General features: G+C 42.3%; 1 protein-coding gene across 1 annotated transcript; it reads left to right on the top strand.

Moving 5' to 3' along the window:
- Window positions 1-43285: 43285 nt before the first annotated feature.
- Window positions 43286-65244, top strand: LOC135707580 (protein krueppel-like). Its single transcript, XM_065229454.1, has 2 exons — window positions 43286-43400; window positions 63687-65244. Exons 1-2 carry the CDS (start codon window positions 43361-43363, stop codon window positions 65207-65209), a joined length of 1563 nt encoding a protein of 520 aa, XP_065085526.1. The 5' UTR covers window positions 43286-43360; the 3' UTR covers window positions 65210-65244.
- Window positions 65245-72089: the final 6845 nt, after the last annotated feature.

Raw genomic sequence — 72089 nt, 5'->3', positions numbered from 1 at the left:
TTAACGTATCACCAACCAAACAAAAGACCGAAAATGACCATGACATTGAATTAGAGTTCTTGCTCGGCTAATGCACCCTACTGCGTGATCGTGCTCCACACAGCCGGAACGCAGCGCACCGCAGCAGAAACAGCAGCAGCGGGGTAATCTACACAAACACAAACGATTAGTCGACACACCGTAAAGTGGAAAAGAACTGACGACTGCTGGAAGAGCTCTTATCGCACAACAGTCGTCGTAATAGCCGAAATTGTGTGCATCGCTTTGCTTCGCTCGCCGAAACAAACAGCCAAACCATGATCACCCATCTCCCCTTTGTGAATGCACCAATTTACATAAAAGAGCCACCCTTATCTGTCAGGGGAACACGCTACCGGCAGCAGCAGCGCCTACTGCGAAAGACGGTGTAATTTGAACGAAAATTGCTGTCACAACCACCGCGCGCTTGCATTGTCAATAGTTTTTTTTTTTTTTGAAAAGTGCATCTTGTATCAAAGCGAGCGTAAACCACCGAATCGCCGTCGTAATGATGGCGCTATTTTATGGCAAAAGACGCGTCGCCTCCCCCGGGGCGATGTGCGATGGTCTTGGCTCCCTGTGGTGGACTTTTGAGTAGCTCTGTGGGTATTTCCAGCACACCTCGAAGTTTTGGTAATTGTTGCTGCATCAAACCGGAGTGGGGGAAAACTCACAAGTGAGTAGTTTGAGAGTTACTCATCGACCTCTCCCTAGTTAGTTTGTATGATCGGGGTTCGGTGCGGTGGCTGCGGGAAGTCATTCAAAAATTTCGAAAATATTGAATCCTTAAAACGGGACCAAAAAAACATCAACATCAAAAAAAAAACAGACGCAACCAGGAAGAGCTTAGCCACAGAACGTGTGTCGAACACATCTGCCACTTCGGTCGCTGGCTGACTGGCTGGCTACACACAGCGAGAAGCGGTTCTGTTTCCAGTTTTCGAGTTTGGGCACTTTTTGCATCAATTCGAGATTTTTTCTTTTTTTCTTTTTGGACAAAATGCACTTTTGATGAACTCAGAGGAGATGTAACCAGGGTGATGCGAAGGACAGTATTTTGGCTAGGCATTATGTTTTTGTTTTGATTTTTGCAATCATCGTAAAACGCCAGTAAATTAATTGTTTAGGCTTCCAATTAATCAGTTTACTGTTCCTGAGTGCTCATTGTCTTGGAAAAACACTGAAGACCGATTGAAACATTGATTTGTATATCGAAATTTAAAAACTATAGTTCATTTATCTTAAGGTTAGGGTAAGCCAACCAGGAAAGGGTAACCAAATTAAATGTGAGGTTGATGTAACAATCAGGGAATCAGCGCATAATGCTTATTAGTTAGTACCGTTAACTCGAGATAAGAAGAATCAACTACGCGGAGAACCAAAACTACCTAACGGTTGAGTTCTTTAAACATACTTTTGAGTTGATGGCTCTCACTTGCTCTTTTGTTGTTGTTAAAAACGAAAAGAGCAAAAAACCCAAAATTGTGTTCTATTCACCCAACTCGACAGCTCCGCGAGGGTCTTGGTTGGTTTGGTCTAAAAAAACTACAAGGGACAGCCCAATGGGGTTGTACGAATAGTTGACGTAGGACTACGCTCACATATGTTAACTATTTTGAACGAACGTTATTTAAAATTCCCGATATTATTATGACATCGGCGAATTTCTTCCGAAGTGTAATAATTGGTCAGTGTCCATTTTCCGGTTAATACTAATAATATTCTTTTTCAGTTCATGTGTAATTATTCTTGTGTTAGAAAATATTCCAAACTAACTCTTTCTTTGAAAATTGTGGTGGCTCTGAAAAGAGCCGTTTTGATGTTGCAAGGACCGTTTTGGTGATGTGGTTTTAAAATGAACGGTATGTAAGATGACGCTGTTGTAAAAGGATACTGTGAACACCCAATTCAAAAGGGAAGCATCCTACTGCCACTACTGTGTCGTCGGTGGCTATAAAATAAAGCAAATGATCAATTATTCCGGTATTTTCCTTGCAAACATCAAATCGATGCATGTGCCACTAGACTGATGCAAAATTTGACTTTTTCGCTCCACAGTGCTTAAATGGTTTCAAATAGGGTCCTGATTAGCCTCCCAAAGTTACAACTCATTTGGTTAGAAACAGACTTCGCACAAGCCATTTGAAGTTTACATGTAAATTAATATGGGAAATCTCAACTTTTTGTTCATTGTCCTCTAGTCTTTTTACATATTGAGCTGCGAAACAGTTCGATAGCCATTCATATAGAAAATTTTCTCAGCTACAACTTTACCGAAGATCGTTTCTATGTAAAACGAGACAGGAGAAAGTTATTAATTATTTAAGAGATTGGTAAACTTATGACATGATCAAGCAGCTGCTCTGTAGGCAACACTGTATTATGCAGTGTGACATAGTAGCCATGATTTTTGTGTCCTATTCAACGCCCCAGAAACACCAATGTTGCCTGCTGAGCAGTTGATTGAGCATGATCATAAGACATCAGCGCATTGAACCATTGAAAACTTTCGATCCTTGCATTTAATCAAAAAGTGGCCTTCAACAAAGTTGTAGCTGGGAAAATTTCCTACAAGTACAGTTGAAATCTTTTGAAGCAGACCGATATGGTGAATTATTAGATAGACATGAACAAAAATCTTGGTTTTACCATAGTAATTCCCATACAAACTTCAAATGGTTTGTGCCATCTCAGTTTCTCACCAAATGGGTTCAAATTTTGAGAGGTTAGTCAGGATCTGATTTGGAATCGGTTAAGTATTGTCGAACGAAAATTTCAAATTTTGCATCACTCTAATGTGCCACCCAATGTAGTCGGCAGCTTAGGGTCTGATACGAGATCGAGTTGCAGATAATTCTTCATAAATTTTACGAATCCGATATTCTCAGCTTTCGAGACCTCTACGTTGAAATCCCCCGCAGGTGCTGGTTCTAGGAATTTCATTCATGCCAAGTTTAGTAGAACTCCTAAACCATCTCTTTTGAAATTAGTTATTGGCCCTGAAAAGGGCCGTTTCAGATAGGCAAAATGAACGAAGCTTAACCTCCGAAACCATACAGTGTGCATCCCTGAGATACGCATTATCACGACGAGCCTGACGACAGTCTTGGAGTTAGTTTAGTTTAAATGATCTTTATTTCAGTTCAACTCGGATGATTACCATATTCATTTTTCTAAGTGATTTAATTGCTTTCTTCATCTTTAGGTATGGGCAAAATTCAAAATTTGTTTTACAGAATTAGTCCTAGACTTAGTACACGGTCGACCACCTTGGTGGGATTGGCTAAATAGGACCTAGATTATTTAATACACTAGTAACCTCAACTTCTGTCACAATGTTTCATTGTGACTAATCAACACTCAATGGGTAAAATATCAAATTTGCGGTAAATTTGAAAAAGGTAACTTGGAGTGTAGAGCGCACTGCCCACTGGACGACTCTGAAGCCTGACCAATATATATAGATACATTCAAACCATTGGCATTTTGTATTTGAGATAAGACAGAGACAGGATGCGGAGGGCCCGCTTAGGGGGAGCGTAACCCATGTTATGGCTTCCATTTATTAAATAGTTCAGATAGGCTGGAAATGATAGATTCATGTTGAGAAAATGTAACATATAGTGCCCGTTCACTGATCAAAATTAAATTAGATTCAAATCGTCAGGCCCTGCCCTGTAATAAGGGGATTGACGATGATTTGTCAAGTTTCATTTTGCATTTGCATATAATTGTAAGTTTAGGTTTGCTTTTGTAATTGTAAGATAGATAGTTTGGCTCAATTGAAACATTGAGTTGTATAAACTTGACGAATCATACCTCTAAAATAGTAGAAGTTACAAAGCCGCATTATCTAACAACCACTGTCTGCAACTAATGTTGGATGGGTCAGCAGGGCTGATTACGGATCAAAACTAACATAACTCTAACACTGAAATTATCCCGAAACTAACGCTCATTCATTGCACTTTGAGTCATAAAGTAGTTTTATTTATTTTCCTACTAATCTATCTACACACTTAGTTTTTTCTACCGAGCTCGGCTGTGTGGGTCTCGGCGGGGAGGGGGTTTCGCTGAGATCTCGGCGGGAGTGACATTTGATTGCCGAGTCTCGGATTATGCCTTTTCTAATAATCTGCCTACGTTTCTTTTATATGTTATCTACTTCATCCCTTTTTTATTTGTCTGCTCTTCTTTCCTCTTCTTTTCTTTTGTTTTGTTTGTTTACATATAACTAATACTAATACCTCCTTGTTTCTCTCTAATTTGTCTACTATGTCCCACCATCACGATGAGAGATGAGCTACCGTACATGGTACACGCTCATATACACTCCCAAAATAGTATGCCGCAAGTAAGTATATCACAGAGGCAACTAAAGATCCAGAAACGAAAACCGATAACGCTGAAGATAATGAGTTGTGGTGATTTATATGACTAAATAGTATTATTTATTTATACTAACCTAAACACAACGTGGGGTGACCCAAATCCAAACGATCACTAACCAAAATAATAGACTTATCTTTTTTCAGCAGCACTACACCAGCCAGCAAAGTTCAACAATCCATCGTTGCTTATGCCTTTGTTGTCGTTTGGAACCAGTTTTGCGAGGTAGGCGACGATTGTGCGTATTTCTCGCGTAACTTTTGAAAAGAGCCTATTTATAGCCTGAACAATACGTAAAGAGCAAATTGAAATATCGCGTGAAAGTGGAACTTAATGAAGGCCTAAGTACTTTTTCGTAGTTTTTAGTTTTCGGATTTGAAACATCGTCGGTTACAGTGGCCTGCTTACTGAGCAGAAAAACGCGGTCCCAGGTCCTTACATATCAAAGAGATTTATGGTAAAATCGCTTGTGTATCGTGTATTTTGCGAAACTCGTTGTTGTCGTTGGTTCCGGGTTTGAATGGATACAAAAATTTGAGCAACGGTATTATGTGATATGAGGGGCTCGGTGGCCTTAGAGCAACCGTTTTTGCTTACTGAGCAGAACATCATGAGTCTAATCTCAGGCCCATCCACATTCAAGATTCGTCAATCGTTTTATTTGTTAATATGACTACATGGTAATAATAGCAACTCGGTGATTAAAAAGGTGCTCGTCTGCCTAGTGGCAAACGTTTTTGCTTACTGAGCAGAAGACCGTGGGTTTAGTCCCAAGCTCCTTCGCGTTATATGATCGTTAGGACATCAATTCAGCTTATCGTTTACCAAAACGAACCCTGCTGCAAACCCAACCCTCTTATCCAACATCCCAGTGATTCCTCGTGGAAGTGCAGAGGTGCTCTCGGCTTCCATCAAAGCGAGTGTCATGTCAACACAATCCTTCCCATTCCTTTCTTGACCTGTGTTCGGGCGCGGCCGGCGCTGGTATTGCCTAATTTAAGATCACCAGTTTTTACACATTGAGAATGATTGCTAGTCCCAAGCATCGTCTATTGGTTCTCTGTGTAATTACAGCTGATCTGGCAATAACAGAGTAGCAACCGTGGGCGGTCAATCAAGCTCAAGCTCAAGCTCAAGCTCGACCACCTTGGTGGGATTGGTTCGTTTTGTTTTTAGAATTTGAAGAGAAACTACTTAATACTACTATTTACAGCTTAAAACTAACCTACTCTACTATATACACCTAACCTGCTATGTACAAATTGCTTATTAAAGCATGCTCAGAAAGATTGCATTTTTTCGATAAATTTGGTTGTCATATCCTCAATTTTGGAATCTACTTTGGGTATTTCCACCTCTTGATGGAGGTCTGCTATTCTTGTGTCGAATGGACGATCTAGGATTATCCTCAACACTCTATTCTGTGCAACCTGGATTTTGTTCCTGTGGGTCTGAGCGCACGATTCCCACACCGGGGCGGCATAGAAGATCGCGGGGGCTATGATCTGTTTGTAAACAGTCAGTTTGTTTTGCCTTGAGAGGCGGGATCTGCGGCAAATGAGCGGATACAAACACCTAACCAAGGCGGAGCACTTAACTAGGGTTTTCTCTATGTGCGAGCGGAACAGGAGCTTCTCATCGAACAACATCCCGAGATAAGTAACATCAGCGGACCACTCGACCCTTGTACCATCCATGATTACGGTACAGGAGGGAGACGGTTTAAGTTTTGGCGATTGTCTGTGAAGGAACATGATCGCTTGGGTTTTCGAGGCGTTGATTTTGATTTTCCACGTGGTGGCATAATCAGTAAAGGTGTCAAGGCATCGTTGGAGCTTGTTCGTAATATCACGAGGCATCCTACCCTTGGCGGCTTTCGCGGTGTCATCTGCGAACAGGAAGAACACGCCTTTTCGACGTCTAACAAGACCGTGGCTGTGGACTTGGATACAGCTTTGTTACTTCGGATGTTATTCATCACCCGCACTAGCTGATGATTGGTGGAATGCCCCTTACGGAACCCGAACTGTTCCGGAAGAAGAATGTCATGTTCCTCCACAAACTTGTTCAGTCGGCTGAGGATCAATTTTTCGAACAGCTTGCTCAGCGCTGAGAGCAGGCTAATCGGTCTGTAGCTTGACGGTAGTGAAGGGTCTTTCCCAGGTTTGCGGATCGGGATGATTTTTGCCACCTTCCAGATGCTTGGAAAGTAGTGCAGCTCCAAGCATCTGTTGAGGATGGCGGCCAGCAGCGAGTGCACCCTCGCGCTGAGATTTTTCAACTCTAGGTTGAATATTCCGTCAAACCCGGGAGCCTTCATGTTCGTACTGTGTTTCAGCGCTGAGCAAATTTGTTCCTCTGTAATCCGTTCTTCTGGAGGGACGGCACAAGGGGAGGCATCTAACGTCTGGACGCACTGCACAACCTGGTTCTCGAGTGGACTTGGGATTGTAGAGCCAAGCAAATGCGACTGGGCAATGTGCTCCCCAATTGCATTGGCCTTCTCTTCGTTGGTGATAAGCCGTTCGTCATTGACTCTAAGTGGTGGAATGGGCTTGGGGTGAGACTTCAGCACCTTGGCAACCTTCCAGAATGGTCTGGAACGGTCGTCCAGGTTCTGAACGAGCCGCCCGAAACTCTCGTTCCGGATTGAGACCATTCTGGAAGCGATCTGCCGATTCAGATCGACCATTTCGTATTTACGCTGCAGATCCCCAGTCCGCTGAAACTGGCGTCTACGAACATTTCTGAGCCGAATCAAGAGTTTGGTGTGGGAATCAATTGCTTGGAGCTTACCCCCCACAGGAACTCGTCGAACGCTCTCTTCGTCAGTCACGGATATGGCTTGATGGAGACCCTCCAGGGCCCAGTCGATGTCCTCCACTGTGTCGAGCGGTGGGTTGTCGTCGATGTGGCGGTCGACCACGCGCCGAAACTGGACCCAGTTGACTCGATGGTAGTCCTTCCGCAGACACGGCGCAGGGGCCACGTTGCAGCCCTGCTCGGTCAGCACCGGTTGGTGGTCCGAACTCAGGTCCGGTGTTTGCCAAGAACAGGTCCAGCGTCGATGGGTTGTCCGCCGGTGATGTGAAGGTTGGTTCGTTCGGAAACCAGACGGAATAGAGACCATGCTGGGAATGGTCGAATAGCAGGCGGCCGTCCTGGTTCTGCTGGTAGTTCCGCCAGGCCTCATGCCGGGCGTTCAGGTCCCCTCCGATTACGAAGCGGGCATTGGTGCGGGTTATGATGGCAAGGTCGTTCTTGAACTGCTGTGCTGTACCATTGCTAACGGTACATTGCCGGGGGCAGTAGGCGGCGATGAACCGGACGTTTCCGGTCGATGTTTCTACCTCTACGCCGACGGCCTCGATGATGGAAGTGCGGTAGTGGGGTAGGGTGCAGTACTTGATGCCTTTCTTGATGATGACCGTGACACCACCCTCCCCCCCCCCCCCCCCCTGGAGCTGGTGCGATCAAGTCGGACAATGCTGTGGTCAGGCAGCCAGAAGCTGTCACCGGTCTTGAGGTGGGTCATTTGTCAGGCGTTCCAGTTGGCGATCTTTATGGCTTCACGGTCCATAATTAGCGACGAAGAAGATGATAGCTTGGAGCTGTTGTGTTCTTGTAGCGCAGGTGCGCTTGATGGTGATGGCCTGGGCCAACAGTGTGACGATCTCATCCGTTGACAGCGGAGAATCGTCTGTAGCTTCGCCGGTTGTACCGGCCAATCCCGGAGCAGGGGGATCCGTCGATGGCCCGGAAGCTTGACCGGGTACTGCAGCGGCAGCCGACTGGGCAGCAGCCAACTGTTGGTTGAGCGGGAGCGGCGGTAACACTGGAATTGGCCGTGGTTGGACCGGTGATAACGGAGGAAAGTTCTGCGCGTTGTTTTCCGGAACCTTCTTGCGACCGGGCTGGCTGTTGGACGAGGCCTTCTTCCGGATCTCGGCGTATTCGGCCCACTTCGGACAGGCCTTACTCGTGGCCATGTGGGCGGCACCGCAGTTGGCGCATGTGGGAGCGGCTTCCTCGATGCTGTCGCAGTTGTCGATCTTGTGGTTTTTGCCGCATTTGATGCAGCGGCTGGCCATGCGGCAGTTCCTAGTGCCGTGCCCGAACAATAGGCAGTTCGAGCATTGAGTGACGCCACGGTGGGTCGGCTTATACCGCTCTCACTTGTGGATTTCGACCGGCTTGAGGCCGTTCGCCTTAATCTCGTTCATTAAGGTGGTGGTGTCCATGTCGTGGAGCCCGCGCAGCACCACTTTCAGCGGCTTGGTGGCCTCGACGTCGTGGGAGAAGTACTCCAGCTTCATCCTGTCCAAGAGGGCCAAGACTGCGTTGTAGTGATTTTCGGCCGAGACCATCAGTTTGTAGCCTTCCGTGCAACGTTGAATGGTGCAGCGAAGGCCCTGCTTAATGTAGAAATCTGTGGTGGATACGGCCCTGCGCAAGCAATGCGCAGACGGACGATAAAATGTATGTAAACAAAAAGATCAGCATAAACGCGATCACGCCACTCGGGCAGCGAACGCAGTTTGTGCTGATCCAGCAGAAAGGGTCACGTCCGCCACCGCTAGGTAGGTTAAGTTAGCATAAGAGAGAAGTAATAAAATGATTCTTAGTTCTGACACGGAGGCGAGCAGTTGAGTTGATTTTATCATACCGAAAGCCAAGTGGCTAATACTAACAGATAGAGGAAAAACTTTTCATGGCGATCCTGCCAGGAGCTCTAAGGAACAGTAGATGAGTGCTGCAAATTGTGTGCCGTTAATTGAACGCTACCGCCGCCGCGACGAAAAGTGATAATTAATGACGAACACAAAGTGTGTTTGATCGAGTTCGAACAGCGAGTGCACTGCGATGCGATGCGGCAGAAAACCAACCGGTCGCGAAAAGAAAGTTTCTGTGATTAACAGGCCAATAAACTACAATTACAACAGCCAAGCCTGATAGTCGTTAAATTAGTGAAAACAGTGGAAAAAATTTAGTAATCAAACGAAACCGCGAGTGACAATATGGGTTGGTTCAGTGCGGACGAAATCGTCGCCGCACCAGCCGCCGCGAGTGGGGGACAGCCACAGCCCCAGTGTGGACATCATACAACCCAAACAGTGGCTCTGTGTGCCATGGCGGTCTTTGCCGCTGGCTATTTGATTTTCAAAGGAGTAGCGAAGATCAACCGCCACAACACTGAGCGCGTTGCCGAGAGGGCGGCACGCCGTGTGAATGCGCAAGTTTAAGGTTTGAAGACGGACTCCTCTCAATAAGTAAATTGACAAAACTTTGACCGATATTCAAGTGCAAGGAAAAATATTTGAAGCCACTGCTGGGAAATCTTACGAAGTGCTATTGGAAGTGCGGCTAAAATCCAGTGGAAGCTGAAATTTACAATAAACCACCACCCCACGAGTGCGCATGGAAGAAAAAAAAGGCGAACCGTAAAAGACAAAGTGAACAAAAATTAAAAAAAAAAAAAAAACATTGAACATGTGGACAGTATCGATTTCTTTATAGTTGCTCAAGCGATAGAGCAATTTGAACGCGAAAAAAAAGTTTTGGGAACGAATTTCCCGTAGAGACAAAAAACTATCTGTGGAAGTGATGGCCGCGAAGCGTGCAATCTTTGAAGCGGTATACAACCTGGCAGCAGGAGCTGCCCTGAGGATAAGGTCGGCAGGCCTCATCGAGGACTTAAACTGGGCCTACAACGGCCTCAAGATGACCGTAGATGCTGTGAAGCCCTAAGTGAGTCGCCGTGCTGTAACGACGAGAACGTAGTCGTCATCGTCGTCGTTGCCGGTTTGCAGAACAAAAAGGGAAGCGATAGTAAGTGCCTGATAAAATGAACTGATATCGGAAAACATAATCATATAATCAAGTTGCATAACACTAGTAACAAGTAAGGTGTGTTCTAGAACCTTTTCCAATATTCAATGTTTACAAGAAGAGAAAAAAAAAAAATAATCTCAATGCATTCAAGTGTAAATCTAATAGAGTTCTACTAATAGGACTCCCAATATTTATATAGGCAGTGGAAATTTTTGTTTTGTGCATTATAATTACTTATTTACGATTATATCGATCTACATGATTCTCTATTGCTTTACTCATTTGTCGATTTTCTTGCTAATGAATTGAGTACATGACTAAAAGAGCGTAAATTTGCATTTAAAGTTGGAAATTTTTCCGAAACATACATTGATATCACATAAGAAATTATTTCGAGAAATCAGGTCGTCACTGTGTTCCCTAATTGGTATTAAAGTTCTCCATTGTGGAAGATTAGCAAAGCAAGACGAACCGAAGCCATTATTTCACACTATGAAGCTATTTTAAGATATTTTCTGAAAACCTTCTAACTTCTTGAGTCAAATCCTCTGAATTGTCTATGTTAGGTCACATTGTAGGCATACATGGACCAATATGTAGAAAAAGAGACAGTAGTGAAAAATTTATTAAAGGCTGTTGCCACAGTTAACGCAACGAGCCCCCAATATTCCAAAAAGAAGGATACGGTGCTCAGACACGTAACTTCACTGCAAAAGTTTGTACTGTCATTAGCAAACAAGAAGATTGACAACGCGTTCGCAGCATTTAGGCTGCAAGTTAACCAATTTTTCATAAGAAAAGAGGAGGAAGACGGAGAAGAAGGAGAAGAAGAACAAGAAGCAGAAGGTGAACAGGAAGAAGAAGCAGAAGGTGAACAGGAAGAAGAAGCAGAAGGTGAACAGGAAGAAGAAGCAGAAGGTGAACAGGAAGAAGAATCCGAAAGCGAATCTGACGAAGAAAAAACTAAGCCCATAATGCCGCCCAAACTGGATCTTAGCTTGGCAATCCGCGTCGTGGATAAATACGACGGGGATGCAGCCACGCTACAATCCTGGTTGGATAGCGTGCAGGTTCTTCGGGAGGACGATCCTACCGTCCCGGAGGCCAATTTTATTAATTTTTTGAAATCGCGGTTAATTGGTGCCGCGAGGGGATCCATTGATGGAACCCAAACACTGGCAGATGCGACAACTGCCTTGAAAACAAAGTTCGCAATTCAACTTACACCTATTGCGGTGGAGGCTGAATTACGAGCTTTGAAGCAAAAGAACAAAACAGTGACGGATTTTGGCAGCGAGGTAGAAAAGCTCGCTACCAAATTAGCGTCCGCATGGGTTTCGAAGGGTGTGCCCTTCACCACTGAGGCCTCAGCGAAGCCAGTAGTGGAACCCATAGCAGTGCAAACCTTCATAAACGGTCTTAAGGATCAATCAGCAGCTTACCTAGTGAAATCTAGGAATCCAAAGACGTTGACTGCTGCTATTTCGGATGCATTGGAGGTGCAACCTCATGCATCCGCTGAGTCCGCAATGTGGGCTCAGGGGGGTTATCAACCTCCATTTTTCAACAGGGGAAACCGTAGAGGTAACCACCGCGGAGGCCGTGGTAACAATTACCATGGTAATCGTGGCGGTAACCGAAACTACGACGGGAATGGTCGCAACAATCGACCGCATCAAAACAACAATGGTTATCGGGGTAACCAAAATAATCAAGGTTACCGTGACGACCATGGAAACAATCGAAATCAGAATCACAACCGTGGTGGATATCACGGAAATAACAACAATAATAGCAGTAACAACAACAGCAACAACAACAGTAACCGCAGAAGAAATGCGAACGTGGCTGAAGAACCACAGCCGTCGCAACAGCAACAACCCCGAGAAGAAGCAAACGTAGGGGAGTTTTTTCGCTAATTCGATCAATACTAATAGAGCATTACGGTTAGATTTTCTAATCGATGCCAAAAATTTTAAGTTGATAGTGGACAGTGGTGCATCATGCTGTCTCATAGATCAACGTTATTTAACAAAAAATTTGAACAGATGCATTGATCCATCCCGTACCATAGAGGTGTATGGTATAAATGGAATTACCAACACCTTGGGAGCGGTTGATACTTATTTGGAATATAAACAGTTAGTATATCCTATAACTTTTCACGTGGTAGATCATTTACCAACCAGTGTAATTGGTCTAATCGGCACAAATTTTTTGAAAAAATTTGGTGCGAAAATCGATTTTGAACATTCTACGCTATCGCTAAGAGCGCCTCGATATGAGGAAAACTTCATAGTACCTCCCAGAACAGAAGTCGTTACCTTCATAGACACCCGGTATTCCAAACCGTTGGTGATTTTGAATGAGGAAATAAAGCCTCATGTTTTTATTGCGGGTGCAATTGTGCAACCGGTGCAGGGAAAGATCCCTGTCCGTATGATGAACGTTAAAAATAAGCCTGTAAAAATTGAGAATTTAACCATTTCAACAAAGCCTTTCGAAAACTATGATGTCATAGAAATCGAAAGCGCTTCCAAGCATAATGATGCGAGAGTGGGCGAGCTTTTATCGGAGTTGAACCTTGATGGGATCAACCCGAAAGACCAGCCAGTTATTCAAAAGCTGTGCATGAAATATAACGATATTTTTTGTCTGAAGAATGACAAATTATCGGTGACAAGAATTTACCAGCCATCACTCACGGTAAAGCCAGATGTACACCCAGTGTACACCAGGCCTTACAAATTACCACAAGCCCAAAAGGAGGAAGTCCAAAGGCAAGTGGATAAAATGATCGATGAAGGGATCATTGAAGACGCCGTTTCAGAATGGAACAGCCCGTTGTTGCTAGTTCCAAAGAAATCGACCGATGATAAAAGAAAATGGCGATTAGTTATTGACTATCGCAAGCTCAACAACGCACTGCAAGACGACAAATTTCCACTTCCTAACATAGAAGAGGTAATTGAGTCGTTAGCCGGAGCGAAATATTTTTCGCATCTGGATCTATCTCAGGGTTACTACCAGTGTGAGTTAAGACCTGAAGATAGATCGGTGACAGCTTTTAGTACTAATAGGGGTCAGTATCAAATGACTCGTCTCCCTATGGGACTAAAAGTAAGCCCTTCAACATTTTCCAGACTAATGACCGTAGCAATGTCAGGTCTCAACATGGAAAAGTGCCTTGTATATCTGGATGACATAATCATCTTTGGAAAAACTTTAGAGGAACACAATAAAAACCTCGCGGAAGTTTTTGAAAGGTTAAGACATACCAACCTAAAACTAAATCCGCAAAAGTGTAATTTTTTAAAGACCGAGTTATTATATTTGGGTCATCTAGTATCTGTCGAAGGAATTAAGCCAGATCCTTCGAAGATCGAAATCATAAAAAGGTGGAGTAGTCCTCAAACAGCCGACGAAGTAAAGCGCTTCGTAGCGTTTGCGAACTACTACCGCAAACACATAAAGGATTTTGCCAAATTATGCAGTCCTTTGAATAAACTAACGCGGAAAAATGTGGAGTTCGTCTGGACAGACGAGTGTGAACACTCCTTCCAGTTTCTGAAGGAATGCTTCATGAACCCGCCTGTCCTTGACTACCCTGATTTTTCCCCGTCAAACATTTTTTCTTTGCATACAGATGCATCAGGTAAGGCATTGGGTGCAGTCCTAAGCAACCAAAATGCTAGGCCAGTTGCATTTGCAAGCAAAGCCCTGAACAGTGCTGAAAAGAATTACAGCACCATTGAAAAAGAACTTTTGGGTCTAGTCTGGGCGATTCGACATTTTCGACCATATCTGTATGGTAGAAAATTCGAATTGTATACAGACCACAGACCGCTAGTATATTTATTTACATTAACTGACCCTTCGAGCAGACTGACCAAGTTTCGTCTCGCTCTGGAGGAGTATAAGTTTGACGTAATGTACAAAAAGGGTACGGAAAATGTGGTAGCGGACGCGTTATCACGAATTTCCGTAGAAGATTTGAAAGCTCTCACACCGCAGACTGGTTTGGTGTGTACAAGAGCTCAAGCCAAGAAACAGCAGGCGTCAGATGAACTAAAGGCAGGAGATGAGAAAGAAAAACTTAACTACATAGAAATACAAATTGGGCCCAAAAACAGCGACAAAAGTAGCCAAGCTACAGAAACAACAATTGATGAGCAACTGAAGAAAGGAGTTCTCTCTATCGAGCCTAATACGTCATTAACTCACCTACGGGGAGTGATGAAACGATTGGTGGACTTCGCGAGAGCAACTAAAATTATAGGCCTTACACTGAAATGTTCGAACGAAGCAAAATCGTTGAGGGAAAAGATTGAAGCCCTCCAAGTTAGTGGCATGCCACCTATTTTTATAATAGGAAAGAAAATCACGGAAATTACGAACAAAAAAAAAGACCAACAGGTTGTAATAAACGATTTCCACGTATTGCCAACTGCAGGGCATGCGGGAATCAAGAGAACAACCAACACCATCAAACAGCGATATCACTGGAAGTCCATGGATAGTGATATCGCATCCTTTATCAAAAATTGTCCTCAATGCCAAAAGAACAAAAGCCAAAATACTAGACAACCAATGCAGTTGACTAGTACGGCCAGTTCGGCGTTCGAGAAAATTTTCTTGGACCTTGTAGGTCCTCTTCTACCAGACGCGCAAGGGAATCAATATATTTTGACAACCCAATGCGATTTAACCAAATACATTACGGCAACACCAATTTTGGACAAATCGGCAGATGCTGTGGCCAAAGCATTCGTCGATAATGTCATTTTAAATTACGGTGTTCCAACGCAAATCTTAACAGATAGAGGGACAGAATTTATGTCTGCTCTATTTGTTAAAATATGTAATCAACTAAAGGTAGAGAAGTTGAACTCTACCGCCTATCATCACCAAACAATCGGATCGTTGGAAAATTCCCACAAAGTCTTGGGAAATTTTCTTCGTATCCAAACGGGAAACTCATACGGAAATTGGTCTGCCTGGGTACCGTATTATAAGTTCGCTTATAATACAACGGTACATAGTGCAACGGGCAAGACTCCATATGAACTAGTATTTGGGAAGCTTTGCACACTTCCATCAAACCTAACAGAACAGAATGAGACCGACCCTGTCTACAATGTAGACGATTATGCTAGTATTTTGAAATTCCAGTTGCAAAAGTCCCAAATAGAAGCTAGAAAAAGTCTTCTGAAAGGGAAAGCAACTAGGGTAGAAAAGAACAAGCAAGGATGTAGAGACAAAATTTTCGCAAAGGGACAACAGGTCCTGGTAAAGAGAGAAGTGGGGTCTAAATTGGAGCCTAAATATGAAGGGCCATATCAGGTCCTTGAGGAGTTAGGTTCCAATATAAAGATCCAAATAGGGAATAACACGGATATCATTCATAAGGATAGGATTAAAATTTTTTTTAACTCGAAATAGTTTCTTAATGTGGAAACAACAATACCGAAAGAAAAAAAAAAAAAAAAAAAAAAAAAAAAAAAAAAAAAAAGAGAAACATATTACAAACACATTTTCATAACTAATACATCTATATTACAATTATATACAATTATGTTACACACATTTATATAGTAAAACAATTATATTATACAATCTTGATACAAAAAAAAAACTCAACATAAATAATTCAAAAACAATTTAAAAACTTATTCTGTTGAATAAATTTTTAAATTTCATTCGGATAGGGCGTGTGGTGGATACGGCCCTGCGCAAGCAATGCGCAGACGGACGATAAAATGTATGTAAACAAAAAGATCAGCATAAACGCGATCACGCCACTCGGGCAGCGAACGCAGTTTGTGCTGATCCAGCAGAAAGGGTCACGTCCGCCACCGCTAGGTAGGTTAAGTTAGCATAAGAGAGAAGTAATAAAATGATTCTTAGTTCTGACACGGAGGCGAGCAGTTGAGTTGATTTTATCATACCGAAAGCCAAGTGGCTAATACTAACAGATAGAGGAAAAACTTTTCAAATCCAGCTTCGATAGCAGGATAGCAACTTCACTTTTTGATGCTTATTTTGACCATGAATACCTACCTCTTTTATACCTACTCGAAGTTTAATTTCTTCTTGCAAGTTGTTGCATTTTTGTTCTTTCATCGTTTATGATTGGTTGAACATAACAAAAGTATGTTATTAAATAGAGGATAAAGCGGTTGAATTAAAACAACGTGTTCGATTCATCGTATCTGCACCGTAACTAAGCACAATGGCTCTATCTATGGCATTCTATCCAATAATTAAAAAAAATAAAAAGTTAATTCCTGGATTCGAACCCGTGTATTCGGCATGTGATCTACGATTGCTAGCCACTGCGCCACAAGAGTGATGGAATACCATGCGGGCAAACACCAATTTAAATTCATCAAGGTGTTGTGTTTCGTATTCAAGTCAGTCAGCTGGCTCAGAAAACTCCAACAATAGGCGGGACAACAGCTCACTTAAATATATTTCAGATGACGAAGTGGTTCGTGCTGAGACTCTCACGCAGAAGGACTGGGTTTAATTCTTCCAACAGCTCCATTACTACCACTAATGCTGATTAAATCAATGCACATTAATACCTGCCTTTAGAAATAACTTTCATAAAAGTGCGAACTAAAAATAGAATTCGTGTAGAGGACAAAAACCTTTTTTAATTTATTTTCTAAAAGTTCCGTTCAAGTTCCGCCAGAGGCTGCTTAGAATGCTCTTCAATTATGGCACCGGAACTTTCAAGTTCTTATAACGACTTAAAAATGAGGCTGCTTAGAATTCTATAGACCACCTTCAACCAAGGTGCTTAAGCTATAAATAGCCTTTTATCCGAACTTTTGGTTACTTGGGATGTTGCTTTGTTTTTCTTTCTGTGATTATTTGACATGTAATTTTACTATTATTATTATTATGATTAGTATTATTAACATCATTTGGGCTACAGCCAGCCTGTTGATGTATGGCAACAATAAACAATAAACAATTTAAATTCGTATCAGACCATTTGATTTCGATTTGTTGTAGGATTCGTTTGGTATAAATATTGTTATAGTTTATCATTGGAAAACTATTGAAAGTTTACCAAACTATTTAGCCGTAATCAACCAACTACGTGCTTCCTTCATGACACATATACAGATTTATCTGTAACCCTTATTATTATTTTTTTTTTCAATATTCTGATGCCGATTACAATTTTTTGAAAAATATACAGAATTTTCAAATAAGATTTTTTTTAACAGGCTGGAACGCGCCAAAATTGGTCGACAAAAAAAATCGCTTCTTTCAGTCAAAGTTCATATCATAAAAATCTTTTTATTTTTTCTTTTGGTAGTTCAATTCATATATTTAAAAATGTTCGTTTATTCTTTTGGTTTGCCAAATCCGAACTGCCGTGTCTGCCGCTTAACCCCTTCCATTAAATTTTGCACAGTGGTCTCATCGATCTAATTCGCCGCCGAACGCCAGTTAGATTTAAACTGCTGCTCGTTTTCCATGGATTTATTAGTTTTTTGAGATTCCGTTTGACCAAGGCCCAATACCGTGCGATAGGGCGGAGTTCTGGGCTGTTGGGAGGGTTGTGGTCTTTGGGTACCACAAACACGTTGTTCGCATCGTACCACTCGATTGCCTTTTTCCCATATTGACAGCTCGCCAAGTCCGGCCAGAACAGCACAAGTCTATTATGTTGCTTTAGGAATGGTAGCAGCCGCTTTTCCAAGCTCTCCTGGACGTAGATCTCTTGATTTATGGTGCCCGTAGTAATGAAAATGCCGCTTTTTAGACCACACGTGCATATGGCCTGCCTGACGAGATATTTTTTCGGGAACTTCGATAGTTTGATGGTTTTGAAAATTTCAGCCACCTTCCCTTTTCCGGGTGCGGTATAAAACTCCTGTCCCGAAAGCTGCTTGAAATCCGCCTTCACATAAGTTTTGTCGTCCATGACGACACAGTCGAACTTTGTGACCCGATTCGTATACAACTTTCGGGACCGCTGCTTTGCCTATGTGTTTTGTTTGTAATCTCGGTTCGCCACCTTCACCCTCTTAAACGTCGACAACCCGGCTCGCTTCTTGGCCCGCTGCACAGTAGTATGGGAGACATTGAGCTTGCCAGCGACGTCCCAGATGGAGAGGTTAGGATTCCGCTTATATTTCACCGCCACCTTCTTCGTCGTCGCTGTCACGTCCGGATTACGATTGCCGCCGCTTCCAGGCTTCCTGGCTCCCCGAACACGATTAAAACGTTTGTCACGGTCGATTTGGCCACATCCCGCAATTTTGCCAACTTGGCGTGTGAGAACGTCGGATTCTCTTGCTGTGTGAGCAAAATTTTGACACGCTGCTCCTCTTGCTTGGACGTCATTTTGAAAACTGGAAAGCAAACGGTGAAAACTCATCAAAGCATCCATTGTATATACACTCCACTTCCAAATGCAGCATTTCAGGTTTGTTTTTATCAATTTTTAACAGAAATACACCAAATTGATGTTTTGCGCGTTCCAGAGTTTAATTATTGATTCTGATATATAATCATTTCTTCCTTCTGAGCAGCTTGAATTCAATCTATGAGCATCAAACCCAAAGCAAATGTTTCATTAGATAAAATATGATTGTATTGTATTGTCGTCGAAAGGACTTGGAATCTTTTGAATGGACCCTGGAGATTTGTCTCTGGAACTGAATGTTTTGTATTTTCAGACGTGTCAAGAAGCGGATCTCTTGTTTCATGGGACTCTGACAATCGGGATTTTTACATATATGTATGGCTGGCAGCCCGAAAGCTTCAATTAAGATGGCAGCCCCATCACGGTTGGAAAGAAGACTTAAGATCAATCGCATACTGTCTCCGAAATACGAGAACTCATAGAACGAGCAACTTTTCACTACCGATTCCTACTTTCTTAATTAACTTTCAGACTTTTGGCAACCCTGCCACTGACAAAGATGCTCGGTTCAACAGCACGACGCAACTGCATAAAAGCACATCTCTCATGCCGTATACGAATGATGGAGTTTACTTTTTTTTTTGGGGAGCACGCGTCCGCAACTGGATGGACTCATCTCAATCATCCGATTTGCAAATTCACGGGATCACAGAGGTCGGACAATGCACTTTGTCGGGTTTTATTTTCAAGTCTACGTCAAACTATGTTGCAATCCGGCAGGCAGTGCAAGTGTTAGCTTTGGCAGCATACTCGCTCAACCCGGACGGACGGACGGACTCGAGACCATGAAGGATCGCTTCGCTTATTTTGGTTCGGTCGGTGGCGATAAGCGATTATTCGAAAATGCATTACTTTGAAACGCATGCATGCTCCCGATTTCGGATGAATGGAGTGTCAGTCGCTTAAGGCAAACACACGGCTCTTCTTGATAAGTCCCTTCGCTTCGGTACTTATTTGCTAGATGAGAGGGATTATCTTAAATTGTCTACTTGTTCAAGTGTACTCAATCTTCCAGCAGTGAATTCATGCCCATTGGATTGGGAGGCTGACTTCTGGCGATAGCCTCACGGTTACGGAAAGTGCAAATATATTTACGTCGAACTCTTGACGTTCGGCGATAATGAATTTTGAAATAATTTTAATGCTATAACCATCGACGGCAGCCCTGTTTACACAAGCGCCACACTCGTCAATAAGTGTTCAATAAAAACGTCAATAATTGCTTTCCGATAGGCCTCCCTCGACCGACTGGGTGGAATGTTGGTCAGTGATGCAAAGGCCGTTCTGATAGCCGAATGGTTCCACAAACGCCCAACTGTGCGTGACATAGCAGGCGAGTTGTGTCATCGCATAATCTGCTTGCTTGGATGCGGAATTAAATTTTCCGTTAAAATTTCGAAAAAAAAAGAAAACTTCCCCTACTTTCAAAAAACTCTGCTCAAAAATAATGATGAAGATGACAATGATATTTGCGCATGTGCCTAGAACAAATTGCCCCTGCTTACAATGGGAAACTGTAAACCGACGCAAAAGAATATCTTTTTTCAACACATTCAACGCGATCGAAAATTGAAGGGGGAACACACAACTCTTTTCCCCCTTTTTTTTTTTGAAAATAAAAGAAAGAATTAATTTTTCAAAAAAACTGTAACCACTTTCAATTTTTTTTTGCTTTTTGGCTCGTGCGCGGGATTGACAATAGCTGCCCTAAAATGTGCGGGCATTGATGTTTTCCCATCATCCCTTTTATTTACTTGTGTGTTGTTTTGTTGCGTCACTCTCGAAATTCTGAGCTGTCAATTCCCTTCTTCTCACTGCCTTCCGGAGCCTACTTCGATCGATCGATGGGAAGGATTATGCTTGGATCTGTCGAGTGTCGAGTTTGCCGAAAATGGATGGGGTTGTGAATCGAACAACCCCTTATTCTTTTATTTTTTTCGAAAATACAGAAATCGAACTAATGTTACAATTCAATGAATCGTGCTGCGCGAATCAAATTGCGACCAATTCCGTGTGGGTTTCGAATTGATTTATCGGAAAGTAATTCTGTGCGTGATGGGAAGGATAGAGCGCAAATTTGTCCGTTAATGTCGTATTGATAATGTGGTGATAATTGTTACCGGGTGCGCACCGTCGTCGGCTAGATCTAGTTCGAACGGGTTCAGCCCGGGTTACACTTTTTCCACGATCTGAACAAATTAATTATTTCAAGCATTCCCTTATCGCCGGGCAGTACTGGCTGAGGCAATTGCAGTTCTGGAGTAAAATTAAACACGGCAAATCAAGTCCATTCGCGGCGAAATAGAAGCAAACCCCCCAGGCTTATCACCCGTGCCCCGTTAATGGCATTTTAACTCTTGTCCGAAATTGGGCATGCTCGTGCGCTGCAATCAAAGAGTGGTTTTGCTTTCGGGTTCGGATGACTTGGCTACGTGCTGGGATGATAAGAGAGGACATTGAATGTTGCCGATCTTATTTAGACGCTGATGCTGCTGCTGCTGCTGGCCGAAAAACCGGGTCAATGCATTGATGCATCCGGCCTTATCGGGCCGAGAGGCTGTGGCAAATTGGCATTGGGTGCGATTTTTCATTTTTTTGCTGCGTGTTTGGTTGCTGCGGTCATCTTGGTGGGAAGTGGTGCCAGCGCAAGCTAATTTTGCTCTGCATCGTTTTTTTTTTCAGATGATCAACAATAAACTCTGCTGTTATTTTAAATTTCTTGATGTAGGGTAAACTGGTTGCTGATGAAAAGCACAATGAATACAGTGAGACTTCTAAGAAAAAGCGAAACGACAGAAGAAAATGAAAACAAACGTCTACGTATTCCAAGTTCGACTCGGCATGTGCGACTGTGTGAGTTGTAAACAAAGCAGGCAAATTAAATGGAAGCCGTTGGGCTTACGGTTGCAACTGCATCAAAACGAGCACATATGAGTGTCGTGATTGTCAGGAATGACCAGATCGGTGATGGATCACCGCCGAGACGACATTCACCAGTTGCTTATAACTTCTTTCGTCAACTTCGTGCGTGCTCATTAGAGTGATGCAAAATTTGAAATTTTCGCTCCACAATACTTAAACGATTCCAAATCAGATCCTGACTAACCTCTCAAAATTTGAAACAATTTGTTGAGAAACTGAGATGGCACAAACCATTTGAAGATTGTATGGGAATTACTATTGTAAAACCAAGATTTTTGTTCATGTCTATCTAATAATTCACCTTATCGGTCCGCTTCAAAAATTATCAACTGTACTTGTAGGACATTTTCCCAGCTACAACTTTGCTGAATATCACTTTTTAATTAAATGCAAGGATCGAAAGTTTTCAATGGTTCAATGCGCTGATGTCTTATGATCATGCTCAATCAACTGCTCAGCAGGCAACATTGGTGTTTCTGGGGCGTTGAATAGGACACAAAAATCATGGCTACTATGTCACACTGCAAAATACAGTGTTGCCTACAGAGCAGCTGCTTGATCATGTCATAAGTTTACCAATCTCTTGAATAATTAATAACTTTTTCCTGTCTCGTTTTATATAGAAACAATCTTCAGCAAAGTTGTAGCTGAGAAAATATGGAAAAAAGACTAGAAGGCAATGAGAAAAAAGTTTAGATTTCCCATAGTAATTTACATGTAAACTTCAAATGGCTTGTGCGAAGTCTGCTTTTAACCAAATGAGTTGTAACTTTGGGAGGCTAATCAGGACCCGATTTGAAACCATTTAAGCACTGTGGAGCGAAAAAGTCAAACTTTGGATCAGTCTAGTGCTCATGTAGAGAGCTTCGACAAGCACTTTGATAGGAATGTACCAAGCGTTACTACCATCAGCTGTTTGAGGATCATGATTGTGATAGGTTGCAACTCTGGCGGAAGCCTTTGATCATGCAATTTGTTTTACTACTTCGCATTATTTCGAGTCCATATCTAGCGATCTGTTTAGTGGATGATCTGTACTGCTTCTGGATAACAAGATTTAAGCCTTTGAACGGATTCCGTCAATCAAGTCCTGAAGGTATTTAAACTACAGATCTCGCACAAGTTGTGTAGCAGATTCAGCGAAAAATATCATCTTCAAAAAAGGGTTCGATACGCTTCCAGAGATTGTGATACATGATTCTATTTAAGTAGAACTTTCAAAAATTCACATTCATTATACCTGTAGTCAAATCATCATCTAATATTCACATGACATCAAACAAAGAAAACCGAAACCTTCTGTCTCCTGTCGGCACAGTCATCATCACCACCGCTTCAAATTCACCCCTTTCTCCTAATCCCAGCCGTGTCCCGTAATCCCGCTGCCGCTGTGCCCGGTTCTCGAGCACATCCAAGACAAAGCAAAGAGGGAGGTCTATTTTGTCAAAACAAATATAATCTGTTAGCAAAACAAATACTTCTGTGAAATCATCGAGCCAAAATTGTTACGCTACCTTACCGAAGAGCGGCCCAAAATTCCAACTTTCAGGTCGGGATGGCAAAATGACCCTTTTACGGTGTGCCGAAACGCCCCCCCAGCCCCGTAAAATCCAAGCAGGCTCTGTGCAAGGGCATAATGATTTTTGCAAACATTCATAATTCGATCCATTCGAACGGGACTCTGAGGGGGCGTTACTGAGACTCATTTGCATTTCCTAATGATCGGACCGAAAATGCTCCAGTTTTTGCTACCTCAAAACGAGAACTAGGTCTTGAAAACAAATACCCTTAAACGGACAAGAGAATTGTTTTACAATGTTTACATTTATAAAGGATTTTTTACGGCCGTTTTCAGGGACACATTCTGTTCAAACGGGACTAGAGAAAGTGAAAGAAAGCACTCACACAAAAGAGTTTGTGTTACTCTTTACGAGCCCTGGATGCGACTGCAGTGCCGTTTACGAGCTGGAGCAACACTAGACTGACAATATTTATTTTTTATTGCACTTTTTAAACACTACCGAACTAGAAACTAACCTCCCCAGGCAGACCAGCCATGAAAGGACTCCCGTGGTTGGGCAGTGTAATTTTTTATGATTTTTTACTTTTATACCTCCTCGGTGGACGAAAGTTTTGCAAAAATTTTGACATTAGCAAAATTTGACATTTGATTTTTACTGTCACTTTTTATGAGGTCCCAAATGTGCGTAGACTAGTTTTTATTGTTTTACGTTCGTTGGGTCTGCTTTGGGCCCAGAAAAATAACGGTCGCTTGGTAAACATTCCGTTCCGAATGGTTGACCGTTGTGACAGTTATGCAGCAAAGCAGGCGGCGTGATGTTTGCGAAATTTAAAAATTCCAGCCTACCTGGATTAACTCTTTCGCTCCCAGAGAAAGGGAAACCGGCAATGACCACTCATAAAACGGGGTTGGCGGATCAATAATTTAAACCGAAAACACATTGTCCAGCTACGCTCGGCCGGTCAAACGGTGCATGATTACAAAGCAAAACAAATCGGACTGGAAACAAAAGGACGAAATTAGGATTAAAGTTTCACTGACAAACGAACGACGTCCCAACATGACCTCACCGAGGAGGGGGCCGGACGGACAGGATGGGATTGCTTTTTTTTTGACCTGCGAATCCGCTACCCGGAATCGCTGCGATTGCTTCGACAGTTTCCCGGAATGAAGGAATCGGAGCGGGTGGTGGACCCGGAGAGGATGTGTAATTAAGGCAAATAAGTCATAAATGCGGATCGAGGGAAGAACAGTTTATGGGCGGTGAGGTTATGTCGGCAAAAGGTGATGCGAACCGAAATTCGGACACAATCGGTGCAATGAAAGGAAATATGATTTGTCTTGGTGATGGTGTTGTTGCTGTTGTTGAACTAGGTTAGGTAATTTTTTCCGTGGTTTTGGAAAAGACAAGTTTTGTTTGATCCGGCCTTGGACGTGAGGCTTGTTGACGTAAGATGCAGATGATTTCCTGGATGGTGGATGGAGGGCAGATGCAGTGAAGTGATCCCCTACGAACACTAGGTAAAAGAGATATGGAATAGCAAATGCGTCATTTGAAAGTAGCTTTCTACTGTTCTCTGAGAAATGCAGATATGTACAAGGAAACCACACCCAACGGAGAAATGCAAGATTCTATTACAAAAGTATGCAGAATTTGTATTGTTTCACCGCATGAACAGTGCGATCGAATAAGACATCGGCGTCTTGGAGCATCCAGTATCACATTGTACACCACGTTTCCTAAGAAGTCTAACACAGATGCAACTCGGTTGAAAAATCTTTGAAGACTCAAGATCACTTCGCACAGCGATTCCCGTCGATTGTAGAATTGCAGGATCCCTCCGGATGATTTGTGTGACCAGTCTTCACGAAGTCTTCTGATGCGTTACTGGCAAAGCTGCAACGGATTCCGCTTGTAGACAACGGACATCTGTTTCAAGCTGCAGGCTGGCGATGACGTAGTCTTCATCTGACTTGGAGTGTTCACCAATCAAACGAGAGAGCACATCAGCGTATCCAAAACTGTTTGTCGCCTTGAACTCGATCTTGAAATCATACTGCAACAATGTGAGCGCCCTAGGGTTATCCCACTCTAAACTTTGTAAGTCTCGCTTTGTACATATAAAGTTCTTATTGATACGTAAGATACCAGGAAATACTTGAAAATACTTAAGAAATATTTAGTGTCAGATTGTTACCACCGTTGCTAGACAAATTTAATTTATTTGTTTACCCGTAATAACAGTTTAGCTGTGGAAAAAACTGTGATTTGGATATTTACATTCTGAAAACAACATGTGTTCTTTTTAATAGTGTTACCTATACCTTGAGCCATACACTGATAGGCAAAATAAAGTGCCCACCCCATCATTTTTTGAATTTCTCTCATTTATTTGGTTCAAATTAAAGTAAATACACTGTAGTATTTTTTATATCTTATTCTTTATATTCTTTTTAAGTTTCACTTATAGAATACCAGATAAAAAGAAGAGACTGACTCGAAGAAAAAAAAATCAAAATGGGTGTAAAAAAGAACAGTGACAAAAAAAAGTGCCCACTGCATTTTAACTCCAGAAAACATAAAATAAAGTAAAAGAATACCAGCCTAATAGTTAATGTGTCCTCCTTTGGCCTTCAGGACCAGCTGCAGGCGCTTCGGCATGCTCTCCACTAGATTCTTCAGGTGCTGTGGATCTAGTTCTTCCCAGGCGCGCTCCAGGGCTTCAAAATAGTTATTTTTATTGGTAACACCAGTTTTGTCAACCCTGGCATCGAGAATCGCCCACAAATTCTCGATGGGGTTGAGGTCCGGGCTTTGTGGAGGCCATTCCAGTGGTTTAATTCGACATGACCGGAAGAAAGACTTAGTCTTCTTGGCAGTATGCTTCGGATCGTTGTCCTGCTGGAATACGAATTTCTCCTCAAGGCCCGTCTGGATCAGCGAAACTTCCAGATTTTCCCGCAGGATGTCGATGTAGGAATCTGCCGTCATTATCCCGTCGATTTTCACCAGGCTTCCCACTCCACCCCACGAAAAGCACCCCCAGACCATCACATTTCCTCCTCCATGCTTCACCGTGCCTTGTATGTGGCGCTCCTGAAGCTCCTCACCCGATCTACACCACACACGAACCCGTCGCTTCCGGTTGAACAGTTCGAATTTTGATTCGTCCGTCCAGAGAACCGTTTTCCAGAACTCTAGGGGCTTATCAGCATGCTCCTTAGCAAACTTAAGCCGTTTGACTTTGTTTGCCTTGCTGATAAATGGGCGCTTCCGAGCAACTTTGCTGTTCAACCCCTGTGCTACGAGACGGCGACGAACAGTTCGACTGGAAACTGTTAGCTGAAGAGCCTCCTGGATCTCGCGGACAGTTACCTTCGGGTTCTTCTTCACTTCACGCATGATCTTGGTGTCCGTTCTCGCATCCGTTTTGCGCATCCTGCCTCTGCCAGGGCGATCCACCACTGATCCGAACGATTTCATTTTCTGCAGAATTTTCCCGACCGCTGTTTTGCTGATATTGTACTTCCTAGCGACAGACCGGTGCGATTCACCGTTTTGCACATCACGAACAACCAATTTTCGGATACACACGGGAATTGCTTTCGAAATCACTACGTCCTCCATTTTTTTCAACTGATTCAAATGCGATCACGTGTACAAATGCACCAGTTCCACCCGTTTGCTTCAATACATGTCAAACTTTCAAAACAAAAACAATCGAGGGGTTTTCCGATGGAAACTTATCGAAAACATACCGATTTTTGAAGTGGGCACTTTTTTTTGTCACTGTTTTCTTTTTCAATCCAAATTGATTTTCTTTTACTTCAAGTAAAACTTTATATTTTCAGTATTCCATAGGTGTAACTTTAAAAGAATAATAAAGGTAAGACATCGAAACAGACTACGGTGTGTTTATTTGAATTTGAACCAAATAAATGAGAGAAATTTCAAAAATGATGGGGTGGGCACTTTATTTTGCCTATCAGTGTATGTACTTTGATATTTTTTGCAAGAATTGCACTCATTTCTTTACCTCTATGCAGCCCAGAAAAGCGTAATTGTCCCATCTTTGCTTGAATTCCTAATCATATGTGACAGTTATGCTTTTTATGGCGAAAAATAGTATTTTCGACCAAGGCTCCTATTTAGGAAACCAATTGCCAACGTGGGTCTTTTGCATTATGCCTGATATCACTGATCGTATCATGGGAATCTTTAAGCCGTTGCTCATTCTGTGGGAGTGGGATGCTCTTAGTGAGCGCCCCTCTCTGGGGTCGATTTGCAGTGCGGATTTCCACCCTTCTGAAGACGGAGCAACCAGGTACAACCGTTTTCAATCGTAGCAGTCTAGCTTGTAAGGTACTATTCACAAAGTACGCTACTCTCAACAGTAAATATAAAGATTGGATGTAAACATATGACGTCATTCCTATCTTTAGGCAGCGCTGACCGTAGTAACGCGAATCGTGAAGTGCAGGTTTCATTTCTTGAAAATGGTGAAGTGCGCTGTTATTAATTGCCAAAATTATGAAGGGAATAAACTGTGGTACAGTTAAAGTATTTTTGGTTTCCACGTGAAGAAAATTTGAAAGCAGTGTGGTTGAAAGCCTGCGGTAGAGATACAAATTCGCAACAACATTTGAAAATTTGTTCGGAATCTGCAATCTTCAGAGCAATACACGAATGCCTCATTCGAATATTCTCTCCATGCTACCTCGGCTTTAATTTGAAAAAAAATGTGGCTGTTCACCCGGTTATGTTTCATGACGTTGGTGTTGAATCTGGTAGTTGTTCAAACGGGGTAATCAGTAGATCGACAGTTTCTTTAAAAATGAAGTTATGTGATACTAAAACAATACTTTTAGGAAAATTTTGGAAATTTAATTGAGAAGGAAGAATTTGGAGTTGAAGAAAAAGCTCAATAAAGAGAACCGAAAGAATAAGGCGTACATCTCCCTGATGCGGAAGTCCAAAGCATTGAATGGTAATGTTTCCAAGCTATTTTCAAAGGGGCAACTGCGAAAATTAAGGGATCCTCATCAGTGACGGGTTCAGTGGACACCTGATGACGTATCTCGTGCAATATGCTGTTGATGCCAAAGCATACCGATTGCTTTTGTCACGAGGATTTCCTCTACCTGCAGTTTTGACTCTCAAGAAATGGGCAGGGAAATTAAAGCTTACCCCAGGTATTTTGAAACCAGTGCTGAACCTTTTGGAAAACAGTGAATACTGCGAAAAAGAACGGGTTTGCGCTGTGTAATTCGCTGAAATGAAAAGCAACTCAGTTTTAGAGTAACACACCGGAGTTGCAATACATTTTTGAAACCATCGAAGTACGACCAAGTATGAATGATTCGTGGAGTGTACAAAATTGGAAACAAGTGATTCTGCTATGACCAGGGGTAGAAACAGTTGACGTTTTTTACTACACTCGCTTCGCTGTCGTGCGCGACAGTCTGTTTGTATTCGAACACTCATGCTCTACCGTCGCCTCTCTCACACAACACGAGCGGTAGAATAACATTCGAGCTAAAAGTAAATTATCAAAATAGCTATCATATGGCATGTGTGATTTCGTTGTAATTCCTCAATTTGGTGTAAATCAAACCACCATAATAAAGGATATTATCAAAACACTGGATTACCTCCAAGCCAGCAATCGAGTTGTTGAACCTCCAGCCAAATGAACTAAAGATTTGCCATACAATCACGTTAACCCATTTGGATATCAAAGATGCTGCCCGTAAAATAGGCGGTACAGCTATTATCAAATTCCGTCTCACAGGCAATTAGGAGAGCTAACATATCAAGATGCTTTAATAACCAGAGATTTCATAAAAATAATGCATGATTGGCTTGATTTGTTCAGTTCATCGTCGGCGACGAGGGGTATGAGAGAAAGGCTTAAAGCATTCGATCATACAAACCAAAAATCATAAGTGATTCAAATGAATTGATTTCGCATCTTCGCATCAAGCGTGCTCTTCTACCATGCCAGAAACGTATTCTCATGAACAACGTAGCACTGGTTGGTTTGTCAGAATGGCTCCAAACCACTTACGGTAATCCCTACATCTTAACAAGACGAATACAACAAGATGATCTCGAGCGTTTCTTTGGTACCATACGCTCAAAAGGGGGATTACATGATCATCCAACTGCCTTGGAATTCACCTACAGGTTGAGAAACAGCATTTCAGGTAAAATTATTTTATACTTTTCGTAGTGAAACACTTGAAGTAACATGCTTAGTAAGCTTAGACAGACTATGTTAGATTAATAAGTGTACATAATTAATTATGCGAAAATTAAAACAAAAAAATGTTTATCAGGTCGTTCTGATGCAACTCATCAAGTCAACAGCAGTAACTTAGAGGAATCAAATGAAGAGTACGATGAGCAGCACTTTACTGGATGTTTGCTACGGAATATTGCCATGATATAGTCATGAAGTAAAAGAGACTGGATGTAAAGGTCCGCTAGACGACAAAATCAGTGCTGATTTGGAACAGGAAAATGTTTCATTACGCTTCTCGGAGTTTGGAGAGGATGCGATTGAATATATTGCAGGATATGTTATCAAAAACCTCAAACTTAAAATTTCACCACCGGACGAATCCGTTTTCACTTGGGTGGATCAAGTTTCCGAAGGTGGTTTGATAAAACCAGACCGTCAAGATGATGTCATTAGACAACGTATTCAAATGAGTTCATGGCGAAACGTAATTGATTATGCCACCTTGGAAGAATTTCTGACATGCATCATACTGGTGACGTACCTTATAAACAAAACCAAAAATCTAACCGTCGCTTAGGATTTTAATAAGCTGGCTTTTCATCGGAACTACACAAATATAAATCGGCTCCCTAAAAAAATAAATCACTATTTCAAAACGGTTAATCGTATGAATTTTCATCATCATGCATCATAAAAACCAGTGGTGCAGCATTTAAATTAAACGTACCAGACACAAATCACTATATTTTCCAGAAAAAAAATTCAGGCATAGAATACAACATGAAAAAAAAATTCAATTCACTAAGGGAGCATGCATAAATGACGTAGCATTTTAGAGGGGGGGGGGGGTGAATTTTAAAAACACATTTATAATTCTCCACAAACATGTAAACAGCAGCCAAAGGCCCTTCGGCAAATTAAAACACATATTGACTCAATTATTTCACATCAAGATTCACACATACACGGAGAACCAAAACTACCCAACGGTTGAGTTCTTTAAACTTACTTTTGAGTTGATGCCACTCACTTGCTCTCTTGTTGTTGTCAAAAAAATTACAAAAATTGAGTTCTATTCACCCAACTCGACAGTTCCGTGCGCCAAGTTAAAATTGAGTTAGTTGTCTAAAACTCAATTTTGAGTAGAAGCTGAACATCGACCAACTTTCCGGTCGTTCATTTCAGAGTTCAATTTTGAGTAGTTTGAACTTGACGTTGAGTGAAAACAACTTAAAAGTAAGTAGTCCTGTTAACATGCGAGCTAATGACAACAACTCAAAATTAAGTAGGCGCTAGAACTCTAAATTGAGTTGGCGCACGGAACTGCCAACCTGGATGAAAAGAACTCAAAATTAGGTATTTTTTTCTTTCCGTGTAGCTTGATATATTCTGACAGTTCTTTTGTTATGACGAGGAGGCAAGTGAGTTGAATTCAACTCACCCCTGATCTGATTGAAGACGTCGAAGTGACTAGAAAGCGAACACAAGAAGCTCGACATCGACCAACTTTCCGGTCGTTCATTTCACAGTTCAATTGAGTAGAACGCAGTCTGGAATCGTCTAAACCGGGCTTTACTAGCAGAAATAGTGAAAAATACTTTTTCGTTAGCAAAGGCTAGTAAGTGTATTAGATTATTTGTTTGCGCATTGATAAATCTAATCGATGTTTTTTTTAAACAGAGTCATGGATCGGACGGAGCTATACAAGCAACTTTTTGCAGTGCATCTGAAAGCTAACCCTTCAAAGCAGAAGGTATTTTTTCAAGGCGAAGTAAATGGCATATAGAATTCGGCCAAGAAACAAGCGGATTCTTTTGAATCGACTATCAATGAAGCTATCGAAGCTGATAAGCAAAAAGCAATGAAGTAGAAAGCTACTTCAATGAAGTTTTGGGTCAATGCCTCGACCAACACATCACAAAAAAAGGACAGTTCAGCTGCAGGAGCGAGTTCATCGAAGCCCGAAGAAACCTCAAACAAGCATCTCTCGTTGACTACCGAAAAATCCTCCACTGACTCTCCAGGTATCTATAATCTAATCTATTTAATAATATACATATATGTATATAACATTTAATTATAAATCAATGGTCCAGCGCCGTCACCATCAACAACGACTTCAAAGCGGCCAACTCCAGCTCAAGAAAAAATTCGCACCATGCTTGCTAACGTCAACGAGGAGCTGTTGATGCTTGTGGCTAGAAGAGCTCGTGACCTCATGACAGATGACGACCAAAACCGGATGAGGAAGTTGAAAGCCGAAAAGAAAAATTTGGAATCCGAGCTGAAAAAGAAAGTTGGTGATCAGGAACGTTCAAAAAAGCGCCCTGATGAAATTAAATACTCCCTGAACGAGCTGAAAGAAAAGGTACCGGAAGCAAATGCAATTTTGAACATTCGACCAGCAGCGGGAAGGCCTCGTATTGAACATACGCAGCCAGAGCTTCTGAAGGCAATAATCGATATTGCAATTCACGGATCAGCGGCTCAAGATCGAAGACGTGATGAAAGCTTTCGTAGTGTCAAAACTCTTGACGAACTCGTGGAAGCGCTTAAACGTAAAGGATTCCAAATCAGCAGATCTGCAACATATCTGCGACTGCTTCCACGACGGGCAAACTCTGAAGAAGGTCTGCGGCACGTTAAGACGGTACCTGTCAAGCTGGCCAAGCCCGAAAATGACAGACATTCGCAGCATATGAATGGCCACATTTGTACAGCTACAATATCGGAATTGGAACAATTGGCATCGTTACTTGGACCACGAGAGGTTTTTTTTCCTTAGCCAAGACGACAAAGCACGGGTTGCCATTGGATTGACTGCAGCAAACAAACAGGCTCCTATGATTATGCACCTTGAATATAGAGTATCTTTGCCTGATCATGATTTTTCCATTGCAAAAGGTCACAAATTAATACCTTCTGTGTATGCAGGTATTTCCATAAAGCCAGATAGCTTGGGTGTAAAGGATGCAGTTGGATATACGGGTCCGACGTATATTTCCATTCGTTCGGTGAAGCATAGCTCATCGACAGCATATTCTCATGGTCTCGACTATGCAAGATTACTCCATCTTCCGGAATTCGAAGAGCAAACAAAATCTGATGGGATCATCAAACCAGTGCACATTGTAGTTTCTGATGGGGGACCAGATGAAAACCCACGCTACCAGAAGGTTATCAGAGTAGCAGTGCATAACTTCATTACGTATGGTTTGGATGCGCTTTTTGTAGTCACGAATGCCCCTGGAAGAAGTGCGTACAACCAGGTAGAACGCAGGATGGCACCACTTAGCGGAGAATTGGCTGGACTGATTCTTGAACACGACCACTATGGATCCCACCTCGACAGTCAACTCCGTACCACCGATGACCAACTTGAAGCACAAAATTTTGCTGACGCGGGAAACACACTAGCTTCCGTATGGAACAGCATTTGTTTTGATGAATACCCGGTATACTCTGAGTACATAGAACCACAAGCGTCGGAACTGGAAGAACAAGAGATTGTTGAAAAAGATTCGGAATGGTTTTTCAAGCATGTCCGCAGCAGCCAATATTGTCTCCAGGTTGTGAAATGTTCTAACCGAAACTGTTGCGCCAAACCTCGTAGTAGTATTTTTTCTGTGTTGCACCAACAATTTCTTCCTCCTCCTGTTCCGATTATTCAAACCGAATTTGGATTGAAAGCTCCTAGTCCGGCCAATGCTGCTGGTAAACCTTTTGCTCCATTATACGTGATTAATTCATTAAGAATGACAGATCTCGTACCAAACTCAATCTCGTGGAATGAGCAAATGCCTTTTGATACTTATTGTCCCTCGGTTCAGAAGAACATTAAGGATCGAACTTGTAAAGTATGCAAACTCTACTTTGCATCAACTGTCATATTAAAACAACACAGTAAAATCCATAAGTGCTGCGATTGAGAAAAAGGTTCGCGCAAAGAGAGTTGTTGCCAAAAGAGGAAGAGAATTGTTGGTAGTAACTGAAGAGGAGACTATGTGGATGGATGAAGATGTAGTTGAGGATGCTTAAGATCAACAGGAAATCGCTTCCAACGAGGAAGAATGCTTTCAAGTCGTTTCAATTGATGAACACCTGAACACCATTTGGAAAGATGAGTATAATTAATGTAATGAAGAAGTAAGGTACAAGTGAATGGAAATAAAATTCAATTCTTGTTTTTTTTTATTATACCAATCTATATTTTTAAATTCTTTTCATGATATTTGAGGATGCGGGGGGGGGGGGGTGTTGTACCGAATTGCTACGTTTTTATCAGGGGGGGTTTGAAGCTTTGTGACCTAATGCTACGAGGGGGGAGAGGGGGGTGCTGAAAACGTGAAAAAAAAAATGCTACGTCATTTAAGTATGGCCCCTAACTACGCTTCTATACTGCTTCCTCTTCTGCTTGTTTTCGAGATGGATATCATTGACGTCATCACGCAAATGTCATTTTCCGGAATATCTCACCTCTATTAGTGTACACCGTGGCACTATTGTTTTTCACTCGAGACGCCACTGTTATTCCCAATCCAAACTTCGAAGCATAAAGTCGTTATTTCTCTCAAACTCGAAACGATGTAGGGGAAATGGATGTAATGTCTGCCCAAATACCCCTTATTTAGGCCCATACATAAATTCAGCAATCGACTCAATTTTCAATAGCGACCAAAAATATCCATTAATCTTCTAGATAAAATTGGTAAATAGCAACTTTTTAGCGATGGGCCCAATCTTAGATCCATAGGCCAACATTAGAGCCATTTCGCCTACATATTATAAAAGTTTATGGGCACCACGGCGAATACTGCTGGCGGTATTTCGCAATTCAAAGGCGGACCGGATTTCCAAAAATGGAGCTTCAGGGTCAAGATGCACTTGGATTCGGTCGGCGTCCTGAATAATCTGGCGGAAAACGCACCGAAAGCGGCGGCGGAAAAAGTCAAGTTTGAAGAGGCGGATCGCAAGGCAAATGCGTTGATCGTAAGTTTCCTGGCCATCGAATGTTTGAAGGTCATCCGGGAGAAGTCGACGGCCACTGTGGGCAGCCCTCGAAGTGACATTCGCAACCAAGTCTATCGGATCGCAGCACCTGATCCGGAAGCAGCTCGACCGACTGAAGCTGAAGGAAGGTGATCCGATGAGGCCACATCTACTAGCGCTGCCAGATTCCTACGACCCTCTGATACCGCTCTGGAAAACGTTCCGGAGCTAGATATGAAAATCGAAGTCGTTAAGCAGCGGTTGTTGTCTGAAGACATGAAGCGTCACGAGCGAAATGGAGCAGTTGGCGAGGCCAAAGGGACCGCTTATTCCGGTGACAAAACGAAGTAACCCTTCAAGTTTCTGGGTAAGTGCCATAAGTAGTGTGGCAAGCGTGGTCACCTCAAGAAGGACTGTCGACAGAAGGTCGGTGGTGAGCCGAGGAAACGTCAAGAAGAAGCTCGTGTTCAAGATCGAGTTGGGATCCAGTGAGCACCTCATCAACGATAGCGGAGTCCGAAAACTGAAGCAGCCGATCGTGATCAACGTGGCAAAGGAAGGACAATCCATTCATGCGAAGATGGTTGGTGAAATCCTACGCAACAGCAACAAATAGTTCCCGTTGCACATGAGCACATGTACATCCCGGAGTTGCACGACAATTTGATGTTCGTGAAGAAGCTCGTCACGGCCGGCGTGCAGATGAGCTTTGTCGGTAAGATCGCAATGTTGTAGAAAGACGGGGCAATTATCGCCACCGCCCAGCTAAGAGGTGGCCTCTACGAGCTGCAGATTGACATGGATGGCCCAATCGCGTACTTGTACAAGTCGGAGACAGATGAGCTCTGGTACTGGCAGCTCGGACACTTGAGCGAGCAAGGAATGAAGGCGATGGCATCAAACAACCTGGTGACAGGTGCTGAATTTCGTGGGGACAAGCTGAGCGTCTGCAGCGCTTGCGTGCAAGGGTAGCAATGCGGTGACCCTTTCAGCGGAACTCGTGATCGAGAGACCAGGCCTTTGGAACGGATCCCGATATTTCGTGAACTTCATCGATGACCATATCCACTTTTCGATGCTTTACATGAGCGGAGGAAGCCCGAGGTCTTCAGCAAGTTCTAGGAATATGAGGCCATGGCGACGGCGAAAGAGAAGTTCTAATTTTCCATGGGCTAACCCTTAAATGTGCCGGCGCCGGTGGTGTAGTGGTAAGCGTGACTGCTTTCTCACCCCAATGGGTCTGGGTTCAATCCCAGCCGAGGTCGGTGGGATTTTTCTGAGGCATAAAAATCTCTGGTCACGTCTTCCTTCGGAAGGGAAGTAAAACCGTTGGGTGCCGATATCCTACGCAAGTGTGGAAGTTGCCTTCCTGCACATTCGATTGCCGTCAATGGATGGCAATCGATGTCCGTCGGTGATTGGCACTAGATTGCGGAACAGAGACCGACGTTAAATAAAGGAAAGAAGAACCCTTAAATGTGTACCTTTAGGTGAGAAAACCATTATCCGAAAGTTTCAGCTCATTCGGGTGTAACATGAGCTGGCGCTTTTGATTCAAAATAAATATGAGGACATTGGTCGAAATGTATGGTTTCCCGTTGAACAAAATTATACAAAATATCCCCCATATAAATGTGGGCCAATCTAATATAGCTTGATCGTAATTGGTTTGTGACATACGGAGCTCGGTGGTCTAGTGGTGCTCTTTCGCACTATGGAGCTGGTAGGACATCAATTCAGCATATCGTTTACCAAAACGAATCATGCTGCAATCCCAACCCTTTTATTCAACATCCCAAGTGATTTATCGTGGAACTGCAGAGGTGTTCTCCGCTTTCATTAAAGCGAGTATTACGTCAACATATTCCTGCCCATTTCTTTCTTGACCAGAATTCGGACGTGGCCGGCACTGGTATTGCCTTGTTTAAGATCACCAGTATTTACACATTGGAAGAAGGGAGTGAGCTCTGGCCGCGAGTCGACGTGTATGATTTTTTCAGTGTCATATTTTTCGCTAGTATCAGCTAAAATTTCTGGACAAATATATAGTTTTGATTGGTGATAAACAAATACAGTCAGGAATTCTTATTGCCGGGGTAACGGGGGCGTGAATAAGGAACCGCGAACAAGGATACCCACTAGACTGATGCAAAATTTGAAATTTTCGCTCCACAGTGGGTCCTGCTTAGCCTCCCAAAATTTGAACTACTTTATTATGGCACAAACCATTTCAAGTTTATATGGGAATTACTATTTGTTCATATCTATCTAACAATTCACCACATCACTATGCTTTCAAAACTGATAGCAAGCATTGTAGCAAATTTTCTCAGTTACAACTTTGTTGAAACCCACTTTTCAATCAAATGCACGGAACAAAAGTTATTAATGATTCAAGTCACTGATGTATTATAATTATGCTCATTCAACTGTTCAGCAGGCAACATTGGTGTTTCTGGTGCGAAGAATAGAGCACAAATATCATGGCTACTATGTCACACTGCAGAATACAGTGTTGCCCACAGAACAGCTGCTTGATCATGCCATAAGATTATCAATCTCGTGAACAATTAATAACTATTTAATTTGACATTTGGCTGAAAAACGAAATTCTGCAAAATTGTAGCTTAGAAAAATTCCCGTAATAATAGTTATAGAAATGTTCGAAAAATCAATACGGAAAATGGGTAGAAGACAATGAACAAAAAGTTTGGTTTTCCCATAGTAATTTCCATATAAACTTTGAATGATTTGTGCCAAGTTAGTTTATTACCAAATGAGTTTAAATTTTGGCAGGCTAATCAGGACATGATTTGAGGCCGTTTGAGCACTGGAGAGCGAAAATTTCAAATTTTGCATCAGTCTAATGCTCCAGTGGTGTTGAGCACCCATGAAGTCTGCAAGTAGTAGACGAAATACGCGTATCTGTCAAAAGATAAGCAATTATAACGGAATTAAAAAGAAATAAATCAACACACTCAAAAGGCTCTTCATACAATTAGAGGTTATTGAACTTGATCAATTCGAACAACGAGGGTAGTACACAGTCTACCGACAGTTATCTTGCTACAGTTAGTGGTAGTTCCATATCATCATCAGCTTTCACAAGCAGCTCGTACTTTTGTTTAAATTTATTTCATCCAAATTTTACGCTCATAGGAAACAGGAGCTCTTTTGATTAGTATTAGGATCCCCAGCAACTGTGATAAATTTGAATGAATTCGGTTACGATCTGGAATTGCGGAAGAGCTTTAAATTTTGTATGGGAAACGGAACAAAACTATTCATTTGCATGACAAAATTACAAAACTTCTAAATTTTCACCAAACCTGGAACTTAGTTTGAGAAAGCTATTCAGAACAACTTTGTCGAGGACCGCAAATCAATTCAACTTCTGTGCTAAAAAAATAGTCTTTTTACTATCACCCTGGGGCTCCGCGCATACATACAAGCACATGCACCCCAGTAGGTATTCGACGAAATGACCTTGGGAGAAATGACAAAGCCCCGTCTTCCGACCTTTTGTCTTTCGACCGTTTGTCATAGATTCGACAATTGGCCTTAGATCAAAGATGTGTTTTCAAGTGATATTTTAGTCTTTCGGCATACCTAACTGTTCGAGTAAGAGACAAAGGTAAAATCCGCTCGGCTCTTAGGCTGTGTTCCATTTGGTGAATTTTCACTTAAATTTGACAGATGGAAAATTGTCAAATAAAGCTACTATTGTACCAATTTGGCAAACACCTTTACACATTATTCACATTATGATTTATTTTCAAAGTGTCAAATTTTAGTAAAAGTTCACCAAATGGAACACAGCCTAGGGGTATTCAACTCTGCACACCTTAGGCTCTGAACCATTTGGTGGATTATTTTAACTTTTGGTTAAAATTTGACAGAGGAAAAGTTATCGATTAACTCTGCTATCCGAGCGTGGTTACTTCTGACAGACAAGAAGTTAAATTTTGACAACCTTGGCTAAGTTCTTCTCGAAAACCGGTCGATCGACTGCACAGGGATTTCGAACATAGAAAATAACTTTCGAAATGTCACTTTTAACCACGAGTTAAATTTAACTCGCCAAACGGTTCACAGCCATAACATGTGCTGAGATTTTTAGCTGTCCCATGCGCTAAGCCGAACGTACCGAAGTAGGCCGAAGTTTGCCAATCAAGGTGTCAATATCCCACGAGCTTGGCAACCCTGAGGCTATAATGACATCTGTGATTGTGTTTAACTTTTCATTTTCGGAGCGGGAGGTGAAAGAGAAACCGGAAGTTATCAAACCCATACGGTGTTCAAGCAAACTCGACTGATCCATAAGATTCTGACTCGATTTGAATTATTTATTCATTTCAGGTGTGCAGAAACGAAGTCGTAACCTGATCGATGGAGGAAGAAATGCCACCGCCATCCTTTGAAATCCTCTAAAGCAAACAATCAACTCGAACGGACGGAAAGATGAACGACGGTCATGTAATCGACGCGTCGAGTTCCTAGTGCGAAATCAGAGCCACACACTTAAACATTACTATTTTTACACGAGACGTAATCCATCTTTGACGTAAATTATGGAACGTAAACAAACATGTAATGTAAAATTAAGTGTTCCCAAACTGAAACATACGCAACTCAACGAAAAGTACGATTGAATGAATTTATTTTCTCGTTTCTTCCAACTGATTCTTGTGTCATTTGGGCCGCTTGCATGTGTCGGTCTCAGGGCACCGAAATTTACATGACTTTTTTGGTAGTGTGCATCCGTGCAAGAAGATAACTCGTAATCTCTGGATGAGCCGAATCTGGGAATCTATGTTGCACAGTGTAGTTGGCTCATCTGCACGTCCATAGGATATTGCGAGCCTTTTGCTAAACAGCAAATTGCTTAGGGTCTTCAACCGGGAACCGCTGAACGCACCAAAATTCACTCTGCAGCGAGCCAAATGTTCTAAATTCAGCAAAGCTTTACAGTTGTGCGATCGGAAGGCCACCCATCGCACCGGGGCCTCTTGCAATGAACAAGTTGAACTAGTGAGGTGAATCTCCGTGCAAATCAAATAGAGAGTCACCACACTAGCAACAGAGAGTCGCACGACTCGTAGAATAGGCCTGGGAGAGTCACGTCACACGACGTGACTTTGGTCATCTCACAAGTAACAGAATAGGCCCGAATGGCAAGCGATAATATCTGAGGAAACACTCAGGGGAAAACGAGAAAAATTACATACCGGAAGATCCTCGGCAAAACCGATATTCGAACCTTACCGAAAACCCCTGTGATAACCGTTTCGTCTTTATTGATTATTCGGTGTTGGGTCATTAAGCCGGATTACGTTAGGCTGGAGGTCGATAGGCTGATGTACATTTATCAGTTATTATACATAATAAATGTGTAAATGTAGCTCGATTCTCATAGAATATCTTGCCCTATCTTTTGTTTCAAATATAAATTTGACCATCGCATGAAGCAGGATATTTTTCCGGCCGTTCCCATTTCGGTTATGGCTTTGTTAGTTTAGTTTAGTTTTCTTTATTAACAAGACTTTCAGCCAATATATGGGTATGGTGTACGTTTTGCGCACCTGTGTCAGGAACATCTCCATTTGTAAGAAATTAACTGCAATGGAAAGCATAATTTTCAAGGGTTGTTTGGAAGAAAGAATCGACAGACTTCTTCAAAATGTCTTCTACAGCCGGCACAATTCAGTCACCGTTCAGAACAGATTTGTCCCTGCAGAGATACGTACTGCAAACGTGCATAAACTGACAGTTTATTTTTGAACTCCATGTACTTACCAACCTGTTTACATCAACGGCAAACTTAACGATTTCGCCGATCGCATTCCGAACCAGATCTTCGAGTAGGCAATGAGCAACCCTCGTTACGGCCGTCTTGACAAAACCACGAGCCGCAGGTGTTTTCACTGCGAATCAAGTGAGATGGACAGAGTTTTGTTAGTTTGATTGGATTCATGATGCAAAAAATACATACAGATTTTCTAAATGTGACATGTCACAATCCACGAACTTATTCGGCTTTACATTGGAGTAAACAAAGGATTCATTCTTAGCAACGATTAGCAAAACGTCAACGCTTGACAGTGATGCCATTTTATATCATATTTTATGTATTCTACTTCTCAACGTATGCCCTAACGTGCCGAAAAGTGTGCCAAGCTGTGTTTCGGCACAGTGTGAAGAGTTGATTACCCCTTGAACACAGCCTTAGTAGTCCCTTCCACCGCCTACTAGTATCCATAAAACGTCTTCCCGCTTGTATGCATGTCGATGAAGACGACTCGTTACTAACCTCTAATTAGTCACCGCATTGTATCCAATCATCTACTTCGGAAGAACGCATCAGTTGAAAGTTGATCGGCTGCATTCTCGAGGGCAAACTCAAGGGCATGACTAACAATTTTCGAACATCGCATTCTTCATCCCGAAACTGAAAGTCCCATCCATGTCAACTGTTTCGAGCGATAATTCCAAATTTCAATTCCTACATGTCAAAGTACCCGGAAATCATGTAAACTTAATCCAGTATTACCAAACGGGCGACCGTCCGGTCCATCGAACGCAGAAGCAATAGCACGTACAATAGCTCCGAAAAACTGTTATCAACCCTCACGTAGGCCCACATAATAACCGAAAGCGATCGCCATGCTCACGACACGACAAAACCTTGAACGGATCCACTCTGCAGTGGCGGCCAGCGGCTCTTTAATTAAAGCCGAAAAACCCATACCCGATAAGCTCCACCGCTCGACCTACCAAAGATAGGCACTTACTCAATGCCATTCCACCGCCTCGATCGCTCGAAGCTCGAAAAAATTTCCGATAGATACCCGTACCACTTACAACATTACGTCGACGGCGACCAGAGCAGGAACAAAGAATCGCGCCCAATCGGTTATCGCACCTCGATCATTTCCCCCTGCAGAAGCGAAGAAGCAGCAGCGGTGAGAAACCAGAAATTCCACCCCTGCAAGCGAATCGACGACGACGACGACGACGACCGGCTGTCGGATCGAATCATGAAAGCGCAACGCACTCGACGTCGCTTGCTGCGATTGTCTCGATCGATGGTCACTTGGATTGCAATCTTGGCGGTCCGGGATCCGAGGGGATCGCCAATGGCAGTTCGAATCAAACGATCATAGTGCGGGAGGGGGTGGGGAAAATTGCGCGAGCGGTCCTATGTCCGGAAAGGATACCTACCCAGGCTCGCGCGCTCTCGCTTCGGGTTCGTTCCGATTTCTTCAGGAGACACACAAGGAAAATACGAGGCAAAAGGGCGCAAACGGAGTAGACCGGTTGCGTTATGAGCGGCACACGAGAAGGAGAGGGGATTGCCATCTAGCCACGGTGAGTTTGGATGGGAGAGCGAGATGACAGGAGATCCGTACCCGGGTGAAGCTGTCTTGCTTTATACCCCTCTTGTGCAGTTGGTTTTCCAAGGGATTGATGACGGGAGAGTTGATGATGGAACTGGTTGTTGCTAATGATGATGGGCTGCTGCGTCCGTACGAGGCTGTCGGGGGGTGTTGCGAGCAAGAGAGAGAGAGAGAAAGTGAGAACTGCCATCATTGATGATGATGGTGGTGACGGAAAGTGAAATCGGAGAGGGAGAGCACCGCGATTGTGATGAAGGAAGGAAGTGAGAGAGTTTTGTACAAGGGGTGAAAGGCTGCGCAGGAGCGGGTTTTTTTGGGTTCTGAGAGAAGAACGTGTTGTGCTAGGTCAGCAAACACCACCACCACTGCAGGGAACGAAGAGGATCTTGCGAAGAGAGCGAGAGAGGATCGTTGCTTGTTGGTAGCAGCAGCAGTGGGCGAGAGAGGATGTAGAGCAACGGTATCGAACGTGACGATAGGACTCCGGTGTGCGGTGGTATTGGTGCTCCTTGCGGTTCATGATGGAAGTCATGTGGCAGCAGGATCCGTGCGGACCACAGTGTCATCTCGTCATCCATCGAAAGTGAAACTCGTTTCGGAGCAGGACGGGAACTGATTCCTTGCATTTTTTTTTTCATTACCAGTTACGTTCCGGTGATGTGCTCTGATTTCGTAACTTCATTCAACTCTCATCTCATCGCGTGCCACCACTACTGGCAGCCTTTCTCTCTCTTTCGCTCTTCGCTGATACAGTCCATCTCAGTCGCACCGTTGTCGGTCGGATTGGCCGCTGCTGCTGCTGCTGGACATCAACAACCACGCGACACCTCATCATCCCTCCTTCCACTCGCATTCGCGCTCCGGAGCATTGAGCATAGTAGTAGTAACATACTGGTCGCTCATCGAAGAAGGCGGCGGCGGTGCGACGTCTTCAACAACAGATCCAAAGAAGCGACAACGGCGGCCAAAAAATTTTAATGGTTACTTACCTCGCGTGCCATCGACGACAACCGTCAGTCGTGTATTGATTTTCCCGCCGTTCAGACGTGTACGACGTTCTCCGGTGCGCCTCAGTAGCAACTTGTTCCGTGTTTGAAAAACAATTACAAAACAGTGAATTCTAGTGTGATCGGAGAAACAAAGCAAGCGACGTAAAATTACAATTAATCAAACAAAAATTATAAACAAGGCACGGCCCATAGTTCCTCCCGCGAAAATCGAAACGAAAGGAGTAGTACCTCCTGTTCTTAGTAGTCGGTAGTAGATAGTAGCAGCACCACCCGCCCCAAACAGTTGAATGTGATACGGTAGCAGCAAGTGAACAACCCTTCCTCCCTTCCCTCAATTGAACAAGCGGATTAGAAAACTGTGAACAACACAAATGACAACAACGAACGAGCGGCAGCAGTGCGTGTTTTCGGAACCGATATCGCCGCAGTAGGCCAAACTGATAGAAGTCGACTGCCGACGACAGTGAGCCAGTTAAGTGAGTGAGTGAGAGTGAGCATTAAAGACGGAGCCTAATTTGCATGCGGCTGCCCGGCTGCTGCAAGATACGATAGAGAAGCTGATTTTCCACGGTCCATCCAGGCAGGCGATGGCCTTGTCATTGCTGCAGGAAGCCCAAACAGCGCAAGGTGAGTTGAGTGCTTCCCTTCTTTTTCCCCTGCGATTTGGGGGGAGTTTTGATCTAGTAAGGCTTGGCGCGGAATGGTGGACGATTGGTTAAGGTTGGGCTACACTTGCGGTTGGATAGAGGTGGACCACTTTGGCAAGCAGTTTTGGCGTGACTTACTACGATCTCGAAATATTATTTTACTTCAAAGCTCGAGGGGTAGTAAACGACATTTTAACTGTTCGAATTGAGTGGTTAATTGCTTGACTTACGGAGTAGATAAATTCGTTGAAAAAAGATGCCAATTAAATAATTGTCTATGTTTTTGATATTTTGTTAATCTAACACTTTTGGTTAAAAATTCAAGGTTTGATAAACCTAGGAATGAAATGTTAATCAACTGAATTTGTAAAACAAAATATATTTGTAATCAGCAAACACAGAATAACTTTCTATATGAAGCCAAATTTAACATACTCTTTGGTAAAGTGTGCTTTTGAGTATGATATGATCTGAACGTTGAGGAACTAATTGCAGATTATGCAAACAAATACCGGCATACAATTCAAAGTAAATTCCTCCAAACAAGTATTTTAATCTTCAAAATACGGAATATACTGTGGAAAGCGACCCAAATTTAGCAACAGATACGTATTTCGTTTACTGCTTGCAAACTTCTTCAGTATCTAGTCATAGACTTGACTAAGGATTGTTAAAAGTGTTTCTAAACGCAAAACAAATTTCTCTTACTTCCAATGCAAGTTTGGATTTATTACATCCTCTGCATATGTTTCATACAACAAATGTAACGGCAGTTCATGAGATGATTTTCAAGGCGGGATGCATTTGGCGAAACAAACTTTGTTCGAATAATAAGCCAATATAAAAATAACAAAATTATTATAAAAGCCTTTCGGTGACTACATATCACGAAACTTTACAAAATCGGCATACTTTTCAAGCAAATTTGTAATAGAATCTTACATTTTCTCTTTTTTTGTTATAGTTCAGATAAATACGAAAATGTTGGCATCCAATTTCTTTGAACCAACGTTTTGAACAAGAAAATCAAAATACTTATCCAAATTCGAGTTTACAAAGTGTAACTGGGCCTTAATTTCAAGCCAAATGAAGAGTGTAGAATTGCATTTACACCTTTTTAGTGTCACGAAAGTGTATTCTTTTCCTCATTGGCGTAACTATGGGGGCTAGGAGGAGTTATACACCCCCTAGGAGTAATGAAGACCCCCCCCCCCCCCAGCCCTATAACTAATGCAGCCCCCTCGAGAACTTAACTGCAATTACTTATTTTCCTTACACTTCAAAATTGATCGCTGATTGTCTAATTGTGAAGTTCGAAAAATATATTTAGCACCTTCCCCCTAGGATTTTGCCTTAGTTACCCCAATGCTTTTTCTTCAAAAATGATAAGTCAAAAAAAAAGAAAAAGAATAAAATCCCAACCGAAGGAATTACATAACTAACATGGTTTCCTTTGGTGATGCTGAACATCAAATTTACCGACGGCAATCTAGTGTTGGGTTCAAGAGGAGCCAAATTGTATCACTTTTTCAACTTGTCTTCTATTGCATCCTGATGAATGAGGGCGTCTTAGTGGAATACCTGTAGAAAGAGAAAGAGAGTGAGATAAGGATTAGTAATTTCCATTTAATTCCACTACCTTATTTGCTTATCCTTTACTTGTATTAGTACAAGACGACAGTACGACTTGTATTAGTACAAGACACTGATGAAGTCTGTACATTGTAGACGAAATACGCGTATCTGTCAAGGATAAGCAAATAAGGTAGTGGAACTACATATAAATTACTAATCCTTTTCTCTCTCTCTCTCTTTCTTTGCCTTCTATTGTCTATTATAAGATTTGTGAGCTAATAATGTCGAGAGAATTAACAAATTTAAAACCCCATTCCAAGGCTGCTGGCATTGGATTGGATTGGTTTCATGGAGTCAACATTTTATGATCGGTGAATAATCACTCATCATCAGGTATGAAGTACTCACCAATCATAAAATCGCTGATTGTGAATCTCTAAAAACGAAATTGACTGGTTTCATGAGTCATACACATTTTGTACAACCTCTTCTTGTAGCTTACAAAAGCTTCAAAATATCATCAATATTATGATTTCCTAAGTTTGAAAAAATTGTCAATCCAGCTTTTCACGAATGAGCGCCATAAAATTTGGATCACCCCTTTCTGACATATGAGGATTACCATTTATGGCAAAGACCAAGATGGCCATGATTGAAGAAAATTTTCAGCAGTTTGACAGCGCAAGCAAAGCAAATCTTATTTCAATTTAGGTTGAATCGATTTCGTGGGGCCTCCCTTAGCTCAGTTGATGAAGGAACAGCTACAAAGCAAGAGCACGCTGGAGGTGGCTGGGTTCGATTCTCGGTCCGGTCCAGGAATTTTTCGAGTTGGAAAATTTCTCGACTTGCCACACAATAATACTAATTCCAAGAAGTAAGTCACTCAGCACATTGTGCCGAAATTAGATTCGACACAGCTTGGGCACATCCTTCGACATACCTTCGGCACAATCTCGTAGGCATTGGATTGTTGTAAATAAAATGGGAGCACTGCTGGACAACTGTCATTGAAGTTGTTCACAGCATTACGTGCTGTTTGACTGTATATTCAGGAATATCCTCTAATTGAATATACCAGAGGAACTCAGAGACCAGCAGTTCACTTAAAGATCTAAATACGAAATGCAGGTTTTAGAGTGCGCTCAAGAGAAAGAGGCAGTTAATCAAACCCCATTAGTACCCTTAATTCACCAAAATTTTGCACACCCGCCACTTCCCGCGTCATTATCAATGCGTTTTATCCTAGCGATTTCAAACCAAAACATTCAAGGTGGCAGAAATACCGGGTTGCCGGGATGGGTATTTTACAAACAATCGCAGCTTACTCTATGACCGGCACAATCGGCACACCTGCGGCACACTGACAATAACGATGACCCAAGATTCGTGTGCGGAGTGACCTACCCCTTGACTAATTCAAACATGGTACAGGCATCGAAAACTATCAATTGATAACTGTGGAAGTGCATCTAGAACACTAGAGCACGCAATAATCTACTATGCGATAAGCGATTTCGTGCATAAATTAATTTTAATCGTCGTTTAGCAGTGTCCTAATTTCTTAGGAAGGACGAGGACATTCAAGTAGTGATTTGATAAAGGGCAAGCATTAGGGTACTTCATTTAAAAAAAAAAATGATTGTCTGATAGGCCGCCCTTACATTTTCAATCCCTTCTAAGGATACGGAAAAAGTATCAAGTCCTGCGTATTGCTCTTCCAGAGATTTATGTTCCCTTTGAAAGTCCTGCATGGAGACCAAAGCGAAATGAAAATCTCATACAAAATACTACATTTTTCACCTGCGTGAAAAACGTAATTCGCAAATGTTTCACTTCGCTTGGAACCAGATACGATCCAGCGAAACCGAATTTTGTGGATCGCATCTTTTTCGCTTACGTTTACTTTTTTCACGCATTCAGCTGCTTGTGAAAAGAAACAGCAGCTAAGCGAAAAGTTGACGTTTCAAGAAGAGCGTATCTGTCAGATGTTCACCTCACTGCACTGAACCAAAGCATCATCCTTTGATCGAATGATTATTACTTCACCCAAGCCCTATTACTATTATTAGATGATTTTGAGATGATTGTCATTCAGTTCTTCTTCTTCTTCTTATTCGCATTTCAAGCTTATTGCATATCGCATATTAGCTTATTGCGTGCTCTCAACTTAGTGTTCTAGATGCTTTTCCATAGTTATTAATTGAGAGCTTTCGATGCCTGTACCATTTTTGCATTGATATGATTGTGTGGCAAGTCCAATCATACTTCTATGCCCAGGGTCGAGAAATTTTCCAACCCTAAAAATTCCTAGACCGAACCAGGAATCGAACCCAGCCACCTCCAGCATGGTCTTGCTTCGTAGCTGCGCCTTTACCGACTGAGCTAAGGGAGGCCCCATTCAGTTCATCATCTGTTAAAACCACAACAACTTGGATGCTTATCATCCTAATCTAGAATGATTTAAGTTCAATTCTTGAGATCTAATTAAATACTTTTCTTATTTATATCGAGCGATAGTTGTAGTAATATTGACTATTGAAAAGAGGTAATACTTTAAATATTACAATGCTTTATTTTTATATAACTATAAGTTGAGTCGATCTTACAGTCCGTGCACCTCCCAACTGGAGTAAGCATTGGATGTGATTCCTATTCGCGATCGGCTTCAATCCAGTTGCACCCTCCGCTCCGCTCCCGCAGTTCGTGGTCCCCGTTGTTATCGGTGATCCTGATTACCGAACACCGATCCCGTCTGCAGTGCCTTTAGGAAACTGCCCATGACACGTTCCCGCGTCCGAACGGCATCGTTGTACCACAGACAAACAGACGTAACTCTTCATTGTGTATCTTTGTTGATGCATTTAACGGTAGATTTGAATATTATCAGTTCCGCGATCTACTCGCCGCAGCGCTAGCATCAGATCACTTTGACGTTCCTATACATTCTATAGAACTTTCATGCAATATTGTTTGCGAGGTAGCGAGCAAGCTTGTTTTCCGCGAGAAGCCCGAGAGATGTCGTTACTGAGGTCCTATATTTTGATATACTATGTTATCAAGAAAAACTTTTTCAAAGAGTTACGTCTGTTTGTCTGTGGTTGTACACCAACTTTCGTTGTTACCGTTCCTGCATCTCCTGCTGGGAACGTTCTTCGGCGTCTTCACGAAAGTGGTTCAGAGAACTTCTTTCTGTGCACAATTATGTGGCGAACAATCACCTGCACTGCACTGTGGTGTAATTATCGTAAATTGAAACCATATTAATTAATTTAATATAAACCAAAGTATTAACTAATCTAACACTTACCCATCGTTGAAGATAACAGCCTACAAAAACTCAAAATTCAATTTGAAAAATTAAAGTTTCGTCCTTTTAAACATGTCTGTCAGATACGTCGCTGTCGACTTTGCATTTTCAATCACATTTTTCATACAGCAACAGTTCATGAGGAAAATGAATGATTTTCGTTATGGGCCTGCGATGATACATTTATCTCTCAGATTTAGGATTATGTTCGTTTGGTTTGGTACATTCCGGAATCAATATTTAATTCATACAATTTTCATATCCATTATCATCTACTTTAAAAATGATTTTCACTTTATGCTAGGCATCGTTTTCACTTGTTGCAGGTTTCATTCGAAAACAAGAAATTGGCATTTGCTAACGCACCGTATGACGAATCATTCGATACATGGCAGGTCTTTTCTTACAGTGTGGAGAGGAAATTGCAATATGTTCCACAATCATTTTTTCACAATCTTTTTCGCTAGCGTTATTTCATGATTTTTCACTTGCTTCAACTTTCACTTCGCTGTCAACTGTATACTAGGCTTCACGGATTAATTCCAAGAAGAAGAAGAAGATCCACCGCAGCTTTCAAATAAGCAATTTCCAGTTAGGCTGTGAACCATTTGCCGAGTTAAATTTAACTCGTGGTTAAAAGTAACATTTCAAAAGTTATTTTCTATGTTCGAAAATCCCCGTGCTGTCGATCGACCGGTTTTCGAGCCACGGTTGTCAAAATTTAACTTCTTGTCTGTCAGAAATAACCATGCTCGTATAGCAGGGTTAATCAATAACTTTCCATCTGTCAAATTTTAACCAAAAGTTAAAAACATTCTCCAAATGGTTCAGAGCCTAAAAATGCTTCGAATTTGTCAATGCACACTATGTTTTTTCAGTAATCAGCTCATTTTCATACTGCGGGAAGAACTTTGACAGCTGCGGTGGAACTCTACGGCAGCGGCCGGATGGATTTTTTTCTTCTTAAGATCCACAATATCATATCCTCCGTCGGTGCTCGGGCCTGGTTGTTCAGAATCGGACCCACTCGGGCATTCACTTCACCTATAATCGAACGGATCTGATTTCGCAGCAGCGCATCAACGTAACCGTAACGCTGAATGGTGCTTCCGGAAGCGATCTGGGGTGCACCTCCCGGTTGCTGTTATGTAACGTGCCGTGATGGTACACCTCCTTTCCTGCAAAAAGGTGGAGAGCGATGCGAGTAGATGGGTTTAGATGCAAGAGATGAAAAAAGATTTTCCGTAGATTAATTCGCTAGTGTGAGCTTTTTCGACCATTTAAAATCGAGAACCACTCTGAACCGAGAGCAATCCGAGCTTCGTATTGAACGTCCGGAGCTGATCGTGGAGTCGCCAAATCTGTCTCAACTCCCGAGCGTTGTAATCTTTGAACCAATTCTCCAAATCATCCTTCCACAACTCGGGATGTTCCCTCCGGTATTCTTCCTTTTACCATTTCAAGTTTCCTCATTTTCCGGCAGATTTTTGAGGTTTTCCACAGGAAACCATGAGGCAAATTTCCTCATCGCTGCGTACCTGCACTTTTGTCGATTATGAGTGAACTAAACTCAAATTTGAGTCGTTTTCATTCGCCGTGTGGATAACTAATGAATGACAGCAACCTTGTCCATTATTTGAACTAAAGCAAAACAAAATCCTAGTCCGGACCAGGAATCGAACTTAAAATGGTCTTGCTTGCAGCTGCACCTTTTCCACACTGAGCTAAATGATGCCCCTATTAAGGCTAGGACACGGAATAAAATTATAATTAATTACCAGCAGTAATCAAGAATTCACATGGCCAAAAATATAGATATAGTAAATTTCTACCTTCTTCTTCTACATCAATAAAACAGTTCATTCCGATACATTTTACTAACTACCTTCCTACCAAGAGGGTAAGGTACTTTGTCTCTCACACAATTCTTCCTCTCAAGAGCTCAACCTCTCAACATGCCATGTATTTGACTCACAATTTGAGATTTCCCTGCCTCAGACTTCAGGAAGGAGTAGTTGGCACCCTAATTAATTATTAATTAACATTCGAAGTATCTGCTTTTTTGCATTTTCGGCACAAAAAAAAAATCTTTTTAAGGGAGGGACTTTGGATGTTAATCGATGTGCATATATAGATGTACCCGAAATGTTTTGCAGTGTCAGGTAGTCTGTTTTGTAGTATGTGAAAGGTATTTCTAGGAATGTTGACTGCACTGCCCTCTGTTAACAATTGACAGAAAGCAGTTTATGTGAAATTTCCGACAGATGTCATCACAAAAGCATTTCCACCGGCTCATTGAGAGCTTTTCACTAGTCTATTTTCAGTGCTCCTGAGCAACTATGATCATTTGAAGTGGATGGGTGAAATCTTCATGTTTAGCTCGAAATCTAACAAGCCTCACTAGAATTGGGAAACGTGATTGAAATTAACGGAACTCGATACTTAGGATGTCACTGCACGTTCGAAGAGACTAACTCGGAGTGGGCGTGACACTTTTACTTGTGGTATTCGAACTTTTTGAGTAAAAGTGATTCTCTCTCTGAGTTAGTCTCATTGGCCGTGTGGTATTTCAATAAAAAAAATAGACGAGAAGAAGTGACCGATTACTGAAAAACATAATTTTCCTTCGAAACCGTCTAGGATAAGAGTGGAGTGGATTCAAAACAATCTGCCAACCTATGCGTAGGCGGCTTCTGGCAACACTGCCAATGCAATCAATGCACTGTTCGATTAGCTCAATGCCAGCCAGTCCGTTCCTCTCTTGAACTGTTGCTGTATACCTTCTATACTTTTCATCTAGAATTTGCATTTCGCGGTTGTGGAGGATTTGAACTTCTAGTCGTGAAAACCGCAGAAAGATTAAATGATTGCGGAATGTATTTTGATGGCACGGTAGTTTTTAGAAGAAAAAAATTATCATTGACATGTACAGAATAACTTCAATGACAGTTGTCCAGCAGTGCTCCCATTTTATTTATAACAATCGAATGCCTATGAGATTGTGCCGATGGATTTGCCCAATTCTAATTTCGGCACAATATGCTGAGTGACTTACCCCTTGGTAATACCTCATAATTTAATGAAAACTCTATATTTTTCAGTATAAGTACATCGAACTGATTTTTCCCTATAGTAACGTTACTTTTACATGATAAATTATATGATAGCTCTAAAGCAATAAATTCCGTAAACAACAATTAATAAATGCAGGCCACCGTCATGCGCAAGGTTTGTGTGGCCGTCTTACCCAATTTAAAAAAAAAAACCAAAATCAACCGCGTTACGAAAAGTGGTTAGGATTTGACCACTTATAACTCTGTCAATAGCGGATGGATACTAATTCTAAACAAGCCAATCGATTGGAATGTCATCTACGAATCTGCTGAAATCAACAATTTATCAATTTCCAAAAAGTCTCTATTGAAAATTGCACGAATACGCAACTGTCGCTATGATACTTAAAATTATCACCGATTGACTGCGAAAAGTGCTTTCCCCAACACAGATTTAAAAATCGAATTCACTCCGGTCTCACCGAACGGTGTTAATTCAATCACTGCGTGTGACGAGTGGCAGGTTTTCCACATATACAGATTATTCGGTATGTTACAGATTTTCTGGTTTATTTCAGGACCAAGAATCTGTATATACAGATTATACAGGTTTTACTGAATTTCAAACAAATGTATTCGTTACTTTTAAATCCTAATATGATTAAACTTTTCATTGAGCATAAATTGAATTCAGTGTGCACAAAATAGGTAGTTTTTGATGCCGCGGATTTCTTTTAAAGAATCGCCGATTTCGCGGATCAAATTTTGAAAATCTTGTAACAGCTCTGTTAACTGTAAACTGTTAACTGAAATTAGTGTTACACTGACACTTTAAATCCGTTGCAAGTCCATCAAATGGAATCTAGTACCAACAATTTAGATAGGGCTTAGATCTAATTTTGGGGCTACTAAGCCTTTTCCTTTATTTTTCGAGTGGATTTTTTTTTTTTCACAAAATGGAATGTTTTCACAGCAGATGACTTTTAATTTTTTAACATTTCCGGACGTACCGTAAAATTTGATAAAGAGAATCAAATTGTAAAGAGATATTGTAAAAAATCGGGTATGTATATGTATGATAAATGTCTACCACTCATTGTAGCACGGAAACTAAGTTCGATAGCAGTAGTGGGCGCTCCTCACTGTTTGATTTGATCAAGCTTAATAACCTCTGATTGTCCTCAACATGTCACTATATGAAGGGCCAAAAACGGATTGGGTGAATCGATAGGTAAATAGGTAGAGAATCAAAAGGTAGAGGTCAAAAAACGAGCCATCCGAGTGTGGAGAAGAGCCCGCCCTTTTTCCACAAAATGTTAACAACAGGGAGTTGACAACTTCCCTCTCCCCATCGAAATCGCTTCAATCGGGTGCCCTGATGGTCCCTCCCAATCCCAGCATTGTTTTGTATATATGAGCAAAAAATAAAAATTTAAATCGATCTCACCAACTTTCGCTGTTTCCTCACCCTTTTGTCCAATTTTCGTGCCTATTTGTGAACTTTTTGTCCTTCTCTGCATCACTGCTAGTCGCTACTAGTCTCCCAAAAATCTCCCATGTTATTTCTGATGTGTTCTACGATATTTCGACGTCCATTATTTTTGTATGATGATCTTGAGTTCCTAGTTGTGTCTTCTAAAACCGTAACACCAATGTGGAAAATGGACAGTGTCTCCGGGTATTTTTTTAACGAGCATCACTCCATTGTCGTATTGCATGTGCTCCATCTTTCATTTTTACTTTGGTGCCTCCATGGTACCGGATAAGATATAGATATATTCATTATTAGCAATGATGTGATATAACCACAACGGGATGGCCGTTCAGAATGGTTCAATGGATGTGAAATGAGGAAACATTCAAATTTAACACGATTTAAAGTTGTTCAATGCAACATTACATTTGTCCACTAACAATTAACACCTTTTCCAATATGTTATCTTAACTAATTTCTGGAAGAATTTACTTACGCTTTATACAATTAGTATCAATGTTCCGTCATATCGTATCTTCAAGTGATCTTCGCAAGCGCCACATTTCGTTCAGGCTCTTTGAAACTACATGTGATGAAATATGAAACGCAACTTTTAAAGTGAATTACACATAACAATGTTCATCACTTATTCACACATGAAATATGTCTCGATCAATCTAGCAGAACGCGCCCTAACCCTCGCAGAACCAAAGGGCAGGGTTAACATTGGTTCTTGACCCCAAACTCGGCCTACGGATTCTAAATTCAAACGCCTTTGAATTCACAGGGAAAAATTGATTCAGTCGGAGCGTTTCCTTTGTTTTTGAGAATAATAGGTGTAAACATTCATATCACACGTTCTCATTGACTTCGTTCGGTAGCTTTTGAACTACAGTATCGTACCATAAGCATAATTTACTTGTTGTTAACTCTGAAATCATGGATTTATTTGATGTTTTCTCTACTGAGTTTTGACAGACAAATGACCTTACACATTCCTAAATTGTTGACCATGTACCCCTCTAACCTCGGCTAAGCCGCGAGTATTCGGTCCAAATTCTACTATTTAGATGTTAAACACGATGAACAATGAAGTATCGGCTTCGTAATGCTAACGCAATTGAGCCTTCCAAATAAACGAACTATATATAAAGAAAATGAGAAGCTTACCACCACGTTTAGATTTTTCTAAAAAAAATGGAAAAGGATACAAAGAATCCAAGAAAATCAGTTTTTTTTACAGATTCCTGAGATAATTGGGTTGTTTAACTTCGAAAAATATACCAATTTTTATACATCATCTGATAGAGCTTCGTTTTCTGAGCACAACGATATTTTTATCGATACCGTAGACATTCATCTGGATTTTTAAATCAAGGTTAAAATTTTTGATCGTTGACACTAAATCTATTCGTTGACAGCTCGATCCCATACAAAGTCCGACCAAGGGGCGCTAAGATGATGATTTTTGCTAATGTAATCGTACTTATTTAAAATAGTTACAGTGTACCAAAATTGATGAAATTTTGGATTTCGGTTCCATTTTTAATGCAGATACGGAATATGTATTTACCTCAAATTAAGGTAAATACATATTGCGTATCTGCATTAAAATTTGGGCGTCAAACAATTTGATTTGTAGGCCCTACAATTTTGTTTTCCACCCATTTTTTTTTCAATTATTAAGCTTAAGTAAAATTCTCACACGTAAATTTTCTTTGGAATCTATGAAAAAAAAGCAGATTTTCTTAAATTTTTGATAGAGGAAATGGATGTAATGTCGGCCTAAGTGCCCCTAATTTGGGCCCATGCATAAATTCAGCATTCGACTAAATTTTCAACAGCAACCAACAATATCCATTAGTACCGTCGCAATGACGCGTTCATCTAGATAAAATTGATAAATAGCAGATTTTTAGCAATGGTCCTAGTCTTAGATCCATAGGCCAACATTAGAGCCATTAACCCTATTTTTTCCAATATTTTTAGAAAAAATCAAAACGTGTCTAGTTTTTGTTCGATATGGTAGCTTTACCTTATTCAAATGAACCAATTTTGTCGCTGTAGTAAAGATTTCATTTTGTTGTAGCTTTAAAACAATTAAACTGAACTGCCTAAATTTTACCTGAGATTTCAGCAAAAACTCCCAAAGTCCACAATCAGTTCTAAGTGTGTACACTGAAATTTGTTTCTGTAAGCGGATATTCTATTAAATGCCATTTCAGTTACAAGTCCTTCAATTCATGAACTATGAGCGTGATTCAATGAAAACTAGATTACATCACAATTCAGTTGATTGATTATCCAACGATGACAGTTAAGGCTGGATTAGACTTCGGAAAATGGACCACGCGATTTGTGTTTTGTCACTGTAAATGTAGGTTACCTAAAAATTCTTTCATTATATTCAATACTCGGCTGCTTCATATTAAATTAACATGACATATCGGAACTGTATTTGATATCTAATTGCATAATAAATTATGTAAAGGAAACATTTCTAAAAGAGAACTTGGGGTTATTATAACCCGAAAATAGCTTACTGTACCGTGGCTGCAATAATATCCTGTGACATTGTTTCCGAACTGTAGCACATAGATAACAATCAACAAATAGACAAAGTTGGTTGGAAATGCAAAGTTGGTTGTTTATTTTGGAATTTTCAGATAATTCTCTAGCTAATAAATTATCACACTAAAGCTTCATGTTAACCAACTTTGAAAATCGCAAACTTCGCGTATGAAGTAACATAAAAACACTGAATGAAAACAGACAAAGTTTGATGCATCCAGATTGTGTGAGCGGTGCTGAATTTTTAAAATCCTTGGGGATAGTAACCAGTGCTGTAAATTTTCATATCATTCGATTGAAGATGAACCACTACAACCATTCAATCAATTCTGTGTAAACGAATTCTCACATGACCATAATTTGAAGAGCCCTTTTCTTATTCGAAGCTCATTGTCACTGTCAATTGAGTCACTCAGTATCATTTGATATACGACAGTGGAGTATGGAAGAAATCCAGAAAAGACAAGTCGACCCGATGTTGGATCAATGTAAGGCTAATTTAAGGTCGATGTCGACCCAATGTCGTGTTAATGTCGGGTCAATTTTGGGTTTATGTCGGGTCAATGTCGGGTCAACATCGGGTTGGGGTTTGATAGAAGTCAGGTTGGTGTCGGGTTGGCTTAGCTTTTTCGCCGGTATGTCGACCAGAGCTCCGTTTGTGTGTAGGTTACACTCAATCGAATGATATATAGCGTTTCTCAAATGAGAATGATCCATGCCTTCGTCAAATGACTAAACAACTGATATCACCCATTCGGAGGAGGTCCCCTTTGATAGCGAATAGCTACTTTTCTCATTTTCATCAAAAATGTTCAAATGATTTTGAGAATTTACAGCACTGATAGTAACTCAATTTACCTCAATATTTAATCGACGTTCATCGATTTTTTTCTCTGCTTACTCCGATTACTCCCTTTAAGAATATGTTTCTCATATTAGACGTCAGTTTTGTTTGTAAACAAAGAAAACCCAAGTGAATCCTGAGGCTTTCGAATAGCTTGAATATTATGGAAGAACCTGTACCGGTGCCTCTGCTTACTACCAGCAAGAATTTACAGTTCCAGCCAGCTTTCAGCAGTTCCTCCTCCGCAGTCAGTCCCAGTTATCACTTCAAAAGGATCATCGCTGATCAAACAAGCTATCCAAACAGCTATACTTGTAAACACCTGGAATTTCACCTATAATGCTACGACCCCATCAGCATCGATTGATCCAGTAGTCGTAACAGCAGCCCCATTGAAAATAATACAGTACTTGTTCGCTAAAAGTATAGTCCAGTTAGCGAATTCCACTCGCTAACTGGGCTGGCTTGTCAAACGTCAAAAAACAATGAGGGAAACTTAAATGGATTGTTTGGTCGGCGTTCAAAATTTCACGTGCATTGAAAGTGTAAGTTGATGCCAAAAAGGGGTTTTGGCATGTTGAGTTGGATGAACCTAGCAGTAAGCTCACAACGTTTTGGACACCGTTTGGAAGGTACCGATGGACCCGTTTGCCGTTCGGTATTTCATCGGCCCCCGAGATTTTTCAAATGAAACTTCAGGAAGTAATCCAGGGCCTTGCTTGCTTGTATTTGGAGTCGGTGGTATCGGAATGGTCAATTACCTGAGCAGGTTCATACCGAACTTGAGTGCCATCTTGACAAACCATCGGAAGTTGATATCGGAGTCGGTTCCTTGGAGATGGACGAAAGCGGAGGACAACGAGTTCAAATGTGTCAAGCTATTGGTTGCTGATGTTCGGACACTACGATATTACAATCCCAAGAATCCTCTGACGATCGAGTGCGATGCTAGCTGCTTTGGGCTTGGAGCTGTTGTGTATCAGGATGAAGGGGTGATTGGATATGCTTCTTGGACGCTTACTGCTACGGAGCGCAACTACGCGCAAATTGAAAAGGAATTGCTGGCGATATTATTTGCGTGCGTTCGGTTTGACCAGCTGCTGGTAGGCAATCCGAAAGTAACGATTAAAACGGACCACAAGCCTTTAATCAACGTATTCCGCAAATCTTTGTTGTCTGGGCCTAGACGGTTGCAGCACATGCTGCTAAATTTGCAACGATACAATCTGTGCATCGAGTTCGTCACCGGGAAGGATAACGTCGTGGCCGACGCACTGTCTCGAGCACCGTTTGATGATAATGGACTGAAGACTGAATATAGGAAGCTAAATACATACAAGGTTTTCCACGACATCGAGGAGCTGAAGCTATCCAGTTATCTCCACATTTCAGATAGCGGTTTGGACGAAATAATGGAGGAAACCGAACGTGATTCTACGCTACAGTTGATCATGGATTACATTCAGTATGGGTGGCCAAAATCTTCGAATCAGCTGTCTGATGGCGTGAAAGTCTATTTCAATTATAGCAGCGAACTGTCAATGCAGAACGGTATCGTGTTCCGGGATGACCGAATTTTGGACCCACACAAGATTCGACGCAAGCTTATTGACAAGTGTCACACCAGCCATAACGGAATCGAAGCAACTCTAAAGCTAGCTAGAGCGAATTTGTTCTGGCCAGGAATGAGCAGCCAAATTAAGGATGTGGTAAAGCAGTGCGACGTGTGTGCAAAATTCGCTTCTTCTCAAATAAATCCTCCTATGTTGAGTCATCGTATTCCGGTTTATCCGTTTCAACTGGTTTCGATGGACGTTTTTTTCGGAAAATATCGTGGCCGGGATAGGAAGTTCTTAGTAACCGTCGATCATTACTCGGATTTCTTCGAGGTAGACATTCTGAAGGACTTGACCCCGGAATCAGTTATCGCCGCTTTCAGCAGGAATTTTGCTCGTCATGGGAAACCGCAGTTGATCCTCACAGACAATGGCACCAATTTCGTGAGCAAGAAGATGGCTAAATTTACTTCCGACTGGGACATCGCACATACTACTTCAGCACCGCATCACCAGCAGGCGAACGGAAAATCCGAGGCCGCGGTTAAAATCGCTAAACGTTTGCTGAAGAAGGCTGAGGAAACAGATGCAGATTTTTGGTACGCGCTGCTCCACTGGAGAAACATCCCGAACAAGATCGGTTCCAGTCCGGCAGCTCGTTTGTTTTCCCGTGCTACCCGGTGCGGTGTTCCATCATCTGGTGCAAAACTGGTCCCAAAAGTGGTGGAAAATGTTCCTGAGGCAATAGAAGAAAGTAGAAGGAACATCAAATGGCAGTATGATAAGAAGGCACGACACTTACCTGCTCTCCAAGTTGGTTCACCGGTTTTCGTGCAGCTGAATCCCGAAAATTCCAAACAGTGGACTCCTGGTAGAATTTCAAGTCAATTCAACGAACGCTCCTACATGGTTAATGTAAATGGGTCGAACATTCGTCGAAGTTTGGTACACCTGAAGCCGCGTAAGGAACCCTCTACGTCGCCTGACCGTTCTACGCCGAAGCCGTTGCAATCTTTGCAGCAAAAGGAAGATAATCGCAACCATGAAGCTGAAGTTCCAAATACCGGATCGAAATTGCAAGTAGATTTTCAAACTCGTAAGCAGGATAAAATTGTTGAACCGTCGCCTCCTTCGATTGTTGATGCGGAAATTGATCAGTCGCCGCCAAGAAGGTTGCTGCAGTCGCAGGTGTCACAAGTACCAGATGTGGCGCCAGCTATTTGTGAGTCACCGAAACAGATTCTGAAGCCAACCGTGAGTGGATCCCGACCAAGAAGAGCAACACGCTTACCAACTAATTTGAAGGATTACCAAGTTATGTTATAGTATTTGCACACCCCTAGTTTTCACTCCTCTTGGCTCCACCATTTTGTCATGAATGATTACTGAGTAGTAAGAGAAGGTGTTCGGATCTATCCTGAATAAAGGTCAAGTTAACTGTTCGTACTGCGTTTTAATCGACATAAAACAGCTTGTTATTGCTATTTTCACAGCATTCATACTCGCGAATTTTAAAAGGCTTAACGCTTTCGCTAAAAATGCTTTCAAGTCTATAATTCAGAGTGAAATGAAAATATTTTCAAATTTATTTATATTAAAACTTAAATTTCCATTTGAATGCCCCTCACCAATTATGACAACGAAATGTCAAACTAAATGTGACGTCTATTGTTGACGTATAACTGCTTTTTAACTGGGCTGCAGCCCAGTTATCGAACGCCCAGTTAATAAGCAGCCCAGTTAAAGAACGCCCAGTTAGCGAACAAGTACTGTAGTAACTTACTCCGATCCCCTTCTCGTTAGCACCATGCACGTTAGCTACAGCGTGAAGATTCCATCACAGCACATCAAACATAGCGTGGTGAGCAATATTTCAACCGTGGCCCCTACAATAAAATCCACCGCTACAGTTTCCGATATAGAAAACATCTCCCCGGTGGGGCAACAACCGATTAACACCCAATTCCAGCTCCGACCCCCGCGGAATGTTCAGCCGCCGTTATTTCCGAAGCTGAAGAGGAGGAGGACGTTGACGTAACCGCTACCAATGTTTCCGGTGAGTGCGATCATCGTCCGGACCCATCAACGATCAACCGGCCGAAATCGAAGTGAAACCCGGTCAGGAAGACGAAGAACAAATCAAGCTGACAGATTGTCTTCGTCGACTTTCTCTTTGCATTCCCACGGTCATGTTAAGACCATGAGACGTGATCAAGTTCACAAGATCGCAACCAATCACTTATCGTCCGCGCTGTTCATAAAATACATGGAGACGAACAACAAATTCTATACCTGGGCCGCTATGGACTTGGCAAACGAGGAACCGAAGAACACACGTATGTAGTGATGTTCAACTTTAAAGGAGACTGCCGTCGACGGCCGCAGTAAAATCATGGTGGCGTATCGCAGAAACGGGACCGTATCTCGATCATCCGGAAGGCACAGCAGAAGCACCAAAAGACGAAGGATGGATGTCCACCGTCAGTAGAACGGCACAGTGGTAATTCAGAGCTCGGTTCGCAGTTTCATCCAGTGGCAGTTTGCCAAGCCATGGGAACGGGATTGCTTCGACTAGTATTGCAGTAGGCAGATCGAGTTTTTCCACCATATCAAGCCGGACAAGCATTCACCCTTGGTAAGTGTAAAGCAGCTAGGCAGCAATAGATACACCTTCAAATGTTGCTGTGATGCGAAAAGTGAGAAAGCAAATGACAGTGATCTTGCTCATTGAGCAATATGAGTTACTCGAGGTGCCACAAAACGCAACTCAGAAATTGCTCATGATTAGGAGCTGTCTTGCCCCTTGATAAAATTTAATATTCGAGGAAAAGTCAACCCAAACAATAACATCATCGAGTTTGGGTCGAAGTCAGTCCGAAATGTCTTCAGATGACCGAGGGGAATCCAATACGAATTCAATGAGGAGCAATGAATTCTATACAAAATGTCAATCTCCATAAGTGTTAACGGGTGCAAACATACCTCAACCACCATCGATTATATATAGTCAGAGGTAATAATTTAATTTTGTGTTCATCATTCAGACCGGATCACACTTAAACGTCAAACGTCACACTTATTGCAAGAGATGGTTACGTTCAGTTTACAGATTACCTTGCTAACGGATTCCCAAGCACCAAAAATAACAACCATAAACAAACGATTACCCGTTTGCTTTGACATCCGCCATTTCGAAAAGTGTCAAATTTCACCAATTCTGCTCCGACGAAAGACATTTCACTTGTACCCTGCACAACCGCCGATGGCCGGCGGCAGCCGGTCATACACGACCGTAAATCAAATTAATGCCCCTTTTAATTATTCAAACTTGTGTTCTCTGTTGCTTTCTTCTCTGGGGGTTTTTAATCAAACGCAGTGTCTGAGATGGCCATTAAAAGTGGGGGTTCAACCCGCCTACTACACACTCGATCCGCAGTAGCCGCGCTGCCGCCGCCACCGGCGGCTTGTTACGATTCAAAATCAACTGGTTTTGATTAAATCAACAGAGAACAGACAAAGAACGAACCGGTGCCGACTCCGCTTGCTGGACCAGGCGATCGATTTACATAATTCTCGAAATGTTGACCTCTTGCCTCTTGCCCGACGGTGGATTCCACGAAAAAGTACAGCTTCAAAACGCCATGCTAATTTCACCGCTGCCGTCTTTGCATTTTTTTTTTCTTTGCCAGCTTCATCTCCAGCTCTACAGTAACTACATGTAAAATGAAAGGAAAATCCGTCAGCGGGGACCGCGGGGGTGAAAGAAATAAAAATTTAAATATCTTTTTTAAAATATATAACCCATTCTGGTGCTCCGCAGTGGGTGGTGGTTAAAACACCCGGCCAAAATCCCGCACCTACTTACCAGCCAACCATCGTCGACCCTTTTTTCTTGGCGAAGAAGAAGACGACGACGACGACGGCAAAAGCGAACGGCGTAATTAGTTTGAATAAGGGTTATTTTCTTTTAATCTTGCAACCGCTCGCGTATTTTTTTCCCTGGATTACATAAACCAGGGCTGGCCTGCGGAAAGGGGTTGGGGGGCGGGGGGGGGGAACGAATCCAGATCCCGTGTACCAGCTTCCTTATTTCGTTTTATATACAAAGAGGTGGTGGCAGCAGAGACGAATTTCACCAACGACAAGAACGACGACGGTAGAAGAAAGGAAAACTCTGGCTTATAATGAGGGCGTCGTCCAGGGGAAGGAGTAAGCCGTACGGAGACAGAGGCGGCGGTGGCTGATTTACGCGTTGGGGGGGCTTCGCGAAAATTTTCGCTTTTATCCCTTTCTTCCCGATGGCTCTGCTGGCTGAGCTCGGTCGGTTTTGAAGACGCACAGCAACCCGGGAAAACGGGCCCAGGATGATTGATGGAATGGGAGAATAATAATCAAGGAGGGAGGCATTTTTTCTTCATTTGTTCGCGTGCCACACACCGGTCTCAAGTGAAATGAACTCTTTCTTTCAACGCTTGCTTGGTTTCTTGCTCGGGGGAGGTAAACAACCGAACGCGAAGACGCTCGGTTCGGAGGGAAAAGCTCGTGTACCATGGAGAGCCGAAAAAAAAAAGAAATACGGAAGAGTAAACACTTTCACAGAAAAGCCATAAAAAAGGGGTGAAATCATAAACACATAATAATAAAATTATAAATAAAGGATTAGCTTCGGGTTTTTTTTTCGACGGTGCCCATGTCCCGCAGCGCCATCCGGAACAAAGGAAATCAATAAAAATCGAATCGGTTCAGGCCGGGTTACACTGGGGCTCATCGCACTCGCTACCTGCCAGTTGCAAGTGCCGACGGCACTTGGTCTTCGCTTCGTTTTCCCACGAACCGTGTGCAGGAAATAGTGACTCGAGTTGCCGTATCGTAATCGTAAATAAAACATATTTTACCCCGAGTGCATCCTTTTTCGTTCGGAAGAGTTCGCGCGATTCAAAACAAACCCATGTGTGTACGAACCGGCATTCATGAAAGTGAAAGTAGACCCCCTGCCCCAAACCCCGAAACTCCGACACGACCGGGGGGATCCTTTCGTGTTGCAACCCTACACAGAGAGTAGATTGTAGGGAGGGAGGGAGGCAGACATACGAATACGAGCAAGAACGTGCCAGCAATTCAACCGTCTAGCCGTCGTCGTCCTCGTCCTCGTCCTCGCCTTCGTCGACATCCAAGCGAGGAAAATCGTTGCGGGGAGCCCAACGGAGAAGGGGTTTTTGTTTTGCTTCCTGATTTCGCGCTCACACTCATGTGTGATGAGGATGAGGACTTCGTCTCTCCCACACACACACACACACGCACGCTCACTCACAATCGGATCCGATGGAAAAAGGGCTGAGCAGAAGCAGCGGCGAGAGCGAAAGAGCCTGAAAGGGAGAGAATCCTTTCACATATGAGGCCCGGCAGATCGTAGTAGTCGGTTTGTTTACGTTTTCATTCATCTGTTGGAAGTGGGGTGAGATCCAAGCACACGCGCTTGCTGCGATCGCGGCTAATCACATTGTCAAATCTCGAGCAGCAGGGGTGGGGCAAACTCCGGCGGGACTTCCGACGCGGGAGAAATCGAAATCAATATTGTCACATTTCCAAGTTCGAATGCCCCGCAGTCAGCGGGGAGCGAAGGTAAACACACACACTGCTTTCGGATTGAAGGGGAAAGAACTATAATTTCCAGCTCAAACAATCAGCTGGCTCCTGCTCGTTCATATATCAAATATCAACCCAACTGCTTATTTTGTTAACTAATTCAATCTCGAACGCACTCGACGCGACGGTTCGAAAAAAAATCAATAGCTTTTTAGTCGCTTCGATTCACGTTCTTCGCTTTCGCCCGGACCAAATCAAATTATTAATTTCTGTTTTCCGTTTCTCTTCCTTCGCTTACAGGATTAGCCGCCGTCCGCAATAGCCTGCAGGGAATGAAACGGGAAGAGGAGCGCAGCATGTCGGTGTCGCCGCCGCTGACCGGTCAGCACCACCAGCCCCATCACCTGAACCTGAACATGAACGTCAATCACAGTCCTACCATCTTCGGTGGCTACCCGTCGTCGGGTCCATCCCTGGGAATGCTGGCTCCCCAGCTCCTGGCCGCCAACCAGACGGCGGCAGCTCTGATGGCCGCCGGGCTACCCATGTCGCTCCGGGCCCATCTAGCATCGGGCCTTTTCCCACCGCATCCGGCCCTCTTCGGAGCGTGGGCTCCTCCCACCCCTAACAGCAACAACAGTAGCCCACCGCCTCCTCAGAGCCCCATCTCACCGGCCCTGAGTCACAAGAGCTCCAAATCCCTCAAACTTACCAACAACAATAACCACATCGTATCGACGACCTCCGAGATCCTACCTCAGCAGAAGAAACCTGCCAAGCGAAAACAACTGTCAGTCAAACCGGACGCCGCGCTACTTCAATCTCCGGGCCAAACCATGCCGGCTGACATCACGGACATGGTCAGCCCGGGTCCCATTTCGCCACCTACCTCAGGCTCGTCGCCTCAATCCAACGGGAGCGTCGACCTACCACAAACCATCACTACCTCCACCCCAAGGGATCCCTCGCGGGACAAGGTCTTCACCTGCAAGATCTGCAACCGCTCGTTCGGCTACAAGCACGTCCTCCAAAACCACGAGCGAACCCACACTGGCGAGAAACCCTTCGAATGCCCGGAATGCCACAAACGCTTCACCCGGGACCACCACCTCAAGACCCACATGCGGCTACACACCGGCGAAAAACCCTACTCTTGTACCCACTGCGATCGCCAGTTCGTCCAGGTCGCCAACCTCCGGCGGCACCTCCGGGTACACACCGGCGAAAAGCCCTACGAGTGCGAAATGTGCCAGCAAAAGTTCAGCGATTCCAACCAACTGAAAGCTCACATGCTCAGCCACAACGGCGAGCGGCCATTCCACTGTGATAAATGCAACGCCAGGTACCGCCGGAAACACCACTGGTACCATCACAAGTGCAACGTCACCAGCCCTCCAACGCCCGCCATCAGCCCTACCATGTCCCTCTGCGACCAGAAGTCCGGCTGTTCCGAACACTCGGACCTCTCCATGGAGCTCAAATCCTCGGTCCTCCTCCACCAAAAATTCCCCGGTCTCACCCTTCCCCTGGACTTCAGCTCAGCCGAAACCCGGCATCACCATCCCGCTGGAGCCATGGACCTCCGGGCCGCCATCCGAAGCACCCCCACCCAAATCACCCACATCAAGTCCAACATGCCGGAGCAAACCGAACCGGAAGACCTCAGCATGCACTCGCCTCGGTCCCCCGTCACGATGGAGGAACTCGAAGAACTGGACGACGCCGCCTCGCTGTACCTGAAGCAACGCCATCATAAGCTCGCTTTCGCAGCGGTCGCCGCCGCTGCCGCCGCCAGCCAGCAACGTCACGGTATGGAATCCTAAATCTCACTCTATATCTCTTCCCCCCAACCCCACCCCCCACCCATCGAATACGAAGAAAAATCCCACCCCTGAACTAAAACTAAAATCAAATTTGTTGTTGACAACGGATACCAAATAATCGAAGGATGCCAAGAGAGAAAAACAAATGCGAAAACTATTCAAAAACAAAAACAAAAGTAGCTTAGTGTAAGTGAAGAAAGCCATCTATACATATATGAAACATATATTTAAATACGAATCTATATATATATATACTGCTGGACTCCCGCCTACCCCCTTCCCGGTAAGCTCACCGCCATCTTGTTCGCAGCCATCCGCCAAAAACCGTGTAAATAACCGATCCGAGTGTGTACATACCTTAACTCCGAAAAAAAAAGAAACAATCACAAGATGGCGACCGTGAGTCAACACAGTGGAACGCAACGCGTGTACAAACAGACGGGTTCTGCATCCAAATTCAGGGAATTTTAACTACACAACACTGTAACTGTATTTTAGAAACCAAACCAACCGATTCTTCAGTTCGTCGCAGTTCCTCCGTTCCGAGTAAAAAAAAAGCGCGTGCAAGAAACTAAGTAGTATGGTATGCAATGTTCCTCCTCAATAGTGAAGAAAACAAACAAACAAACAAAATGTGAAATGATTGCGATTTAATGGAAGGTGATCTCCGAAAACCTAATCAAAAGAAGGAAGCAGAAGAAGAAGAAGAAGAAGACACAGATGAATTGCCAGCTAGGGCAGGAGTTTTTTTTTAAATAGTGAATTTTCGGTTGTTGAATATTTCGTAAAAAATGTCTTGTCATCTAATTTGGTTGCCATTTATACCGGGTTGTGTTTCCTAATTCGCTGTGGTCTCTGAATTAGGATTGCTATTATTATGATAATTTTATTCAAGCTCGATAGTTTTCTTTTTTTTTCTTTTGTTAGTGTGGAAGTTGAAGCGAAAAATCAAAATTCGACGTGTAAGGTTTTAGGTTTTTTTTTCTTGTTCTAAGTTTTGGTAATAAGGCAAACGCGCGGTTCTCGTATAGCGTATAAATTGTATATTATAATTTTTTATGATTTGGTCAATCTTTGTGTAGGTGAATGAAACAGTTATCGGAAAATAAAATATTTAAATTTATTATCAATGTGAGTGGTTCGTTTTTATTTGTGCTAGGAGATTTGAATTATTATATCACATATCGTTTCCCTTATCTTGCTTTTTTATGTGTGTGTTTTTAGGTTACAGTTTTATTTTGTTTTGTTATGTTTTAAATCATACTTACAAGGCTGTTCAACGTAATTGAAATGGTTTTTTTACGCAGATAAAGGTTGAACACGAAAATTCCGGATATGGAAATCATGTTGGGGTTTAAAAATGCCTTTTATTTTTCATAGTGCAGTGTAACCAAGGAGTAGGTCTCTTCGCACACCAGTCTTGGGTCATCTTTTTTATCAGTGTACCGCAAGTGTGCCATCTGTGTCGGTCATAGATTGTTTGTAAAATATCCATCCCGGCAACCCGGTATTTCTGACACCTTGAGTGTTTTGGTTTGAAATCGCAAGGATAAATCGGATTAAGTCTGAGTTCCTCAGTCAGTCAAACAGCACGTATTGTTGTGAACAACTTCAATGCCAGCTGTCCAGCAGTGCTCCCATTTTGTTTACAACAATCCAATGCCTACGAGATTGTGCCGAAGGTGTGCTAAAGGTATGTCGAAGGTGTGCCAATAGATGTGGCCAAGCTGTGCCGAATCTAATTTCGGCACAATGTGCTGAGTAACTTACCCCGTGAGTGTAACAGTTATACATTAGTAGGTATTATGCTAATTGTAAGTCTTCCTTCTTACCATAGGCAATTGCTCGAACTTTTCTTCGTACACGGCCCATCATTTTTTGCACGAGCCCTGTTCCCACTTGTTTGGCTGCCTCATTCCATTTTCGCTTGAAATCCTTCAGGTCAATTCCAGTTCCACCCTTCACAATTGACCAGTATTTCTCAATTGGCCTTAGTTCCGGAGTATTTGCCGGATTCATCTCCCTGGGACGCCATTTTCGCTGTACCATTTTTTGGTGGAATTTAAGTAGTGGCAGCTTGCAAAGTCCGGCCAGAATAGGCAATCCGCTTCATGCTGCTCCAGAAAGTGCAGTAGTCTCTTCCGTAAGCATTCCTCCTGGTAAATTGGGTTGTTTAGGGGTATTGAGATAAATACGTATTCGTTATCTACATTAAAAAAGGAACCGAAATCCAAGATTGCATCAATTTTGGTACACTGCAACTATTTTAAATAAGTACGATTACATTAGCAAAAATTACCATCTTAGCGCTCCTTGGTGAGACTTTGTATGGGAGCGAGCTGTCAACCAATAGATTTAGTGTAAACGATCAAAAATTTATATCTTGATTTAAAAATCGAGATGAATGTCTACGGGATCGATAACAATATCGTTGTGCTCAGAAAACGAAGGTCTATCAGATGATGTATAAAAATCGGTATATTTTTCGAAGTTAAACAACCCAAATTGCTGGTTCTTGGTCCCAGAAGTAACGAAAGTTTCGCTTTTCAGCCCACAATTGCAGATTGTGTGCCAGACAAGCAACTATTTGGGGAATTTCAACTTCTTCTTGATTTTACAGTCTTCCGGGGCACTCTTCCGGTCAACCGAGGTATAAAATTTCTGCCCAGGAATTTGATCGAAAACTGCCAGAAGCGGATGGATTGGGATTTTCGTTTCGTGCAGGATCGAATCGTGACGTGCTTGCTCCGGTGAAGCCATGATGTAAACAAATGAACTTATCCTGACAATCAATGCCTACTGTGAATCTATGCACTTTTAGCTTGATTCAGTGAAATTGTGTCCGGATTTTTCCGCGTTCAATTTTTAAAACAGCTAGAGAAAAAAATCCTTATTCCTTTAAATTTGTTGAACCTCTTAACGGAATCCCTTTATGAAGAGCTTTGAGTGGATTGGTTTATTTCCATTAAATTCCGTTATAATTGCTTATCTTTTGACAGATACGCGTATTTCGTCTACTACTTGCAGACTTCAACAGTGCCAAGTAGTGGTGCTGAGTACTTGGCACTGATGAAGTCTGCAAATAGTAGACGAAATACGCGTATCTGTCAAAAGATAAGCAATTATAACGGAATTTAAAGGAAATAAACCAACCCACTCAAAGCTCTTCATAAAAAAAACCTGTTAAATTATAGCAACATAAATGGCCGTAAATTATACGGGAAAATTCTGATTCATTATACTTCATACAGAGTGTCCATCAAGATGCAAGACAACTGTACTCAGATATGTTAAGTAAATTTGTTACTAAAGGCTCAAACGCAATGTGGACGGAAGCGGAACGGAAACGGAAAGTTTAACAGTTGTCACAAATTACATCAAGAAGTCTAACCGATGTCAATTTGGTTCTAAATAGTTTTCAATCTGACAGGTAGGCTTACTCAGAGCGGGCTTTTTCCGCTGCCGATGCCGTTCCGCTTCTGCTGTCATTGCGCTGGGGCCTTTATATTTACTCAAAAATAAACAAAGTAGTCTAAGTTAGATGGATCTTGACCAGATCAAGGATGTTTAGGCCTCTTTTGCTTCCTAGGGACCGATGGCAAGTTTGAAGTTTTTGGTGATGTAGTGGTGTTGGTGTTTCCATTTCCCAGCCATTTCTAGAAATTTGAAAACAGCTAAAGACTCTTCCCGGGAAATTCGCCTGGGAACTTTGCCAGGATTTCCACTGGAAAATTTTCCGACACTTTCTGGAAGTTTCTTCCAACTTCCCCATGAAGGTTTTGACATAGAGGTAACTCTAAGACTAGAAGGTATTGAAGAAACGTGCTCAACTTTTTGGCTCAGCTCTGGTACTCACTTCGGTCCCAAGATAATCGATGCACCCCTCGAAACATAGGAAGATCTACGAACCCCTCATTTTATCTGTCAAACTTTCATAGCGCATCAAAACAAACATTGCGTAGTACTAGAATTTCTAATCAAATGGGGTACGTTAATCGATTTGCTTGGGACCAATAGGCTAGTCAAGTAGTGAGCCAATTTAAAATCGTTAATTTCCACCGGTTGGTTTTGACCAGCTTCTTCGGAAGGATTTTTATGATTTCTCTGCCAGGGTTCGTCTGACTTTGCATGGAAGTTTCTTCCAACATCTCCTGGAAATTTTTTAAAATTTGCCCTTGCAAATTTCTTCCATCGTTCAACGGAAGTTTCATCAACATTCCGTTCCAACAGTATCTTCAAATTACCCTCAGAAGTTCTACTGGCGACCCACTTCACTCGAACTTCCCATGGAATTTTTTTCATAATTATTCAGCAGCACTGAAATTCCCCCTAGGCTTGTTCCGGATCTCTACTGAGACTGTTATAAATCCCCTTTGTGATTGACTGGAATCCTCCCAGGGATTTTACAGAATCCCCCCTGGGACTGTCATGAATCCTATTTGGGAATGTCCATCAGAATCCGTACTACGCCGTTGCTAATGTTTGCAGTACCCGAACGTCATCGGCATGGCAGTTTCGTATGGTCACCATAAAAATCTTCCATACATTTTGAGGGATCAGCTTATAGTTACTTTCGTACACGTGCCATACGAAAGTGCAATTGCCCTTCCATTGTCGAAAGATCTTCCCGATTAAATGGTTCACATACTATTTAAAAACTAACCAACTTTAGGTTCAATCCACCCAGATAGGTCAAAACTGAACCTACCCAAAAATGGGTAAACTGTGTTGGGAGTGACAAGTTGACAAATGAACAACGTCGATCGGATTCACGTTAATGTTGTTCATTTGTCAACTTGTCACTCCCAACACAGTTTACCCATTTTTGGGTAGGTTCAGTTTTGACCGATTTGGGTGTATTGTACCCAAATTTGGGTAGTTTTTAAATAGCGTGCACCGTTTAAAATCCACACACACTCAAATTGCTCTAACTTTTGATCCGTTGAGTAAAATTAATTGAAATTTTGCGTTGACATAGTTTAATGTGCAGTGTTTACACTCTGTGAGTTGATTTCATCGATGCTCAAAAGTTTTCAAAATGGCGACGAAAGAACAGTGCGTGCGCGAAAATGTTTTGCACGAGTACTTTGAGAATAAGGATCTGTAGCATCGTGCCATTGAAAAAAAAAGTTGGGAATCGCAAATTCCACGGTGTCTGGTATCATAAAACGGTTCGTAGAACGTCTAACTGTTGATCGAAAGTCGTCAGGTCAACGAAAACGATCACAAACGCGTGGTTGGGGCGAAAACCGAACGCCTCAGTTCGAGATGTGGCTAGAAATGAGCAAGATTTTCGTGCAGAATACCAAAACTCGAGCTGGACTACGTACGTTTAAGGTTCAGAAGTCCGCAAACCGTGACGAGAAACAGAATACGGTCACAAAAAGTTAGCGCATTCGGATATAAAGGCGAAATAAATTAAACGAATGATGCCAAAACTAACTTTAATTGTCTTTTTTTACTCGCTGGCAATTTGGTGATAATCGGATAAAAACTCGAATTTTGAGAATGAATTTTATATAGGGTTAACTACCCCATTTTTGGCCTATTAAGCACAACCAGCACTTAGTATTTCTGAATCTAGCGCAGTTTAGCACCAAACGGAATGTTATTATTACTGATGGCTTCCAAATTTATTTACCTTTCTGTACGTACCGTAAGATTTGGTAAAGAGGAACCAATCGTTGAGATATTGCCAAAAGTCTAACACTGCTTCTTGATGCCAAACTCGGCCTACGGATTCTAAACTCGGCCTAACGCATTGAAATACCATTGAAACGCCAATGAATTCACTTCGGCCTATCGGATGAAGATAAAAATTGATTCGGTCGGAGCGCTTCTTTTGTTTTTGTGAATTATGGGTGCAAACCTTCATATCACGCGTTCTCATTGATTTCGTTCGGTAGCTTATTAACTAAATATCGTACGAAACTCATAATTGACTTGTTAACTCTGAAATCATGGAATTATTTTGTGTTTTCTGCACGATAGGCCCAAAATGGGCGATTAGGCCGAAGTAGTTCTCTACCCTATGCGGATTTTGAACGGTACACCCTTTAAGCATTACAACCGCATCGTTTAAAATGTTGTTGAAACACGTAAATTTGCTTTGCTTGACAGTATCGGATGCTATGGGTATTTGATGTTGAGCAACGCGAATTACTCAGTATCTTTCGACTCCGGTGTAAACAATACACGCTGAGGCCATCTCCTTCAAAATTTCATTAAAATTAACCCAAAGGGCACAATGTTACAGCTGTTTGAAAGTGATGCAATTTAACTGTGGGCACCCTTTAGTAAGTAAGTGATAGGAGTCTCCCTAAGTCCAGTCCATATAGGCACAGTCAGGGATGGATCCACCTCAGATCAGAAAAAAAGTAAAATAAAATTCCAACTTCACTCAGTTTTCAATACCATGCGTTCTTCTCCGCTTTGCTTGGACTTTCCTGTTTACAACTAAAGATGGCTGTTCGGATGGTCTCCACAATGTTTTAAAAACTGAGAAAGCCACAGATTAAAAAAAAAACACGTTTTTTCACAGTTTCACGGATGATTCACTTTTACGGATGATCCGGATCTTCTGAAGGATGGCCATCTAGGTCCTTGTTGATGTCTAGACCCTAATTTCTTTCATATATCACAGTTCGAAGTGTTTTTGACAAAACTACGGAGCTCTAAAATAAGTACCATGGATGGACCACTTTTATGGATCTTCCGGAGGACGGTCCCATGTCCGGATCCATGTTTACGTTAAGACCCCAAATTCATTTTAATATCACAGTTCCACGTGTTTTCGAAAAACTACAAGGGACAACCCTATGGGATTGTGCGCAATGGTGACGTAGGACTACGTGGTCTTAGATAACGAATCTTATTTGTT

The sequence above is a fragment of the Ochlerotatus camptorhynchus genome, unplaced genomic scaffold (assembly GCF_037179485.1).
Source record: "Ochlerotatus camptorhynchus isolate MF236.1 unplaced genomic scaffold, CSIRO-AGI_Acam_v1.1 ptg000314l, whole genome shotgun sequence".
Classification (NCBI taxonomy): Eukaryota; Metazoa; Arthropoda; class Insecta; order Diptera; family Culicidae; genus Ochlerotatus; species Ochlerotatus camptorhynchus.
The sequence above is the reverse complement of the archived record's forward strand: the minus strand, read 5'-3'. Positions and strand labels throughout refer to the sequence as shown.

Bases quoted from the DNA above. Each gene is read 5' to 3' on its own strand.
- LOC135707580 (XM_065229454.1), top strand. From the start codon at position 43,361: ATGGCCTTGTCATTGCTGCAGGAAGCCCAAACAGCGCAAG. The intron at 43,401-63,686 runs GTGAGTTGAGTG...CTTCGCTTACAG, and splicing joins GGAAGCCCAAACAGCGCAAG to GATTAGCCGCCGTCCGCAAT.